At 43.3% G+C, this 72,089-nt stretch overlaps 1 protein-coding gene across 2 annotated transcripts; it reads left to right on the forward strand.

Moving 5' to 3' along the window:
- Positions 1 to 2,687: 2,687 nt before the first annotated feature.
- LOC132881493 (tripartite motif-containing protein 16-like protein) lies at positions 2,688 to 19,842 on the forward strand. 2 transcript variants are annotated; one of them, XM_060913998.1, is made up of 6 exons: positions 2,688 to 3,379; positions 14,993 to 15,088; positions 15,217 to 15,450; positions 15,575 to 15,746; positions 15,943 to 16,002; positions 16,128 to 19,842. In XM_060913998.1, exons 1-6 carry the CDS (start codon positions 2,789 to 2,791, stop codon positions 16,661 to 16,663), a joined length of 1,689 nt encoding a protein of 562 aa, XP_060769981.1. In that variant the 5' UTR covers positions 2,688 to 2,788; the 3' UTR covers positions 16,664 to 19,842. The 2 variants fall into 2 exon arrangements, with proteins under 2 accessions (XP_060769981.1, XP_060769982.1); XM_060913999.1 differs by lacking the exon at positions 2,688 to 3,379 and adding an exon at positions 4,755 to 6,204.
- Positions 19,843 to 72,089: the final 52,247 nt, after the last annotated feature.

Here is a 72,089-nt window from a genome sequence, read left to right on the forward strand (position 1 = left end):
TGCTTTCTGTGGTGTACAGTACGTTTGTAAATGTTATGCGCTCTTTTATCATCGTGGGAATTGATTATAGCTCTAAATAAATATTGAAGTTTTTTTAAAGAATCTGTATAACTTTATTTGTACGCCTGTATACTATGTTTATTGAATCAAATCCGTATAAAATACGGACATTCCGTATAGGTTGACATGTATGTGTTGACTCTTTTCTTTTCTTGAATCAGTTTTTGATGCACTTTTGATGGTTCTTCCAGATGAGCTCATTTTAAATTTCTCACTGTAGCACATTTGTTTCACACTGCTGAATAATTCTGCAGTTGTTGGAAAATTTTCTCTGTGGTTCTGTGGAGCAGGAGACAAAGGCCCAATCCCAATTCTAATTTCTACCCCTCCCCCTCCCCCTTCCCCTTGGCCCTTCCCCTTGAAACTGAGCTACAAGGGATAGGGCTTGAAATTCAACCCTTACGTATTGGGATAGCCCTTCAACGATCGCATACGTCATCGCGTACCTCCGTCAGCGTTTACGTTAGCAAAACGCGACCAAATGCGTCATTGGCTGCGACCAGCCGCTACAGTCAGAGCCAGAGGCAGAACCAGAAATCTCTGCTGGCAGGGTGTGATTTGTTAACTAACACCACTGAATGGGATATCTTTGGCGCTTCGTGCACCACATCTGACAGAATGAGGTGTCAGAACACTCATGTAAACAATAAAAGCGAGAATAACAGAACAAAACGTACGCAGTCAAGCAACCGAAAATAATACTCACTCCCAAAGCTTTTTAGCAGCAGCTTGGATTTCAGAAATCGCTGCTCATTCTCAGCTCGAAAGCGAATCAAGCGGCGTGTTTCCTCTGGATAACAACTTAAAACACGTAAATAATGGAGAAAATACATTTATGACAATCTTTCGCCGTGGGAACCGCCATCTTTCTGAAATCCGCATGAAATCTCGCTGAAATCCGCATGGCATTGTGGGAAATCACTCAAACCCCTTCGTTCGGAGTCAGCTCCAGGAAAATCTCCGTTTGGAGGGGTACAGAAGCCCTACCCCTTCCCCTACCCCTCCGCGTTAACTGGGATTGGGATACCCCTACCCCTTCAAGTGAACGCGCAAAATGGAGGGGAAGGGCCAAGGGGTTGGTCCAAGGGGTGAAATGGGATTCGGCCTTAAGCTGCTTCCTCATGCATCACACAACCGTAAGTCCCCCCGATGTATATTTTTAGATTATTTAACCTGTGGGAAATAACTAGAGTGTCTTAAATATGTGTTTGTGAAAATCACTGGAAACCTACAACTAATTTTTTTCCTCCAAAAAACATCCCTTTTAATGTTGTCCTATATTGTTTGTGTGAAAAATGATGATAGATATGTCTCTGTTAACTCTGTTAACAACAGACATTGTCACAAAGCAGCTTTACAGAAAATTAAATACTTTAAACATGAGCTAATTTTATCCCTTACTTATCCCCATTGAGCAAGCCTGTGGTGATGGTGGCAAGGAAAAAAACTCCCTCAAACAACATGAGGAAGAAACCTCCAGAGGAACCAGACTCAGAAGGGAACCCATCCTCATTTGGGTGATAACAGACAGCATGATTATAAATAACTTACTTCTATAACTGTGTCCTATATAGTCACAAAGTATAACTGTGAAACAAGGAAAATCATTAAATCATGGAAACTTGAGTGTAAAACTGTTCATAACAACTGCAGTCCTAAAGTTAGCAAGTCAAGTGTCATCCTCAGGCATAAATGTATTACTGCAGGGCTTTTCAAACTGTGGGGCGCACCTCCCCTAGGGGGCGCCAGAGTTCTTCGGGGGGCGCAACGTGAGGAAAAATAAACCAGAATAAGTTACTATTGCGGACATTTAGCGAACTTCAGCTAGCCTTTGCCAGAGACAAAATGGATCGATTTTTAGTACCTAAAGCTACAGTGAGTGAGGAGACAGAGTCTGGGCCAAGCAAAAAAAGAAGGAAGTATGACCACGATTATTTAAAGTTTGGATTTTCATGGACTGGATCTGAAGATGCTCCACTGCCACAGTGTGTTGTCTGCCAAGAGGTGCTAGCTAACGATGCTATGAGACCATGGCAACTCCGGTGTCATATTGAGACCAAACACCCAAGTTTGGTGACCAAGCTCCGGGAGTTTTTTGACAGATGTTTAAAATGTGTTAAAAAGAGGTTTTAAAAAAAGCACAGATGTTTAAAATGTATAAAAAAGAGATGTTTTAAAAAAGCTCAAACATTTTAAATGTGTAAAAAAAAGATGTTTTCAAAAAGCACAGATGTTTAAAATGTGTAAAAGAAAAAAATAAAAATGTGTACAACAACCATTTTTTTAAATACGAATGGAACATTAAGTATAGCAACAACAAAAATTGTGTGGGGGGGGGTTTGACTCTCCCACACTTTGAAAACCCCTGCTTTAGATTACTAAGTGTGTTGGATTTCCATATTTTTCTAAATGATTTTTTCCACTTCTACTTTTAGACATTTTAATCAAGTTCATTGAATAACTGATTTCAATTTTCATAAATTCTCATGATATTAATCCTAATTAGTGTGTCTACATGGACTATAGTTATGCACTGACGGGATATGAAATGGTTAATTGAGGAGTATTCATGACCTCTCTGTTTATGCTCCTCCTCCACCTCTCTCTCTCTCATTCACACACACACACATTCACAGTGAGGAAGTGACTTCTCATTTCAGAGAAAACAAAACGGATCTCTCTCTCTCTCTCTCTCTCTCTCTCTCTCTCAGTGTGAGAGTTCAGGAAAATGGCTGAGGCCAGTATTTCAGTAGCTCAGGACCAGTTCATCTGTCCAGTGTGTCTGGATCTCCTGAAGGATCCGGTGACTATCCCCTGTGGTCACAGTTTCTGTGAGGCGTGTATTAATGGCTGCTGGGATCAGGAGGCTCAGAAGGGCGTCTACAGCTGTCCTCAGTGCAGAGGCACTTTTACTACAAGACCTGTTCTACACAGAAACAACATGCTAGCTGAAGTGGTGGAGAAACTGAAGAAGACTGAAATCCAAGCTACTTCTCCTGTTCACTGTTTTGCTGGATCTGGAGATGTGGAGTGTGATTTCTGCACCAGGAGAAAACACAAAGCCATCAAGTCCTGTCTGATTTGTCTGACATCATTTTGTGAAATTCATCTGAAACCTCATCTAGAAGTTCCTGCTTTGAAAAAACACACCTTAATTGAAGCCTCAGTAAAACTACAAGAGAAGATCTGTTCTGAACATAACAAGCTGATTGAGATCTACTGTCGTACTGATCAAGTATATATTTGCTCTTTGTGTTTGTTGGAGAAACATAAAGACCACGATGCTGTTTCAGCTGCAGCAGAAAGAGCTGAGAAACAGGTGAGAACTAGAAATCTTTCCAGAATTAAACCATCTTAATTATAGTTTCCCATCTAGAAACAGGTGCTTTAGTCAGTTACTAGTAGTTACTGCCCGTGAATCTGATTTCCTCTGAATGGTGCTGTTCCCAGGGGCTAAATCGCTCCCTGCATCTCCTCAGTGACATAGACTCAGCCCTAGCGGAAGTCTCCGGCAAGGAGCGTCGATTGCGAGGTCCTGTACAATCAAAACTCTCAGGCGAGTGAGGAAGGGGATTCCCCGCCAAGGCTGCCCGCAGCATGTTAGCGCAAACATGTAGCCTATGGGAAATTAAGTGTGTTGGATTAGCAATAATCCAATATTTTGGAAAATCAAAAATGTTGTCTTGGGCCCCTCTGGGGTGTCACCAATCCAGATGCAAAGTATGGAGTATGTGCGTCAAGCCATGTTGATTTGCATAGGTGAACAGACAGAGAGACAGACAGCCTTCCTTTAGTAGTATAGAAGATATGATTTAGACTTTAATTTCCATGTGTGTATCAATCAGAATGATTCTGTAAAAGTTTATTCAAATTGTATGTGTTGTGGTTAAATTTATCTTCAGTGATAGTCGTAATCTGGTTAGACCGGTTAGTGAACATTTCAGCCAACACTGGACTGTGACAAGGCGAGGCAGGGGGAGGCGGGGGGGAGAGAGACTTTTTAAGAACTTTTTATGATGCTTTATTTTTACAAAAGTTGCATTACACAATTAGGCTAAATGTATCAGTATACAATGTGAGGAAGTTATTGTGGTGATGCTGTTAATGTATGTCTCATGTCAAACAAAGTTCTTCTTCCACTACAGAGCACAGAGCCTCCTCACAACACCTCACTGTCTTAAACATGTCTATATCACACACACTAAACTAAAATCAATGAAAACTCTGGACATAGTCTGGAGAGAATTCTCTCAAGTCACAGTCTGTGCTTTGTGCCATTTTGTTTTGTTCTGCTTCGAAAGATTGCCATTTTGGCCTGGTCAAGGACAAAATTAACCAGCTGACACCTGAACTTGATTTTCCTGACATGTATAACACCAACAATAAAAAGGTGAAAGGTAAAATTAACATTAAATGATCTTTACATTTTTCTGTAACAGATAAAACAATGATTGCAACCTGAAGCAATGTAAGAAGGCATGAAAAACATGTTTCAACACTTCTCCATGGGGTGTCCACCCTCCCACTCATTTTTTTTCTTATTTAAAACTTTTCTTATTTAAAATGATACTGTTCAGCAGCTTAGCTTACCTGACGCAGTTTGAAAGTTAATTTCATTATCACCCCTGCACTCCAGAAGGGGACCCCCACACCCATCCAGGTCTGGAGCGATGTTCAGCTGGGGAAAAGGTTCCTCCTCGGCAGGACTGGCTTCACTGTTTTTATAGTTCATCAACTGAACTTGCTCCTCTTATGTTTGGGTGGACCTCCAGTGATGTAGGAGCTGATTGGTAATATGCAGGGACCATAGTCCCATACACACTCCCAGGTCCTCTGCCTGTGACAAGTCTGTCCCTGCAATCTCGGCTAGCTGCCTGAGTGTTACAATCCCTGAGGAGACCTGGACAGTGTGGGAGTAGTCCCACCAGAGATGTCCAGATGTCCACCATAAACTAGGGGCTCTTCCAGCAGCCAGTGTAATGTCCTGCATTCCTTACACTGTTTTTTTGAAACAGTTCCAAATTTTAAAAAGTTCATGATAAAAAATGGGTAATCCATTCATGTCCAGCATTCTTGTGTCAACTAAAAACAAAGTTCTGTCCATTCCCATTCCTCCCACCATGTGCAACGCTCTGTAAGCTGGTCCTCTCCACACTAGATTTCTGGGTCCAGTGAGGAGTCTCTGTATGAAGTGGAGTCAAAGGCTGCAGTTCTGATGCCAAGCTGGACCAGCCCTTGCCCTCCTTTCTTTTTAGGCAAATGTAGAACGCTCTGAGGAATCCAGTGTAAAACATCCCAGAAGTAGTCCACTAACAGGGCCTGGATGTCTGCTAGCAGGTTTGGCAGTGGATTTACGCATGCCAGCTTGTGCCATAGGGATAATGCTGCTAGGTAGTTTATGATCAGTATATACAACCTTCCACAAGTATAAAATATCCCCCTGTAGGATATTTTTGGGACCAGCCATTTCCACATGCCCAGTCTGCATTTGACCTTTTCAACAATGCCTTCCCAGTTTTTATTTAAAAACTCAGGGCTACCCAGGTGGACACCCAAGTATTTAAAATCACCCTTTTTCCATCCTAGACCTCCTGGTAGTGTTGGCAGCCCCACTCCCCAACTAAAATGGCTTCGCTTTTGGCCCAGTTAACTTTAGCAGATGCTAAAATCTCAAAGTCTTTTTAAAAGGTCAATTTTTTTTTTTAAAAGGTCAATTAAAACAAACATTCACATCTGTCTGTGTGCCTACTGTAACTACCAAGTCATCAGCATATGCTGAGAGATAGAAAGAAGCATTGGAATTAGGTATGTTAAAACCAGAGTCTGGAGGTGATGACGTACTGAAACTATCGCGAGACTCCGGGTGAGATCCAACATGGCGGCGCACTGAATACTGTTTGTAAACACAGGATTACAGAAATACTTTCAATCCAATTCCTTCCGCATAAACTGGATATAACATCTCAACAAGAACCGAACTGTCTACCTACCTTCTCCGACGGCCACTTCTTCATTCCGGGCAACATGACATCTGAACCGACCAAGAAACGTCCAACACGTGACTGGTCTACCGAGACAGACTCAGACACGGAGCAACACGCTACCACCGACAGCAATACTACAGCTATCTACACATCCATCGAGGTCAGTCTGCTGGAATCCATCAACAACAAACTTAAAATTCTTGAACTCCTCCACGCAGATATTAAAGACCTAAAAGCAAGTCTAGAATTCTCTCAGTCACAGATCGACACACTTGTACTAGAAAACAGTGAACTCAAAAGAAACGTCACCAATCTATCCACCCAAATAACCCATCTAACCAACGAAAATAAAATCATGAAAGAACAAGTATTAGACCTACAGTGCCGTAGCATGCGTGACAACCTTATTTTTTCAGGAATACCACTACCAACAGCCACTCCCGACAACCCAGAGAAAGCAATCCAAGACTTTATGCAATCATCCCTAAAAATTCCACCGGAGACAGTTAACAGGATCACTTTCCACCGTGTCCACCGTCTGAACTCCAAAGACAGTAAGAAACCACCTCCAATAATAGCCAAATTTGAACATTATAAACACAAAGAACTGGTTAAAAGCAAAGGAAAGGAATTGAAAGGCACATCATTCGGACTAAACGATCAATTCCCCAAAGAAATCCAGGAACGAAGAAGAGCCCTCTTGCCCATAATGAAACAACTCAGGCAAGAGGGCAAACGCGCCACACTGTCTGTCGATAAACTGTATGTTAATGGAACAATCTACCGCGACCGTAATATCACTACCTGGCTATAGCAGTTCACTCGCCATTATCCATTTAGATTCAATTCACTCACCCCTCCTGCTTACATACTGCTGCTTACCGATGCTAACGTTAATAATATTGCCTGTAATTGCCTTCTGTCTCTTTCTCTCTCTTCCTCAAGCTCACTCCATCTTTTTTCTCTCCATCTCTTTTTTGTCCACTTTGCTTAATGTTATTTGTTTATATGTGTTAGCTACATGTATGTCTTGTCTATTTATGTCTATTATACATTTAGGCTCAGCCAATACTGTGATTCTTATGTCTATAATGCTAAACAGAAAATGACTTACATTTCATTCATATTTTCTACCTTTCTCCCTCCTCCTCCCCCGTACAACCCAAATACTTTCGGTAATACACACCTACCCCTCTCCCTCCACCTCTCCTCCTTAGCTCATATCAAGGCCTGCACATACACCCTCACACACTCACAGCTTCACCTCTCATCTCACATTTTTATCTTCAAGACCATAACATGGCACCACTTACAATCTTGACTTGGAATATTCGTGGGATTGGGTCTCAGGCAAAGAGGGTCAAAGTCCTAAACCATTTGGAAAAACTACAAGCTGACATATGCCTCCTACAAGAAACTCACCTCTCAGATTTAGATTACACCCGCATCAAATCGACACAATTCAGTCACCTATATTCAGCACATTATAACTCAAAACAGAGGGGAGTTTGTATTTTGATTAATAAAAAAATCTCATTTACTCATAATACCACTATCACAGACACAGAAGGACGTTTTATCATTATAAACATCTCAATTAACAGTGCCCCTATTACAATAGCCAATGTTTACGGACCCAACACAGACGATTCTGCTTTCTTTCAGAAGTTTTTTTCTTCACTCTCCAATCTCTCCGACTGTCCTATCATACTTGCAGGTGACTTCAATACAGTTTTAGACCCCACAATAGACAAATCTGTTCACTCCCAAAACAAACGTATCTGGCAATCCACAAAAACAATAAAACAGTTCATGAGCGATTTTGGTCTTGTCGATAGTTGGCGGCTTCAGCACCCAGACTCCACTGACTACTCTTTTTTCTCACCAGTCCACCATTCTTACTCCCGCATTGATTTCTTCCTAACTAGCAACTCCATTATGTCAAATATCGTTGAATCCACAATACACCCCATAGTCATCAGTGATCATGCCCCTGTAACAATAAAATGGAATAGAACCTCTCCACAGTCATCTAGCAACAGATGGCGCCTGAACACATCCCTTTTACAAGACCCTAAATTTAACAGTTTTATTAGGAGAGAGTGGGCATGCTTTCTAGAAATGAACGATTCCCCTGGATCATCTCCTTCCCTTTTGTGGGAGACAGGAAAGGCAGTGCTTAGAGGCAGAATAATTTCATTTTCAGTACACAAAAAAAGGACAGAAAAAGAACAAGAAGCTGAACTAAACCATAAAATTAAGCAACTGGAAGAAATTAACGCGACACACCCATCTAAAGAAACACAAAATGAATTAAGAAAGTGCAAATCCAAACTAGATGAAATACTTAGTAAACACATCCAATTTATGATCCATCGATTAAGGCAAGAATCTTTTCATCACAGCAATAAATCAGGTAAATATTTAGCAAATCAAATCAGACGCAACAAAGAAAAAGCAACAATTTCAGCCATAAAGAACTCAGCAGGGAAGCTAACCAGCTCACCTGAAGAAATTAACCAAGTTTTCTACAATTTCTACAGCAAACTATATTCTTCTGAAATAACTCCCAACCAGGAATCCATTGACTCATTCCTCAATAATATCAATTTACCACAACTAACCGAAACCCAAATAAATAAACTGGAATCACCTATTATTCAAGAGGAACTGTTTTCAGCTCTGAAACACATGCCTAACAATAAAGCACCAGGACCGGATGGATTCCCTGCTGAGTTCTACAAACAATTCTGGTCCATTTTGGCTCCACTATCCATCAGGATGATCAATGAATCAAAAGAAAATTCAAAACTACCAGCTAGCACTACCTCAGCAACAATTTCACTCCTCCTCAAGCACAATAAGGACCCAACAATTCCATCTAGCTATCGACCAATTTCTCTTCTCAACATTGACAATAAAATAATCCCCAAAGCTTTAGCACGCAGGTTAGAAGAGGTCACCCCATCCATTATCCATCCGGACCAAACTGGTTTTATCAAGGGTAGAATCTCAACCTCCAATGCTCGCAGATTATTTAATATTATACACTACTCCTCAACCATACAAGAAAATACCATCATAGCAACTCTAGACGCAGAAAAAGCATTTGACAGGGTCAACTGGAATTTCCTGTTCTCCACATTAGGGAGGTTTGGTTTTGGGGAATCCTTCATTAATTGGATCAAAATTCTATACACATCACCTTCAGCCACAGTAATCACCAATGGTCTAACATCACATAGTTTCACTTTGCACCGGGGGACTAGACAAGGATGCCCACTCTCTCCTTCACTATTTACCATCTTCATTGAACCTTTAGCCGCTGCCATCCGACAGAACTCCCTCATCAAGGGAGTTCAAACTCCAAATTTACATCACAAAATTAGTCTCTATGCTGATGATATCTTACTTTTCTTACAAAATCCCCCAACATCTGTACACGAAACTATTGAACTGATCAACACATTCTCCAACATTTCTGAATATTCTATCAACTGGAACAAATCTGCAATCCTCCCATTACATTCCAACAGCTGGGATGTGTCGGCCCACTTATCACCTATTCCCCTATGCACCAATCATATCACATACCTGGGGATAAGGGTTTCCCCCAAGCTGTCAGACTTGTTTGGTCTAAATTTCACCCCCCTACTCAATTCAATAACTGATGACCTCCAGCGTTGGATGAACCTTCCACTATCCATCATGGGCAGGATATCAGTTATCAAAATGACAGTTTTACCCAAAGTTAACTATTTACTTTCAATGATTCCTATTCAGCCTACCCAATCCTGGTTTAAATCACTAGACTCTACAATCATCAAATTCTATTGGAAAAACAAGACACCAAGAATCAAACTGACCACACTTCAAAAACCTAAAATACTAGGTGGTCTAGAGGCGCCACACTTCTATCATTATGCACTGGCCAACCAGCTTCAATACATTTACAAATGGATACATCCCACTTCACTTGAATTCACCTGGTTAGACCTAGAACAAACCATTTGCAAGGATATTCAGATCTCAGACTTACCTTTCTGCAGCCAGTCAGTCAAAAAGCATCCATCTTTCAAAGCTCCAACTATAGCATCAAGCCTGACAGCTTGGTGGAAGTTTTACGACCTTACTAATTCGCCTCTGACACTATCAAATCACACCCCTATCTGGAATAATCCTGATTTCACCATCAATAAAAAACCACTCAACTTTCTCACATGGATAGGCAAGGGTATCACTCATCTTCATCATATCATCCAAGACAATAGACTGGTCTCTTTTCCTTATTTGGTCCAGAAGCATGGCATTGAGGGTAAACACTTCTTACAGTATCTTCAAATTAAATCAACTATTCAAGCAAAATGGAATATTCAGATACCTAATTTAGACATCCCCCCACAAATCTTGGAACTGATTAACATACCCTCCCCTCAAAAAATCCTTTCCAAAATATACAAACTTATATCACAATCCGAAAAAACTTTAAGCCTTCCATACCACAATTGGGAATCGGACCTGTCCATTACTCCTGATGCCGGCTTCTGGACCCAAATCTGCAAAAATATCTATCTAATGACTAAAAATGCCAATCTTCAACTAATACAGTACAAGGTACTCCACAGATTTCACTACACTGCACAGAAACTGGCAAGAATGGGTTTTGGCTCCGATACGTGTTCCCACTGCATGCTAAACACCCCAGACACATACATCCACGCTGTCTGGCATTGCACCCCAATCCATAGGTTCTGGATAAAAGTCACAGACTCACTCACCTCTATCCTTGGCCATCACATCCCAGCAACTCCTTCCCTCTGCATACTAGGAGATACATCTTCAACCAACCTTAACACCACAGACAATAAATTTCTTCTGGTAGCACTAACTGTCGCCAAGAAAACAATCCTCATGAACTGGAACTCAAAGAACTCAATCCACATTACCCATTGGAAAAACCTGCTAGCAGATTATATATCATTGGACAATCATACCTCTCCCAACTTACTCCATACTCAGAATACACACTCCCCTTGGTCATCTTACCTCACCTTTTTACAGACTTGACCTGGCCCTCTGTGCCTGAGATCCAGTCCCAACGCCACACTCAAATATCCTTCCATAATCGTTAATACTTAGCCATACATATTAGGGAAGGGAGGATGGAAGCTGGAATCTCTTATCTCTGTTTGTTTATGTACATCATTTATTAATTTTTCCCACCACTCCCTCCCTCCCTCTGCTACCATCTTCCCTCCCCCACTTCATCTACTCTTGTTATACCTGGGCTTCTGGGATGGCGTGGTCGGCCCCATCCTGTCTGGTTGTCAGGTGGGACTGGCGTTGGTTGGTGCCATTGGGAGGGTTGATGGGTCAGGGTTCCCCTCCGGGTCAGGGTCCCGAGGTTTTCTCGGCGCCCCGCCCACCCCACGCATGCACTCTGATACCTGCCTACTCTTGGTATTGCACAGCGCGCCTTATCCTCTTTTAAATGCTCTACACATTAGGAAGCACACACCATTTGTACACCTGCAATAAGAACAACATGATAGACTAGGGTAAGGGAGGAGTGCATGTGGGAAACCTCTGCAGGTGCTTCGCTGCACTCCTTGCCTCTTTTAATGCAAATACATCTCTTCTTTTAATGCAGTACATTTTAGAGAAGGCACACATTCTTGTCATATACAGTCATATATAGGATAGGTAGGGCGTGTTGTGCGGAGGCTATGGGGGGCTGGTGTCGGTGCATGGGGCGTCAGGGCCCGGAGCCCTGCCTCATGCAGTACCTCCCCCTCCCCTCTGTCGTCCCATCATGAATCAGCTTGGGCAGGGGGGGCTGGCACCATAGCCATAACAGGTGCTCAGGTAGTCATCATAATTAACTATTAAATAACTATTATTTTTAGAATTTATATCTATAAAAAATTTACTAACACAAATGATTAGCAAATAAAATAATACTCCCCCTCCCCCTCTCTCCTTCATTATGATCCAGTTTCCTTCTCCCTGGCCCGACACAGACCAGCACTGCTTATACACACACACACACACGTGCTTACTTTCACATATCCCGCTCCCCCCCAACATATACACACTGTCCCTCCACCCATAATTCAAGGCCCAACACCCCTCCAAATCTCCCCCACCTACCCTCCTCTATCTCATATCTCATTCATTACCCCTAATCAACCCCACCCATCCTCCTCTATACAGCAATATAGCTCTTGTTTATCTTTGTCGAATTTGTCTCCATGTTTTCTGTTACATCTCTTTGTTAACATATTAGTAGTATTGTCCAGCCTTTGAAATTGTTGTTAGTTACGTCAGTGCTTCTGTTGTGTGTCATGTGTATGTATTGATTTGTTTCATTCTGTCCTTTTTACTTTGTATTTGTTTGTATTTGTTAGCAAATAAATAAAAAAATAATAATAATAATAATAAAAAAAAAAACAGAGTCTCAATTTCTCAGTTTACATAAACAAGGCTCAATTGCCAGAGTGTATAACATACCTGACAGAGAACAGCCTTGTCTAATACCTCTGTAAACTTTAAAAGGGGCACATGAACCACCATTAACCTTCAGTACACTCTCAGTTTCACTGCACAAAATCCTGATCTTGGCTATAAAACCTGGGATGAACCAAAAGGTTTCCAGCACCTTCCACAAGTATCCATGTTCAACCCAGTCAAAAGTCTGGTGTAGAAAATTGAGACCAGTCTTTTAGCCCAATAGCCTGGATACATCCAAAATGTCATGAATATGTTATCAAAAATAGACCTATCAGGCACAAAGTATATCTGGTCATGGTGAATGATCTGCTCCATTACCTTCATCAGTCTTGAGGCTAATGCTTTTGAAAGCAGCTTACAGTCAGGGCACAGTAGTGAAACCAGGCACCAATTCTTCAGACAAATGAGGTCTCCCTTTTTTGGAAGTAGGGTCAGGATGTCCCTCCTGCAGCTCAATGGGAGCATGCCTCTGTTCATGCTGTCCTGTAACACTTCTAGTACATCCTGCCCTATTACTGCCCAGAAGGTCTTGTAGAATTCTACAGGGAGACCATCAATACCTGGTGCCCGGCTGTTATTCATACCTTGGAGAGCTTCCTGGACCTTCCCTAGTGTCAGTACTTTGCCCTTTTCCTCTGGTGCCTGCACTGAGAGCTTTGGTAAGTCGTTAAGGAAGCTCTCCTCCAAAACCTGTGCCCCTGCCTGCTTGCTGCTGTAATGCTTCAAGTCGAAGCTGACTGTCTGCTTGTGAATTTCAGTGGATTAGGATACAAGATCCCCTAATTCTGTTCACACAGCATGCATGAATCTTTTCTGTCCATTCTTTTGTTCAAGACCAAAGAAGTTTGAAGGCGCATCCACCTCAGTCGTGCTTTTAAAGTGTGAGTGTTCCAGTGCCCCCTGTGCTGTAATGCCCAACAGGCCATTCATTATGGCTATTTTACTTTTGAGGGCTTCAATGTGCCTTCAATCTCCTGTGGCCTCCAAACACTGGAGTTCCCCTATCTCAAACTCCAGGGCTTTAAGTGATCTGATAATGTCTCTTGTGACACTGAGAGTGTAGAGTGGACAAAAATCTTGGTTTGTGCTTCAGCCATGTCCCACCACTGTTGCAGAGAACTAAAAAGTGCCTTTTCTAATTTAAAATGATTCCAAAAATAAATAAAAGTCAAGTTTCAAGTCAGGTCAAGTTTATTTTTATAGTGCTTTTAACAATAGACATTGTCGCAAAGCAGCTTTACAGAAATTTAATGACTTTAAACATAAGCTAATTTTATCCCTTAACTATCCCCAATGAGCAAGCCTGTGGCGACGGTGGCAAGGAAAAACTCCTTCAGACAACATGAGGAAGAAACCTTGAGAGGAACCAGACTCAAAAGGGAACCCATCCTCATTTGGGTGATAACAGATAGCCTGATGATAAATAACTTGCAGTGTGTCCTATATAGTCACAAAGTATAACTGTGTAACCAGGAGATTCATTATAGTTTTAACATGAAGTCTGTTTTGTTGAAGTTATAAACTGTTCATTGATGGTCTGTGGTTGGTTGAAGAGAGCAACTGGACTTGCTTGAAGATTCTTGAAAACGTTTCGCCTCTCATCCTAAAGGCTTCCTCAGTTCTGTCTGACTAATAGGGAGTATTCAGTATTTATCCTCTCAAGGATCATCACAGAATCTGAATCAGAATGCTGATGGCTGCATTGCAGGTGGCTGATAAAAGATGTCATAGACACCCACCTCTGTTCAATGATGGTCGTTCCAGGTTGACAAAAATGAACTCTCCTCTCTGGCTAAGATGTCTGCCAGTTTTCTGGAAGTCCTCCCATACTCCCGCACCAGTCGAAAGGATCTCATCCCAAAGTGCGTAGAAACATATCTGTGAAGAATCTCAGTCATCCAGGTACATAGTAATCTGGAAACGAGTGCAAAACTGTTCATGACAACTGCAGTCCTAAAGTTAGCAAGTCAACTGTAGTCTTCAGACATAAAACCATTACTGTAAGTGTCCAGAGCCATCTTCCAAGTGCGACTTTTGACTGTCCATATCGGGCCATCCTCCTTCAGGAGCAATGTGATGAGACTCCAGCCAGACATAGGGCATCAGGATGGATCAGGCAGGTCGGAGGAGCAGAAGAGGCCAGCACCTCCATCTCAAGATTGACATGCAACTCAAAGGGACAGATGGGGAGCGGGGGTGGGGTGGAGTGATTTGGTGATTAGTCTGACTTTTTACACCAGCCAAAAACTCAATGTTTACTCTTTATTTTGCCACTCATCATAAACAGCATGGAAGTGATTTCTTGCTCAAAACACTACAAAATATAAGAACCAGATAGAAATTCTCCAACACTGAGATATTACTTGAGTGGATACTGTAGGAATGAATACAGATGAACGGATTTCAAAAGGAGCTGAAAATAATTGTATTGTCCTCAGACTGAGTTAAAGGAGGAGCAGATGATATCCCAGCAGAGAATCCAGGAGAAGCAGAAGAAGGTGCAGGAGCTGAAACAGGCTGTGAACATTATAAAGGTGAGCAGTGAGCAGAGACAGAGTTGCTCATAGAAAAACACACAACATGGACAATGAGTCATTTACAATCCCAGTAAGAGAGAAAATGATAAATGAGCTTTAAATCGTGTGTGTGTGTCCCCTAACAGCTCAGTGCACAGACAGCAGTGGAGGACAGTGAGAGGATCTTTACTGAGCTAATCAGCTCCATGGAGAAAAAGTGCTCGGAGGTGACAGAGCTGATCAGAGATCAGGAGAAGGCTGAACTGAGTCAAACTGAACGGCTCCTGGAGCAACTGGAGCAGGAGATTGCTGATCTTCAAAGGAGAGTTACTGAGCTGGAACAGCTTTCATACACACACGATCACATCCATTTCCTCCAGGTAGCACTCACTCTCTGATCTACAGAGCCAGCAGTTCCTCACACTCTGAAACATATTAAGGTAACAACAAAATGTCAATTTCTGACATCACAAGTGTGTTTTAAATTTAATTTGCTTTCTTCAGGTTTTAGCTTCTGGACGTCAGTCTCCTCCATTCAGTAGACCAAATTTTCAAGCATCCAGCATCACTGCCCATCAACCTCTCTCATTTGACAGAGTGAGGCATTTTTTCTCAGATCTGAAAAAGACACTTGAGGAATTCTGTGAGCAGGAATTCAACAAAATCCCTCCACATGGTAAGAGAAGCTGTTCATGCTGGAGAAACACAGTGATGTGTGATTTCTTAGCAATGTTCCTGCTTTCTTTTCTGCAGACACTTTATTCACCTGACACTTTGAACTAAAATACTGATTTAAAATTAATAAACTGACTATCACTTTAAACTCTTTCCATCTTTTGCACAAACTCGTGTTTCCCTTTTTCTCTCCTCAGCTGCAGCAATTCAGATAATTTCACCACCAGAGCCACAGAGCAGAGAAGAGTTTCTGAAATGTACATCTCACACACACACACACACACACACACACACACACACACACACACTTGACATAAATATATCGTGTGAATTAAACCCAACATGTTCACATTGTTCAGTTTGTTTTTCTCTCTTATTTTAGATTTCTGTTATCTGACTCTGGATCCCAACACGGCACATCGTAACCTCATGCTGTCTGAGAAGAACAGAATGGTGAGATACAGTGGACGTGAGCAGCAGTACTCTGATCATCTAGAGAGATTTGACTCCAGGACTCAGGTGTTGTGTAAGGAGAATATGTGCGGACGCTGTTACTGGGAGGTAGAATGGAGCGGTGTTGGTAGTGTGGATATATCAGTCTCATATAAAGACATCAGCAGGAAAGGACGGGATAAAGAGTCTGGGTTTGGTTACAACAATCAGTCCTGGTGTCTTTGGTGTTCTTCTTCTTCTCTCTATTTCTTTCACAACAATATTAAAATTGATGTCAGAGTTCCATCATCCTCCAGAATAGGTGTGTATGTGGATTATAGTGCAGGAACTTTGTCTTTCTACAGTGTCTCTGACAAAATGAAGCTCCTCCACAGAGTCCACACCACATTCATTCAGCCTCTATATGCTGGATTCTGGCTCTCCTGGTTTTCTGGTTCTGCTGTGAGATTGTGTGATCCAGAATAGAAAAGTGTGTTGTGTTTTATTTTTGTGTTTTATTCCTGAACATTACCACATTGCTGCTCGATCATCTGTTTTACTGGAACACAATCCAGATGCACAAAATCCAGTCATTGTAATATTTAAATTAAAACAGATGAATAAAATAATCCATCCATTAGCTGTAACCATTTATCCTGTGCAGCAACACGGTAAGCTGGAGCCTATTCCTGCTGACTATGGGCGAGAGGCGGGGTACACCCTGGACAAGCCACCAAATCATTGTAGGGCTGACACAGAGACAACAAAACAAAAAAAACAATTCACACCTATGGTCAATTTAGAGCCACCAATTAACCTAACCTGCATGTCTTTGGACTGTGGGGGAAACTGGAGCACCTGGAGGAAACCCATGCAGACATGGGGAGAACATGAAAACTCCACACAGAAAGGCCCTCGTCGGCTACTGGGCTTGAACCCAGAACCTTCTTGCTGTGAGGCAACAGTGCTAACCACTACATCACTGTGCCACCCTGAATAAAATAATTAAAAAGGAGATGTTAAAAATCAACTGTCAGACAAGAAACTTGTAAAGTTTGAAAAGAAAAGAATTTCTCATGACCTAAGCATAATAAAGTTCTGTTTGTTTCATATTAAGCAACACCTCATTAAATAACTAATAAACAGTAATTAAGCCAGTGTAAAACATTTTAAACCTGTTCAGGTCACACTAAAAATCTCATCTCATCTCATTATCTTTAGCCGCTTTATCCTGTCTTATAGGGTCGCAGGCAAGCTGGAGCCTATCCCAGCTGACTACGGGTGAAAGGCGGGGTACACCCTGCATACATGTCAACCTATACGGAATGTCCGTATTTTATACGGATTTGATTCAATAAACATAGTATACGGGCATATAAATAAAGTTATACGGATTCTTTAAAAAAACTTCAATATTTATTTAGAGCTATAATCAATTCCCACGATGATAAACGTATTGTACACCACAGCCAGCCAGTAAAGAGTCTTATGAAATCGCATGTTATCTTGTAGTAGCGAGACTTCGTTCCACTTTTGATCATGCGCACACCGCATTGCGAGAATCCCGCCAACCGTGAAGTCATAGACATATAAACATAGACGCCGCCTTCTGCGTAGAATCATACGTCATCCTCGCCGCCATATTGGATGGGGCAAAGTGGAGATTCTTCAGCCGTCTCTGGTATACAGTAGCCGAGAATAAAGATGCCTCATTCATGTGCTGCGTTTAACTGTACCAACAGGTTTACCGTCCAAACAAGATCACATGCGATTACCTTTCACAGGTGAGACTGGAAAAATACTTTGTATTCATTCTGAAGGTTTATCTCATCTCATCTCATCTCATTATCTCTAGCCGCTTTATCCTTCTACAGGGTCGCAGGCAAGCTGGAGCCTATCCCAGCTGACTACGGGCGAAAGGCGGGGTACACCCTGGACAAGTCGCCAGGTCATCACAGGGCTGACACATAGACACAGACAACCATTCACACCTACGGTCAATTTAGAGTCACCAGTTAACCTAACCTGCATGTCTTTGGACTGTGGGGGAAACCGGAGCACCCGGAGGAAACCCACGCGGACACGGGGAGAACATGCAAACTCCGCACAGAAAGGCCCTCGCCGGCCCCGGGGCTCGAACCCAGGACCTTCTTGCTGTGAGGCGACAGCGCTAACCACTACACCACCGTGCCGCCCATAAGGTTTATTGTTATTAATATTGAATAAAAAGTAACTGGGATATATCATTGCTAATTATCATTCAAATTTTAGGTAAATTATTTTAATTTGCATCTTATACGGATTTTATAAGGGAAATACGGATTTTGGAGGTTGGTTATACAGGTTTGATTGACCAAAGGTTGACATGTATGACCCTGGACAAGTCGCCAGGTCATCACAGGGCTGACACATAGACACAGACAACCATTCACACTCACATTCACACCTATGGTCAATTTAGAGTCACCAGTTAACCTAACCTGCATGTCTTTGGACTGTGGGGGAAACCGGAGCACCCGGAGGAAACCCACGCGGACATGGGGAGAACATGCAAACTCCGCACAGAAAGGCCCTCGCCGGCCATGGGGCTCGAACCCGGACCTTCTTGCTGTGAGGCGAGAGCGCTAACCACTACACCACCGTGCCGCCCCCTATATAAAAATAAAATCACTTTTAGAATGAATTTTATTTTTCTGCTTGTGTTCTCAGATGTAAAATACACATTCACTTTTTTAAAATCTGAAGTTGTTTCTCAATCCTGAAATTTGATTGTAAAACATTGAACACTATTTAAACTCCATTACAACATGCAGTACAGTACATGATTAGTTAAGGCTGACGAGTTCATGCCTAATGATAAGCCCGCAGGTAGAACCGTATAAATCCAGGTTTATCTGTGAGTTTGGATTTTTTTATTCAAATATTATAAAGTTTTGCAAAATAAACGATAAGACCACAGGAGAATAAAGTTTCCCCCAGTGATGAAATTTATGTGGTTAACTCATTTTCAGACAGAAGCTTTTAAGACTGAAGTCAGGATGTCAGTAAGCCACTGTACTGACACACAAAGGGTTTTTTTTGTTTTGTTTTTTTTGTTCCTCCACTTTCGATGTATATTTTTCAGTTATTTAATCCGTGGGAAATAACTAGAGCGTCTTAAATATGTGTTTGTGAAAATCACTGTAAACCTATCTGACTTTTTTTTCCTCCAAAAACATCTCTTTTAATGTTGTCCTATATTGTATGTGGGAATAATGATGATATGTCTCTGTTAACTGGATCTGTCTGTGGTCTGAAACCTGATTTAGATTCTGAACATGATTGTTGGAATTTTTTATTGTTTTAAAAGTCCTTTTCATCTATCCATCCATCCATTATCTGTAGCCACTTATCCTGTTCTACAGGTTCGCAGGCAAGCTGGAGCCTATGTCCTTTTCATCTCAACTCATCTCATTTTCTCCAGCCGCTTTATCCTGCTCTATTACAGTTCTCTATTCTGATTGGTCAGAAAGTGTTGATTACTTTTCTGTAACAGCAGCTCTGACTGTAGCGTAGGTTTTGTATTAATGTGCTCCTTCTAATACGTTTTGTTACTATAGTAACAGCTCATTCATGTAAAATGATTTTAGACCGGTGTGTTAACAAATAAAAATGAAAGAAACGTGTCCAGGAACATTGTCATATTTAACCTGCACATTTCCCCTTCAGACCACCAGAGGGTGCCTTTACCCACATTTTGAATCACTTCTTTGCTTACTCCACAAATGTCATGTTTGTTCCACTGAGCTCGATATAAAATCTGCCCTGTGTCCGAAATCACTCCCTACTCACTATATAGTGGACTATATAGTGAGTTTGCCATTTTGAAGTGCTGTCTGAATGTAGAATGAGAATTATTACACCCTATAGAGTGCACTCAAAGTATCCCACAATGCACCGTGAAAAATAGTGTACAACCAATGGTCACTAACCAAACAATATATACCATCATGCATTACGGTAGCGATGAAAGAAATCAAATCAAAGGCTAGAGATAACGAGATGAGAAAAGGCAGAGGCAAAGAAAAAAGTATTCAGCCTTGATTTAAAAGCACTGAAAGATGCAGCAGACACAAAGTACTTTGTATTTATTAATGTGGAAAATACGCTCAGTATAATATGTATTTATCACAAAAATACATGCAAATGTATTATTTTGAAAACCCAACAGCTGACTGATCTGGCACGTTTTAATTGTGTGACAGTAATGACGTAAATAACGGTGTGACGGAGTAGTAAATGAGTGAGTGGTTTCGGACACAGAGTGACATTCCCAGTGAACCAGTGCAGTGAGTGAGCTTAAGTAGTATGCTGAGGTGATCGACTCAGGGTGTGTGTAATCAGTAATCTGGGACTATGAGTGCTGAAGTACAGGATGGGTGTTGTGGTCTGTGGCAGCCATATTTGAAGGCTGCTGTGAATTCTGGGAATCTGAGTCCTGAGTGCTGATGGGCGCAAATGTGACACTGTGAGAATTACTTCATTTCAGTCCAAATACAGCAGATCTTCCTCTCTGCCTTATCAGACCCGAAAAGATATCTTTTTGTTTTTCTCACACACACAAGCCTAAATAACAAGAAACAGGTGCATTAGACTTCTGCTCACCAACATAAATGTGTGACTAGAGAATATAATGAAGGATTAACCAATGATAATACAAAAATAATGAATGGAATATTATTAACTCATTAATCTATTGTCACCACCCAATTGGCCTGTCAGTTTCCAGCCTCTTACAAAGCTGTCTGCACCTATCTTGAGCACACTTCATGCACCTCTGGCTTTCTTGGCCTGTCACAGGTTCCCCAGACAAGCAACCATTCACGCCTGTGGACAATTTAGAGGAGCCAGGTCAACTAACTGCATGTTTTTGGGGGAAACCGGAGCACCTGGAAGAAACCCAGGCAGATACAGGGAGAACAGGGATAAAGGCCCCTGTCTGCCACTGGGCTTGAACCCAGAACCTTCTTGCTGTAAGGTAACAGTGCTAACCACTGCACCACCATGCTGCCTAACTTATTAATAAAAATACAAATTTAAACAATTTCCCATACGGCACCCTTATATAATGTGTTATGACACTTTCCATATTCACTTCCTTTAGATCATTATGTAAAGTGTGTTGTGTAGATTCATTATTATTAACACTGGTTTTAAACTTGTATTGGTCAGTTTTGAAAACAGTATGTAAATGTGTGAAAAACAGTTTTGTTGAAGGTTGAGTTTGAATGGAAAAAAAAATTAAGCATTTTGAAAGCTAAGGTGGGGGCGGCGCGGTGGTGTAGTGGTTAGCACTGTCGCCTCATAGCAAGAAGGTCCAGGTTCAAGCCCCGTGGCCGGCGAGGGCCTTTCTGTGTGGAGTTTGCATGTTCTCCCCATGTCCGTGTGGGTTTCCTCCAGGTGCTCCAGTTTCCCCCCATAGTCCAAAGACATGCAGGTTAGGTTAACTGGTGACTCTAAATTGACTGTAGGTGTGAGTGTGAATGGTTGTCTGCGTCTATGTGTCAGCCCTGTGATGACCTGGCAACTTGTCCAGGGTGTACCCCGCCTTTTGCCCGTAGTCAGCTGGGATAGGCTCCAGCTTGCCTGCGACCCTGTAGAAGGATAAAGCGGCTAGAGATAATGAGATGAGATGAGATGAACACATTATTGAGTAATGCATTTAAATACAAATATAAAATACTGGAACTGAGGCATAATGCAGGAAGTGAAGATGGTGGTCACTCACAGAAGAACAGCAGAAAAAGGTATGCAGTTCACACAAGTCTATTGAAAGTCCAGAAGAGAATGAAGAAGTGGCATACAAGCTTCAGGAAAATAACTTTTCTCTTACACTAACATGCCAAGTCAAGTCATGTTTGCTTATACGGTATAGTGCTTTTAATAATAGACATTGTCCCAAAGCAGCTTTAGAGAATGTGAATGACCCAAGACATAAGCCAATTTTATCCCAATCTATCCCCAATGAGCAAGCCCATGGTGACTGTGGCAAGGAAAAACTCCCCCAGATGACATGAGGAAGAAACCTCGAGAGGAACCAGACCCAAAAGGGAACCCATCCTCACCTGGACAACAACAGACAACATGACTATAACATTAACAGTTTTAACATGAAGACAGTTTCGTTGATGTTATAACTCTTCGTTAATGGAAACTTGAATGCAAAACTGTTCATGACAACTGCAGTCCTAAAGTTAGCAAGTCAACTGTAGTCCTCAGCCATAAAAGCATTACTGTAAATGTCCAGAGCATCTTCCAAGTGTGACTTCCAACTGTCCATATGGGGCCGTCCTCCACAGGAGCGATGTGATGAGACTCCAACCAGACATAGGGCATCAGGATGGATCAGGCAGGTCCAAGGAGCAGAAGAGGTCAGCATCTTGATCCCAGGATTGACATGTAACTCAGAGGGACAGATTTTTTTTTGGGGGGGGAGAAGAAAACACAGGTTGTTAGGTATGCCCAATGTCACCTGAATAAGTAGGTACAGTATACATTTTGCGCTGAGTACAAGCAGGGACTCCGGCAAAACTAACTACGACAGCATAACTAAAAGGGGAGAGCCAGAAGGTAACACAGGCATGAGGGAGCCCCGGGACATAAAGCAGCCAGCCACCACACCATCAACAAACTCAAGTGAGTGGGGGACTGACAGCATCCATACATCCCAGTTTACCAAAACACTATGCCTGAGGACCCTCCAGATCTACACCTTTACCTCATAAACACTATTAACAAAAGGCTTGACTAAACAGACATGTTTTCAGCCTAGACTTAAATGCCGAGACTGTGTCTGATTCCCAAACACTACTTGGAAGGCTGTTCCATAACTGTGGGGCTTTGTAAGAAAAGGCTCTGCCCCCTGATGTAGCCTTCACTATACGAGGTACCAGCAGATAGCCTGCACCTTTTGATCCAAGTAGGCGTGGCGGGTCATAAAAGACCAGAATTTTGCTCAGGTACTGTGGTGCGAGACCATTCAGTGCTTTAAAGGTCAACAGTAGTATTTTATAATCAATACGAAATTTGATTGGGAGCCAATGCAGTGTGGATAAGACAGGGGTGATGTGGTCATATTTTCTAGTTCTAGTAAGGACTCGCTGCTGCATTTTGAACTAACTGGAGTTTGTTTATGCACTTATTGGAACATCCAGACAGTAAGGCATTACAATAATCCAATTTTGACTATAGAGATACAGTACGGGCTCAGAGAGTTGGGGAGACTAATCCAGTGGAGCACTGCTTTTGCACCTCCAAAAGGGCCCAGTGGTAGGTCTACTTATCTGAAGCCTGCTAGTTTGCTGCAGTCCGTGTCTGATAATCTTCTGCATCCCTCAACTATGATTCAATTTTATTGTGTTACAGATATTTCAACATCGAAAGAAGAGGTTCCAGTTCAGCCACATTTGAGAAAATTCCCTAGAACTCAGCATGGCACAAGCAAGAGGGCTTTCAACAGCAGCTGGTACAGGCATAATTCTTGGCTCGAATATTCTGTATCTAAAGACTCTTCCTACTGCTTTGCTTGCAGACATTTTTCTTTACCTAATGCCCCTGACTCTGCCTTTACATCAGATGTAGGGTTTTCAAACTGGAAAAAGGCATTGTCTAATGAGTCAGGATTTAAACTCCACTCTAAGTCAGAACTCCATGTTAATGCAATGTATGCATGGAGTGAGTATAAAAGGGCTAAAGAAACAAACCAGACACTGTTAAATTTGTTAAATGAGAACCGCCAAAAAAAAGTGGAAGAAAACAGACACTATATCAAAACGATCGCAAATGTCCTCCTTTTGACCGCGACCCAAAACATACCACAAAGGGGACATCGGGAGTCTCAAGAATCAAACAATAAGGGTAACTTTTTAGCTATAATGGACGAAATTGCAAAACACGACATTCATTCAGCAACGGTTAGAGGCATGTGGAAATGCAAAGAACACAAGTCACCAAATACAGAATGAAATACTTCAGGGCTTAGCTGAGATGGTTCAGAAAGAAATCATAAAAGAAGTGAAAGAAAATGAAGTATTCAGTGTGATGGCAGATGAAACAAAAGATATGCAAAAAAAGGAACAAATGTCTTTGGTAGGGTGGCACGGTGGTGTAGTGGTTAGCGCTGTCGCCTCACAGCAAGAAGGTCCTGGGTTCGAGCCCCGGGGCCGGCGGGGGCCTTTCTGTGTGGAGTTTGCATGTTCTCCCCGTGTCCGCATGGGTTTCCTCCGGGTGCTCCGGTTTCCCCCACAGTCCAAAGACATGCAGGTTAGGTTAACTGGTGACTCTAAATTGACCATAGGTGTGAATGTGAGTGTGAATGGTTGTCTGTGTCTATGTGTCAGCCCTGTGATGACCTGGCGACTTGTCCAGGGTGTACCCCGCCTTTCGCCTGTAGTCAGCTGGGATAGGCTCCAGCTTGCCTGCGACCCTGTAGAAGGATAAAGTGGCTAGAGATAATGAGATGAGATGTCTTTGGTAGTGCACTACTACTACAATGGTGCCATACATGAAAGCTTCCTATGCTTTCAAGCAGCTGAGACCCTTAATGCAGCAGGTCTCAGTGAAATGATTGTCAGCTGTCTAGACAAACATGGTCTGGACTACAAAAATAATCTTGTGAGACAAGGGTACGACGGAGCATCCGTCATGAGTGGCAGGCATTCTGGGGTCGCAGCGAGAATCCAAAGCAATGCCAGATTTGCGTTTTACGTCCATTGCAATGCACATTGCTTAAATTTAGTTCTTGTCGACGCTACAAAAGCAGTGCCTGAGGTTGTTGACTTTTTTTGCACTTCTGCAGCAGCTGTATAACTTCATATCTGGGTTTTATGTGCATCTGAAGTGGCTTGAGGTTCAGAAGGACCTGTATCCATCGCAGCAGCCCAGGGAACTACAGGCACTTTCAGACACCAGGTGGGCATGCAGATACGCAGCATGCCGTAATCTCAGAGACAGACTTCCTGCAGTTCTGAAACTGTTGCAAGATCTTTCACTTGACAAACAAGGTGAAAGATCAGTGCTTGCAAGGGGTCTTCTTTCACAGATTGACTTGCAGTTCTTGGGGCTTTTGGTTACCTTCTGTACAGTACTTGGGGATGCCAAGTGTCTTTCTGACATGCTCCAGTCCAGCACTCTCGATTTAGCAATGGCTGTGGATCTAGTAGTTTCCCTTAAAGACACTTTGCAGGATTACAGAAATGATGATTATTTCAGCAAATTATGGAAAGAGGTTGAGAAGCTTGCACAACAGTGCAAAATCAGTGTACAAGCACACAATAAAAGACAGCGTAAAATAAGCTCAAGATTTCTTGACTCACTGATGATGAGCACAGTAGGACAGAGAAATTGTGATGAAGAGGACTTCCCCAGAGCACTCTTTTATCAGGTGATTGACTGTCTCATAACTGAGCTGAATAGGCGTTTTTCAAGTAAAAGTTGTGAGATCATGCATGGTGCGCAGTCTCTGAATCCAAATAGTCCAACTTTTCTGAATGATGAGCCTCTGTTTGCCTTTGCCAAGACCTTTGAGTCTGATTTATGTGACCTTAGACATGAAGTTCACCAAACAAAGCGGCTACTGGAAAGGAGAATGAAAGGGGGTTTAGACAAACCATCTTCTTTGCTTGATTTTCTTGTCTTCCTTGAGCCCTACAAAGAAGTTTTTCACGAGCTATTCAGGCTTTGCAAAATTGCCATTGTTACACCTGTCAGCACTGCTTCCTGTGAAAGAAGCTTCTCTGCCTTAAAGCTAATAAAAACACATCTCAGGACAACAATGGTCGATGACCGGTTAAATCATCTGGGTATTCTAAGTGTTGAGTCCAGGAGGGCACGTGCCCTTAACATGGATGACTTTGTCAGTTATTTTGCCACTTCTCATCACAATAGAAGAACTAGACAGGGACACTTTAACGAGTGCAAACCCCGCCTTTTCCCTATTAAAATACATTGGGCGAAAATTTCGAAGTTCTGCCATGACCTTGACCTTTGACCTTTGACCTCCAAAATTTAATGGTTTCCTTCCTGGGTGATTGGCAACACATGTACAAAATTTGGTCCAAATCGATCCATTGGTTCTTGAGATATCTTGCAGACACACAGACAGACAGATACACACACACACAGACTGACGCAGGTGAAAATAATAACCCCTCCGACTACTGTCGGCGGGGTTAATTATGCTTTTTTTGAAGCTAAGATGGGTATTGTTAGTCTTTGGTGATGACCAAGCTCTGCACTGTGTCCTGCTTACCTGTGTAGTATGTTCTACTTAGTTAAATCTTGGTGGTCTTCATATGTCATGTCAAATTGGTAATTTGCTATTTATTTATTTATTTATTTATTTTGTGGAAAGTTGATAGTTTGATGGACTACTGGCTGTGTGAACAACTGAGTATATGTACCTGTGTGTGTGAGTAACTGTGTGACTGTGTAACTGACTCAGTGTGTCAGTAACTGAGTAACTGTGTGACTTGAGTTACTATGTGCATTTTAGTTCCAGTCAATGGTGTCAGGGTGTTGGTAAATGCACCGTATTCATTTTGTACATTAATAAACTACAAATTACACTCAAAACGACATCTTCTGTGTGCTTAATACGTAGCTACTTAAACATGATTGTAAATTGAAAGTATTGTTTATAAGTTTATTTATTTAAGAAGGCTCAATGTGTATTAATTAACATGTAAATGCACTAGAAATAATCACTGACTAGTTTTCTTTCATCTGTAGTCCCTGGAATTTTAATGTTGAAAGAAAGAAAGGTGTGTATGTATATATAACAAAAAGACAAAAATAATTAGAAGTCATGACATGGCCAAGAACACAAGACAAGAACAGGTGCAACACCATGTAAGAATAAATAATAATAACAATAATGCATAATTTAAACACATAAGATAAAAAACAGATATACAGCACACAATCGCTAACATTAATCGTGAGTGTTCGTGCATATTTGTGTGTGTAGTAGTAGGAACCATTGACCCCCTGAAATAGTCCTGGCCACCCCCTTGCCCCCCCAAAGAAAAAAGTCTAGTTCCGCCACTGTAATCCACCTGTCCAAATCTGCTTTAAATTTTATTCATTGTGTCTGAGTAGTTGTGCGTTACAATGCAATTCAAGGATGGGAAGATTTGTATCCCGAGATACTTAAAGTCCTGGACAACTGGAATACCAGCTGAAAATTGCAACCTCCTAGCCAAATCATTAAGAGGAAGTAATGAGGACTTGGTCCAGTTGATCTTAAAACCAGAGAGACAACTAAATTCTTCACAAATAGATAGCAAGTTAGGTATAGATTGTAGTGGATTCTCCATAAAGACCAAAACGTCATCGGCATATCAAGACAAGTGGTGATGAGTGTCGCGAACTGAAATAGGATGCACATTGGAAGACTGACGAATCAGCTGAGCAAGTGGCTCAAAAGAAAGTGCAAAAAGTGCTGGACTCAGGGGACAGCCCTGTCGGGATGATCTAGTGACTGGAAAGAGTGCAGAGGCTAGTTGGCCAGTGAGTACCAGGGCTGAGGGATTTAAGTACAGAACCTTAATCATATGAATAAAGTTTCCACCGAAACCCATTTTTTCTATTACCACCCACAGAAAGGACCACTCCAGCCTGTCAAAGGCTTTCATAGCGTCAAGGGATAGAACTGCAGCTGGGGTTGTTTTGTCTACTGCAGCATTATATCATCACTGTCAGGTCAAAACCTGCTATGTGACATTTTTCCTTTTTTACAGGCAGACCCGTTGCAACAAGGTAGGCAGACTTGGCAATTGCCTAGGGCCCCAGCCCTCGAAGGGCCCCCACTGCCGAACGACTGGTTATGTATTCAATAGCAATGACAACTTTTTGAGCGCGGCAGTGCAGCGCCTAATGACACTTGTTGAAATACCCTAGTTCCAAGGGGGGCCCCCTAATGCACAACAGCGCCTCCCTACATGCTTTGGCCGAAAAGTGCAATGACAGTCTGTTGTCAACCCCTCAATGCCCATCTCCGTCCAGTCAAGTGGTTGCAGAGCTCCACGGCAAAAAAACAAAATCAAATATGAAGCGAAATTACCCCTCAGGGAGCCAGAAGAGAAAGAAGAAAAGGGAAGAGGAAGACAAAAAAAAAACAAGAAACTGGTAAGTGAGAATGTACACACTCATTAATACCAAGTGGGTCGACAAGCAAATTTGGTAGCTAGCTTACGTTAATGGTAGTTATCTTGTAGACAGTGTTTATAACAGTGATGTAAACGTTGTCATGCACAACAGGCTTACAAACTTGCAAGGACTGGCTAAAAATTCTAATATGTGCCACACAAATAGGTGAAAGACTGTCAACTTCTCCCAGATTAACTTATTATGTTTATCAAAATGTCATAGTCAGAGTTAGTTTCAGCGAGCTGCATGGCTTTCATCAGAAGTAGCTAGTGTGTCGTGAGCATGAATGGAGTAGGACAGGGGATGGCTCACAAGAAAGCTCTTTTTTACATAAATAGCCTATTTATGTAAAAAAGTGGCACTGATGTCAATTGAATGTGATGTCCGCAGGTCTTTGGACATGGAGGGTATTGTGGCTGCCTTTGCTGAAGCCAAAGCCCGCAAGCAGCAGTTTTAGACATTTTGCCCATGATTCTAGTTGTGTATTCTTAAATTTTTATGTGTTTTTCTATACCTTTTGCACTTTTCTGTGTGTGCTGGTTCTTATTAAGATTCTTATTCATGTTTGTAATCATTTAATCACCATTTGAAGTTATTTCTACTTGTGTATATACTGTAAATATTTAGTGTTGTGTTATTTGCACATTTAATATTACTTTGTCTTATTTTCATATTTTATATATATATATATATATATATATATATATATATATGTGTGTGTGTGTGTGTGTGTGTGTGTGTGTGTATATTTTGTCTATTCTTGTGTTTAATTGGGTTTGATAATTATTTATAATAATGTAAAGAGTTCATTTATTAAGTAAAAATCGTAAGAATGATTACAATATGTGTATTGTTTATTTATTAAGTCTTCAGTGGGTAGGCGGCCATAAGGCCTTTCGTCGAGGGGGGGATAATTATGGGCCCCAGATCCCCCTTTGCCTCGGGCCCCCAAATAGCTTGAAACGGGCCTGTTTACAGGAGACGTAAAAAACTGAATAAAACTCTGAAATAAGCTGAGAAGCCAGTAAAAGTTTACTTGTTCTATTATTAGCTTGGTCAGTTAAATATCCATCAAAATAGCTAATTGCAGCATTATATTAGCATAAATTGCAAAAGAGAACCCAATTTGACCCAAATTGTCACATAGCAGGTTTTGAACTGACAGCAACGATATGGAGGAGTCATCTGACATCGTCCGCAGCTAGCCTAGACTTTATAAATCCAGTTTGATCGCAGCTGACTAATGTCGGCATGTGATTCTGAATGCGTTGAGCCAGCATATTCGCATATATTTTAAGATCTGCAACAAGATCAACAGAGTGGTCTAGAACTACTGCAGTCTACAGGGTCCTTGTCTTTCTTTAAGAGTAAAGATATGAGGGCTATATTGACCTCTCTTGAAAAACTGCCTTGTCTATAGATGTCATTATCATGTCTAGAAGTAGCTTGTCCCAGAATTCCACGTATACTTCGGGTGGTATTCCATCAAACCCTGGTGATTTGTTACTTTGCATGTCGAGAGCCGATGACTTAAGTTCTTCCAGCGATATGGGTGCGTTAAGTTGCATAGAACCAGTTGCTGCCATCTGTGGTAGATCTAGCTGATCAAGGAAATTGTGACACCGCTCTCTATCTAACTGTATCTCTGATTGGTATAAATTAAAGTAAAACGCTGTGTAACGCTGCCTAGACCTATGTATTAGGAATTCTGACTGTTGCTTTAAAATATTATTAATTTATTTTTTAATGATGTCACGTTGTAATTAAATCTGTTGGGAGTAGTTACTTTGTAAGGTCAAATCTATTCTGGCCAAGTCAGCTTCCAGAGTTTGTAATTTAGCTCTTCTAGCCTTATGCAAATTTGAGGCGAAGCGCGTGGCGTTGCTGTGTATAAACCCTTTGACGGCATCCCACAAAATTCTGGGGTCATCAACCGAGCCCAAATTAAACTCCAAAAAAAATCCTCTAATTGGTGCAGAAACTGGGATTTATAATCATTGTTTTTTTAACAAGGTGGTATTGAAGCACCATCTAGTAGCACGCTTGGATAAGCAGCCCAAGGTTGCACAACAAAATACCCTATTATGGTCTGATAAAACAATAGGCAGCAAAACAGTATCATGAATTTTCTGAAAAAGTTGAGAATGATTTATGTCTGGCCGAAAAAAAGAGTAGTCCTTCACTGTAGGGTTAAAAGAACGCCACGCATCTATTAAACCGAGAGTCTCCACCTGGGATCGTAGAGCTGCAGTTGCTAACTCCTGATCCCTGGAGGTACTCATGCTAGATCGAGCATCTGTATGCCACACTGCATTCATGTCGTCCCCCACGATGAAAGAATATTCAGATAATTATTGCATTCTCTTTGTAAGCGTGTCATAGAAAATCTTATCAAATTTGTTTGAAGCATAAGCAGAGATAATAGCTACCTTCCTCCCATACAGTTCCACCTTGGCCATTACTATCCTTCCTGCAGTGTCCGCCCATATATCCAGCACCTTAATTTTGAGATTACATTTACATACGATAGCCACTCCTTTATTTTTTGATTCAGCTGAAGAGGAAACAACTGTGTGGTAAAACCTGTTAGCCATGCGACCAGAGACTCTGCTTAACAGGTGTGTCTCCTGTAGAAGAGCCAGGTCAATTTTCCAGCGACGCATAAAAGTAAGGACACTGGTCCTCTTATGTGGTGTATTTAACCCGTCACAATTCCAAACCAAAATAGACAAATCACTCATTATTGCATGGTGGTCTGAAAGTAATCCACCATGTACCTAATGATAAAATATAGTGCCAGCAGCTGTGGCAAACCGACTCGCCGATATGAACACAAAATGAACATACCTCTCCCCCAATGAGAAGTTTAAGCTTCCATTCCTGTTTCCCAGAATATATTAGAAGCAAAAACAACAATTTCCCCCACAATATCCTCTGGTGATGCCCAATAAACAAAAACAAAACACATAAAACCCAATAAACAGTCAAGCAAAAAATAACTAAACCAAAAGATAATGAAACATATGTTGATCCGTGATCTAGAATGGATATGGGGCCACAAAGGATCAAACTTAACCTCAAACCCAGCACTTAATAAACTGAACAGTTGAATCGGGCTGCTAGAATGTAGTTACGCTACAATGACCTGCATAACACTTGTAATGTTTCTGCCTACCACTAGCGGCCTGCGATGGCTACTCAGGCGTCGCGTTTTGGCCTTTGCTTTCTACGTTATTGATTCCTGTGCGGATTTCCCCAGTACACAAATACTGATGACGTAGTCAGTATTCTCAGTAACTTCATGGTTCTTGAATTTTTGCGATGTGACAACGGGAAGTGGAAAAAAATTATTTATGAAGTAGACCCTCATCTTCCGACTTCTGCTACCATCAATGGTGAGTAGGTTGTATTTTCTAAACATATATAGAAGTGATCACTTAAGTATTTTTCTTGATTACTGCCAAGTTTCATCGTAATCAAAAGACTAGCACATAGTTTTCTAAGAATAGCAAAACCAATGTGTCCAAGTGCTGCCGGCAGATGGGCGGCCATGATTGATTTCTACCGCTGACTTGGGAGGACGAGGGCTTTATAAATCCATTGTTTCATTTATAATTCATGATAAAACAACTCCTAATTCATCTTAGACAGTATCTTGAACGAATAAATAAAGTTTACTTGCAGTTATACTGTATGTATTCCACATAAAATGTCGATTTTAGGGTAGGCCCAAGTGAATTTTGTGCAAGAGCACAAAACCGAAGAAAAAGGGTGGGGGTACCTATATAATAAGTAACTGGGCAGAAAATGAAACCTATGACGATGCAATCGAATTCGACCTTACTAAGTTTGCCCTCACTGCTGACCACATATGTGAGGACTTGACTATCTCCTAAACTTAACGATTTCCATAATTTTTTGGCAAAGAATTGTGAACATTAGCTTTGAATATCACTGGTTAGATTGTTCTAATTGGTACATTAATTTTTAGAGATGAAAGTGGAGCAAAGAAAAAAAACCCTGAACTTCCGAAAGTCAAACTAAGATGGGGGGGGGGGGGGATGTCCCCCGAAAATATTTTAATAAAAAAACATGCAAAACCCTGCATTCTAGTGCATTTTAGTACTTATTTTAACTAAAACAAGTTATAACTTTTAAGCCTTTTTCTTTCATGTGCATGAATGATTAACATGTCAAAAATATCAAATTTAATTCCCCTAGTGGGCGGCACGGTGGTGTAGTGGTTAGCGCTGTCGCCTCACAGCAAGAAGGTCCGGGTTCGAGCCCCGTGGCCGGCGAGGGCCTTTCTGTGTGGAGTTTGCATGTTCTCCCCGTGTCCGCGTGGGTTTCCTCCGGGTGCTCCGGTTTCCCCCACAGTCCAAAGACATGCAGGTTAGGTTAACTGGTGACTCTAAATTGACCGTAGGTGTGAATGTGAGTGTGAATGGTTGTCTGTGTCTATGTGTCAGCCCTGTGATGACCTGGCGACTTGTCCAGGGTGTACCCCGCCTTTCGCCCGTAGTCAGCTGGGATAGGCTCCAGCTTGCCTGCGACCCTGTAGAAGGATAAAGCGGCTAGAGATAATGAGATGAGATGAGATGAATTCCCCTAGTTAATGAGTAATTTTCAGGAGTGCATTTAGAAAACGCGGTGATTTTCCTGCTACACAGTTCATTACTTTGAAAAAAATCAGACAGTTGAAGGTAAAAATCAGCAAAATCCCAAAACAGTCCTGTTAAAAAGTAAAGGTCTGTTAGAGTTTCTAAAGCTTTCAGGTTTCAATGTTGGGGACATTGAGCCTCGTTTATCAATATTTTAGTAGAGTTGTGCGTTTGCAGAAGCTAAAGTAATTTGCAACTAAAGAGACTGCAGCTCCACTGGCAGCTTGAACACGCTTTCTAATGCGATTGTGTTGCGCTTGCGCAGAACGGTGTCAGTCCTGCGCGCCTTAGCACATGCACATGAAGGCGCCGGCACGTGCGCCGTTAACAAAGAACACCTGTCTTTAATCAATGAACTGTGTTTGGGCTATTTAAGGACCGCGCCCATGCAAGGACGATGCGAAGTATTACACCGCGTTTAGGAACGCGAAAAATAAATTTCTCCATTCGGAAAACCGGAGATTTTCAAGAGTTTTGTCAAATATCTGTATTTCCAGGTAAATCCGGAAGACTTTCATCCCTGAGTTTTGAAGGGTAAATGGTGGCAGTATACGGTTATGTGTGACACTTACGTCGTAATTGTTTTTAAAATATGTGTGGCAGCGGGGGCGTGGTCAAGCGCCGGTCTGTGACAGGAGGGCGGAGTCAGGGAAGGTGAGTGGCAGAATCACTACACCTGAGAGCAATTAACCTGTGTTTGTGTGTCTTCCCAGTGCCCGCGCCCTATATAGGGAGGGAGAGCAGAGAGCAGAGGAGCTCTTCCCTGAACAGACACCCGTCGTGTGTGTGTGTCTGTCTGAGTGAATGTTATGCTGAAAAGTGTGACAATAAATCCTAAATTGGAACTTGATCTCTGTCCTGCCGTCCTCTGTGCTCCACCCACCTGCTCCGAACTGCCACAATATGTTAATTACCATGGTAATTAAAATAAAAATAGTATATGACATTGTAGTTTGGATATATTTTATTTTCTTGTTCCCCTTATCATAAGCTTTCAGCTGATACCTTACTTTTTGAAGTAGGACAAAAATTAAGTAAGTTATGGTCATTTACAGGTGGAAGTTGTTGACATGGGCGTAACCACCATAGGCACTGGGGGGGGACATGTACTTTCCCAATATTGGGGGGGACCAATCTGTCCCCCCCCCAATATTTGGCGTATTACATCAGTATGAGACAAATAATATGCCATCCTGAACCATGGCTATATAATGAATCCTTCACTTATGTCCGATTTACTTTCAATTTAGGAAGCACAGAGAAACCAGAAAAAAAAAAAAAAAAACCTTTGCGACCATCCCCTATGATTGTGCACTTGGGTCAGCCCATGAAGCCGGGCTTCGTTGGTTTGAAAATCCACTCAGTCGGACTGTCAGGTAGGCTGCTGGTGGACACATTCAAATGGCAGTAGCCGCAAAGAAAAGGAAGGACCAACGGGCTGACATTCGCCTTTTTTTCCAGACGAGTCACAGGCATGGGCGTAAAAATGCGTATGGACGCGTCCATACCAATACTCAGCTGAGTTTAAAATGTCCATACCATTTTTGAATGGAGAAGCCGCGATGCGGGAAACGCTGAATAAAAACAGCAAAAACGGTGTCGCTTCCAGCTGATTTTCAGTTGTGAACAGACCTCTCAAAGACGGCTGACTATTGGTGGGGACAGCAGGTAAAAAAGCTTTATGAAGCTTTGATTGGCCCACCGTTGCCTTGACGTTGCTATGGTTTTTGATTGGCCCACCTCCCGTTGCCTTGATGTTGCTATGGTTTTTTGTTGTCATTGGCTGTAGCAGTAGCAAGCGGTAAAATCAGTCCAGCTCGCTGCTACAGCAAAACAGCACACAGGCCAGGGGCGATTCTAGCATCTGATCTTTGGGGGTGCTTAGCCCCCAGAGCTGACAGAGGCACCTGGCTTGAACGACAGTGTTTCCACGTTTATTCCGCATTTAGACTAGACTTAACTAGACAAGAAGACTAGACAAGACTAGACTTATGCAATGTTTTAACAGAAGCTGACCCAACAAACTATGATATCTACACATTTACAACCACTGACACAAATATTTACGTTATATTTTTAACTAAACAAGACCTACTACTGCATTTGTAATGTTGGAGCTATTCATTTTGAACAGTGGTAATTGTTAATTAATGTGTTATTGTGTATTGTGTAATAGTGTGTATTATGATTTTACATTAGTTTACATTAGCTTATTTTTTTGTTGATAAGCATGATAAGAATGATAAGCAAACGTAAACGCTATGTTACATTAAATAAAATTGACTAACACACGGTGGTCTAGCACCGTAGCACTTGTACAGCTCTGCACAAAAGTATCTCGATATGGATGATAAATGTCGTTTTTATCATTCTGTTCATAGACCAGGGAACATCAATATTACATTATGCATATTATTGTGTTGTGTTTAACAGTTGTAACTCCAGTCCGTACCTTCACATCTCGCTATGCCAGTAATACTCAGGTGCTATTCGAGTTCCTCATCAGCGTGGAATCCAGTTAAAAAAAACACCATGTCGTAGCAAGCACTCACGCGGACAGGCAACCCAATCAGAGGGGACGCAAGGAGGAGAGGGATTTTACTGCTCATAGAACTATCACGTAACAGGTGAATTCAAGAACACACACACGCCCGCGCACACATTCACTGCGCAGTGCGCAAGGGCACTTATTTCTGAAAATTACATCCAAAACCAGTGTTTTTGAGGGTGCTGAGCTAGGGGGTGCTGAGCTCGTTTTTGGGGGTGCTTGAGCACCCCCAAAAATGGGCTAAACACGCCCCTGACACAGGCAGTGATGTCGGGCAATAAAAGAAAACATAAGGAGGACATAAGACATTATTTTACCCAGGTAAGCTATTCAAAACAAAATAGCCTTGTTAGAGACTCTTCAGACAGTGACGTTTTCTTCTGCCAAGCGCTCGACTCCAATTGTTTAGCTTCTGCCTCAGAAGGCAAAAACACCTTAAAACACCTTAACATCTAGCAGTTGTATACACCCTCACACACACACTAATAAATGCTTGTAGGTAATGCTAAATGTTTACTTATATTTACTTTTTTCTTGCTCATTGTTTGCATGTATATGCATGCGTATGTATGTAACCTCTGCAATAAAATGTGAAACAATTGTCACTTAACCCTTTCAACTTAATGAATAAACATTTTTGCAAAATGCACTACAACTACCAAAACTCTTCACACTTCTACCACCCATACCTACAGTACATTACTTCCAGATTCTGAAATTGCAGTAACTCAAAAGGAAGCACATGATGTTTCAAATGTGTGAAAATAGTAAGTTGTGTGAAAATGAAGCAGCAGCACATAACTTTGATTGATCGTGTTGTTGTAATTTGGGTAGGTCATCCACTACAGCAAAATTCACAGCAACTTCAATGTCCACTTTCTCTGTGTGATAATGTATTGCCCATATACATGCAGATGTTAGCCTAAGTCTAAGACTAAGTGTACCTGGTGCTAAAAATCAAAATAACACAAAGGAATGGACAACCAATCATTTGTACAGTGTAGGCCACATTTCGTACGACAACCATGGCACACTGGGGCGCTTGGCCAAATTATGTCCCCACCAATATCAACACCGTTTTTACGCCCTTGGTCACAGGCATGATGAGTCTGTCACAGAGAGTCACAGGCATGATGGAAGAAGGGAACAGACAGAGACCTGCTCTGAAGATGAACTCGTAAAGAGCATTGTATTACGAGTCCTTAAAACAACTTTAAATTATTTTTAACCTCATCATAGGCTGCATGTCATCAGTAGGCTAGTAATAAGAGCATACTATCCTTTAATTAAATGTAAATAAATTAAATTATCATTTTGGTCAGTCATTATTGTGCATTGATGTTATGTGGACGTAATGCAGGAAGAGCAGCGAGACAGAGAGAGTGACAGTAACATGCATGATAGAGGGACAGGACAGACAGACACCTGCTCTGAAGATGATCAGGTAAGACGTGAGACTAAACAACATGATTACATTACTGTTTTTAAACCTAGTCATACATGCCAGCAGTAAACTAGTAATAAAAGCTTCATATTCAAATTAAAATGATAATTTTGGTCAGTCATTATTTGTAACAAATTCCATCAGTATACTTGAAGAATAATGACTGACCAAAATTATCATTTTAATTTGAATATGAAGCTTTTATTACTAGTTTACTGCTGGCATGTATGACTACGTTTAAAAACAATATGAACAAATTATGAACAAATTATTTGTTCATAATGCAGGCAGCACAGAGAGCAAGAGAGGAAGATGGTGTCAGGCATGATTTAGGGAGAGGACAGACAGAGACCTGCTCTGAAGATACACGTAAGATATTGGAATAGGAACTACAATTTTGTGGAACATAAATACTGTACTAAGTGTAAGCATCCACGAAGCTTAGTTTAGCACTATAGGTCAACATTTTATATTACTTATATCTTCAGGAAAGACAGAACCAGGCAGGGAGAGCAGTGTTCAGCATGCAGAGGAGCTTGGTAGCTGCCCACACCAGCCAAATTCCTGTTTCATTTCAGCTCAGTCCTTGACAAAAAAGACACTGAAATTTCAGGACAGTTGGTTCAGAAAGTACACATGGCTTCACTACAGCCCCTCATTGAAGGGAGTATTGTGTTTTTACTGTGCTAAATATTTTGGAGATCAGAAATCTACTTTAGCCAGTAAGGCTGATGGAGCTTTTATTAACACAGGATTTAGCAACTGGAAAAAAGCACTCCAAAAGTTCTCTCAGCATGAAGCCAGTGATTGTCATTCAGCAGCGATGACAACACATTTGCACAGCAAACAGCCGATCAGTACACAACTCTCCTCTCAGTTACAAAAACAGCAGCATGTGGCCAGAAATAGTCTCTTGAAGATTGTGGGTGGGATTATGTGCTTGGCAAGACAAGGCAATGCTTTAAGGGGGCATGATAACAAAGAGGGCAACTTCCACCAGCTGATTAAGTACAAAGCAGAAGGTGACAACGAACTTACCAGCTGGCTTCAGCGACCCAATAATTTCACCAGCCCCAAAATTCAAAATGAGATCCTGAAAATCGTTAGCAACACAATAGTACATGACATTACAAAAGAGATCCTGCTATTGCCAGTAGTCCAGTATTCTCGTATCATTGATGGGACACAAGATGCAGCAGGAGTTGAGCAAGAGTCATTCTGTCTGCGCTTCGTGGACAAAGACTTGCAACCCAGAGAGGAATTCATTGGTCTATACCAGGTTACATCCACTACTGGAGAGAACATAGCAAGTGTAGCTAAAGATGTCTTGATTCGACTGAATCTACCACTATCACAACTACGAGGTCAAACGTACGACGGGGCGGCCAATATGTCAGGTCGGATGCAAGGTGTGCAAGCTCATCTCAAGAAAGAGCAACCTCTGGCTGTGTATGTTCATTGTGGGCCGCATTGCATTAATCTGATTAGCCAAGCTGCCTGTGCATCCTCCCCCATCATAAGAGATGCAGTGCATTTAGTGCATGAGTTGGGTGTGCTATTCCATCAGTCTGGGAAGTTCAGGACCATCTTCACAGCTATAGCGAAGTCAGATCACACATCTCCTCACACATCTCTGAAGCCTCTCTGTCCCACCAGGTGGACAGTACGAACGCCAGCCATTCGCTCTGTTCTCAATCAATACCAATCTGTGCTTGCTGCAACAGAGGAAATGGCTCAATCCACCATGATGGAGGTTTCTGCAAAAGCAAGTGGCCTTCATGACAAGTTTTTGAGGGGCAATACTGTTCTTGGCATTGTTCTTGCCGAAGACATAATGTCCAGGTTGGAGGAGCTGAACATTTCTCTGCAGCAGAGAAGCCAGACTACATCAGGGATGCTGCACTGTAAAAAATAGAATTACGCTTTGTTCAAGTAATTCCATATTCACAATTGAATGGACAAGAAAATATGAATAATTATTAACGAACAGAAAAATTCACATCAAACTGATAGGGTGCACCTCAATGATGTGTAAATATACAATCGTGAATAATCTGAATTGAAAATACATAATTGTCACAGGTGTTTATTCAGCGCATGCTCTTAATGACCAAGACACGGGGTTTCCTCTCCCAAATGCAAGGGCTGGGCAATGTGGTTCTCTCTCCAATTGAAGCTCATGTTGTCGTGGCTCAGGTGGATAAGGCGCCATACCATAAATCCAGGGACCTGGGTTTGATTCTGACGCGAGGTCATTTCCCGATCCCTCCCTGTCTCTCTCTCCTGCTCATTTCCTGTCTCTACACTGTCCTATCCAATAAATGTAAAAAAAGAGAAATCTATGTTGGCAGAATGAGGAATTGAAAATTGACTTAATTAAGAATTCTTAATAAAGATAACAGTGTTATCATTGTTTGGATGATCATGGGCACATCGTTGGCAAAACATAAAATTCTTAATGCAGACGGTTGCCTTGAAATTTCAAATATTCTCAACTATTCTTTTTTTACAGTGTGGCTGCTGTAGAGCATGTGAAGACAGGGATCCAGCAGAAAAGATCCGAAGAGCATTTTGACCAGCTGTACATGAGAGCATCTCAGATAGTAACATCTGTAAGCCTGCAGCCAATCAAGATGCTTCAAGTACGAATGCCTCCAAAACGCTTCACTGGTTCAGCCATGCAGCATCACCATCCTACAGCTCAGGAGTACTACCGAGTGCAGTACTTTGGCACTTTAGACACTGTTGTTATGCAGTGCTCTGAGCGTTTTAGCCAAGAGGGGCTTCAGAGGCTGCAGAAGTTGGAAAATGTTCTCATCTCTGGGAAGATGGATGCACTCGTTGATGAATACCCAGAGTTGGATGCCGTGTCTTTGGACATACAGTTGAAAATGTTCAAGGCCAACTACCCATATACAACTCCCTCAGAGGTAGCAGAGATTTTGCGGGGCATGATGCCAGAGGTGCGACGTCTTTTCAAGGAAGTGGAGGCCCTCTTGAGACTCGTCATGGTTGTTCCTGCCTCCTCAGCAGAGGCTGAGCGGAGTTTTAGTGCCCTGAGGCGTCTAAAAACATGGCTGAGAACATCAATGACGCAGACCCGGTTAAACAATCTTGCCATTTGCCATGTCCATCAAGAGAAATTGGATGCACTGGATAGGAGACTGATCTGTCAGAGACTTGTTGAGTTACACGATGAACGCCTCCATATTTTTGGGCCATTTATTTAGATAAAGTCAATATATTTAATTTTCTACAAAGTTCTATGTTGTTTTGACCTATTAACCAGGGTAATGCTCCTTTCTATTGCTTTGGTAGCCATTTTTTTTGTAGCAATTTGGCATTTCTGCATTTGTTTGAAATATGTGTGTGTGTGTGTGTGTGTGTGTGTGAGACTAGCTCTGGTGTGACAGATTTTCATGCAATGTTTTACATGTTTTTTTGTATGTTGTATCGTGTTACATGTTTTGCAGTTGCACATTCTGTTGTTTTGTGTTTTGCCTGATACACAATAAAAAAACCCAAGATATAAATGTTAACATGTTCATTGGGAATTGTATTCATCAAAACAGTGTTCTAGATAAGCACATCTTTATCAATAGGCCCATATGAAAATTGCGCGAAATGCACTTAAAAATATTTTGGGAAGGGCTCAAATTTGGACCCCCCCAATATTTATACCATGGTTACGCCCTTGGTCCCGACGCACAGTGACACGCAGAATTTTTTGACATTCACGATCATGTCGAAATTAAGCTGAGAAAAGTCATGCATGACTGCAAGTACTTCTCTTTGGCTTTGGATGAGAGTACAGATGTGATGGATGTCAGCCAGCTACTGATTTTTACGAGAACTATTGACAGTTCATTTGAAGTGCACGAGGAGCTATTAAAATTGGTTTCTCTGCGTGATACGACTAAGGGCACCGATATATTCAATGCCGTTGACAGTGTTGCAAGTGGATATGGTGGCTTTGACAAGCTGTCAACTGTTGTTACGGATGGCGCACCCGCGATGCAGGGAAGACACGAAGGTTTTGCAGGGCTCCTCCGACAGAGCGGGGTAAACTGCCCTATACTGCACTGTATCATACATCAGGTGAGTAGCCTCATATTAACTGTGAGCTGTAGGCCTGAGTTTGACATGACAGGACAAAAATATTTTTTTTAACATGCCATGCATTTTATCTCTCCAGGAAGCCTTCTGCGCGAAGACACTGAACTTTAGCCACGTTATGGATTTAGTGACCAAAGTAACAAATCTCATCAGAGGGGGGAACAGGTCCCTTTGTCACAGGAGGTTCATTGCCTTTTTGGATGAAGTGGACGCCGCGTATGGGGATTTACAAATGCACACTGAGATCAGATGGATGAGTCGAGGAAAGTGTCTGGAGCGTTTTTTTTGCGCTGCGCTCTGAACTACCAGTGTTCTTGGACTCCAAGAACACTGGTAGTTCAGAGCGCAGCGCAAAAAACTCGGGACAAAGAAACCGTTTCAAAGTGTTTAACCATCTTATCGTCATCAAAAGCTTTAGCCATTTCCCCATCTGACAATGGCTTCTTTGCAAGCTCAAGTGAAACAGCATAAGAGGCTTTGAGTGCTGATTCCTGTGTAGTTGTGGCTCTGGTGAAAAGTTGCTGTTGTTAGTTTACTTTCGATTTGAGGTCAGCTACGACAGCGGCCCTTGCAGCTCCAGTGTACTTCTCATATTTAACGTCACATAGTAGAATTTCTTACTTAGTTGTTCCACTGATTTCCAGAAAAACACCTGACTTGTATTTCCCCTGATTATTTCCTGTTTATAAGTTCTATGTTTTCCCTCATTAGTTGCTTAGCATTTGCTTCCATAAATTATCAAGTTTGTCAGAATTAAAAAGTAATGCAGCCGAAACATCGCTCAGTAGCTTGTCCTATTTCATTCAACTGAGCGTGATTTCTAGAGAACTTTTTTAACAGGAGACAAATTATCTTAAAAGAAAATAAACTAATTGTCCTGTACATATACTGTATATGAGACAAGAAAAGATATTTCTGCAGAAATCTGGATATAGATTTAAATCTCTAATGGGCAATTGTTTGGAGACCAGCTGTAGTAGCAGCTTTTGGCACAAGATGTCGCTACTTTGCCACTTCGCAATCTAGTTCTATATTCAAATAATAAATCTTAATTCAGTAAACTCAACACTGTTTAACATTTTAAGATATTTAAAATCTATTAAATAAAATTACTAATTACAAGTACAATATAGTCCTGTGATTGTTCTTACTTTTCATAATAAGTCATGATCACTCATGACCATTCTCTAAGTATTCCTCAGCTCACACATGGTAAATTTATCTTTATTACTTCCTGTAAATCTCAGGAAATACACTTGCTGGTGAATATACTGATGGACATTACAGCTTAGTCCCAAACACTAGAATTCATGTGTGTTGAAAAGTGAAGTTAGTGAGCTGATAAAGTACAGAAACAGCCATCAAGATGAAGATTAATGTAAGGAGAAACTGTAAAATATACAGTACAATATACTATGACATGAGATAAAACCATCACATAAGAAAATATATGAATAAATATAACATTACATTCATGGCATTTAGCAGATGCGCTTTTTCAGAGCAACGCCCAACATACCCAGAGCAGTTGGGGGTTAGGTGCCTTCCTCAAGGTGACCTTTTGGTCCCAAAGCTGCTTCTTGAACCATTAGGCCATGGCTTCCTTTCTTAATATACTAATTTGATATATTAAAGGTAAATTGAGTCATGGAAAGAGTGATGAAAGAGATTTACAAAAATGAGAATGACATAGTGGTGATTGTGGTTTCCTGAAAACCAGACTATATAAAAGAGAGACACACAGGTAGTGTGACAGAATGTGTGTTTCAGTTTGAGGGACTGGGGTGTGTACAGAAGAATCAGTAATGATGAAGTGCTTGTATCTAATGTCTGTTGTGTTTCATGTCGCTGCAGGTGAGTGAAGATACTTTCTATTTTCTTTGACAGAAAGGAGAGAGAATATTAGCCAGTTCTTAGTTCAGCTGCTTTGTGTTTAGTTAATGTGGTTTCTGTCCAGACTGGGTTTACAGTCGGACGTAGTTCAGCCCTGTTCCTGAACAACCAAACCCAACACTGTAAACTGTTTATCATTGAGAGTTTTAATTAAAATCTTTACTTCCGACAGTGTTATAATATTAATTGGGCCAACAGAGATGAACACATCCAATGGAAATGTTTGACGATGGCTTTATGTAATGTTACTAAAATGCAGAATTTCTAGAAAAGCACATACTTCTGGTTAAAATGTTTAAAGACAGCAGTAATCTTTCTACGCAATTTAAACATAGACGTCGTGCCTTGTGTTATAATGTCCGTATTTGGACCTGTTCAGCTTTGATCATATGGATTTTTTTCTTCCTGTTTAACTTCGGTCTAAATGTACTGATGAAGAGAAGTGGGTGAATGAATAAGGAGGATTCTACCGTCAGATAATTTTACATCTTGATCATACTTACTGTGTAGGTTTTTACACATTTACTGAATTATATCTCTCACCATTTCTGTCTTTTTAAATGTTGGGAGAATGAGTTGATTTTGAGGCATGTATGAAGTGTTTCAAAAGTGATAGTACATTTCAGAGAACTCTCACAATCTCTGTCATACAGACTGTATGTTCAAGAATGCATAGGGGTGTGAGAGAAATGCTCTTTTCCTGTAGCCTCTACATCACTTCTTTGTTCTGGTCTTGGCTGTAAATAGATGCGTGTGAATTTCACACCTTTTTCTGCTGTCCCTCTGTCAGTGACCACCATCGTCACTTCCTGCATTACACCTTATTTAAACTGATCAGGTTAAAGAAATTATATAGTATTATTCTCGCTGAGTGGTCTTTATTTTCAGATGTAGTTGTAACTTGGTGGCTAACGACAGCTGTCTAACTACAAGTAGCTCTCAAGAACTAAAGAATTAATATTAAACACATGATCACAAGTTAGTGTAACACGCACAGTCGTTAGAAACTGGGTTGAGAAACAAGAGATTAGTGGTTCTGTGTCCAGCTGTGTGTGTGCACGTATCCCTCCAGCCTACTTGCGTACCATCCAGGTTCCATTTCTGTGTATTTTACATCCAGTATTTTCAGGATATTCTCCAGATCCACTACTAAAGTAACTAAACCGAAAGCCAAAATTGTGTTTTGTGTACATTTACCTGATGCAGTTATCCAAAGCAGAAGGATACACCTGAACAGATGAAGGGGAAGTGTCAGCTTGGCGATGCTGGGTTTTAAACTCACAACCTTCTGAGCAGGAGCTCAATGTGCCTTAACCACTGATCTTCCACTGTGCATTTCCTGTTCATGTCTGAATGATGTATTCATCTGAATCAACTCAGTGCAGGACTTTTTCTTGTATTATATATTGAAAAAATACCTTTAGCACTTGGTGATATGTGATATCTCACATGTGTATGTATGTGGAGCAAATGTACATACTTATATAAATTTCCAATGTCTTTAGCTTTTTTGGTTGCAAGTGATAAAAGGTTCTTGTTGAGAGAGAGAGAGAGAGAGAGAGAGAGAGAGACTTTGCTTGTGTTCTGGTAGAATGAGTTGATTTTGAGGTGTGTATGAAGTGTTTCTATAGTTATAGTATATTTTCCAGAACTCTTACAATCTCAATCTTATTGAATGTATCTTGAAGAACACATCTTAGCATTAGAGAAAAGTTATTTTCCTGTAGCTTGGATGTCACGTCTTCATTCTCTTTTGGACTGTAAATAGAGTTGTGTGAATTTCACACCTTTTTTTCTACTGTATCTCTGCCAGTGACCACCATCTTCACTTCCTGCATTACACCTCAGCTACAAGTTTTTATATTTATTTCAGTGCATTACTCAATAGTGTGTTCACATTTTCAAAACTCTTCACACAGAGAACACAACAGCAGTCTACATGGACGGAACTGTGTGTCGTTTTTCATTGCTTTTGACACAAAACAGATCAAAGAGCCTTAGCTTTCAAAATTTTAAGGGTTTTTTTTTCGCTCAAACTCAACCTTCAACAAACTGTATCTACAGCTAATTTTTCACGTTTATATACTGTATTCAAAGCTGTTAATAATAATAATAATAATAATAATAATAGGGGCGGCACGGTGGTGTAGTGGTTAGCGCTGTCGCCTCACAGCAAGAAGGTCCTGGGTTCGAGCCCCGGGGCCGGCGAGGGCCTTTCTGTGTGGAGTTTGCATGTTCTCCCCGTGTCCGCGTGGGTTTCCTCCGGGTGCTCCGGTTTCCCCCACAGTCCAAAGACATGCAGGTTAGGTTAACTGGTGACTCTAAAATTGACCGTAGGTGTGATTGTGAGTGTGAATGGTTGTCTGTGTCTATGTGTCAGCCCTGTGATGACCTGGCGACTTGTCCAGGGTGTACCCCGCCTTTCGCCCGTAGTCAGCTGGGATAGGCTCCAGCTTGCCTGCGACCCTGTAGAAGGATAAAGCGGCTAGAGATAATGAGATGAGATGAGATAATAATAATAATAATAATAAAATCACAAATGTCAGCTGGGCGAAGTGTACGACCAGGGATGGTTGGAGACGGATGTACCGGTAAGTGCAGAAGATATTTATTACGGAAAAAGACAATCGGGCAAACAATCCAAATCGATAAGCATAAACCAAGAAATGGTGAAACAAGCAATAAGTCGAGCGAGGCACAAACAGACTACCGTAGACTAGGCATGATCAGAACGACGAAACGGGGATCAGGAAACCAGGAGAACAATCAAGGAACAAGGCTCGGTAATGTGTCAACAACGCAACTCAATACTTTGCAAAGTGAGTGTGCTTTCACAGTCATCCTATAGGTGCGCTGCAGTGTTGTTTTCGTTAACGATGATGAAATTATTTCGTTAACGCACCTTTTTTTCATGACTAAAACGAGACAGTGATGAGCTAAACATAACTCTTTGATCACGAAAATACGACGAGATGTATCTGTTGTTTTCGTTGACGAGATGAAAATGTTAGTGGGTTGGCTATAGGACTATCAAAATGCATGGCGTTTCCTCCAACGACGTGTGCAACGGCACGTGCACGAGCAAGAGTGTGCACACGAAACATTCATGTCTGCATCACGCATATGACGGAGTGCGCAAGGGAGAGCGAGAGTGTCTGTGTGTGTGCCTGTTCATGTCGCGCATGCTAGACAAAGAGCATCCTGGTTGGTTTACAGACATCCAAACTCATTTCAGGGAGGTGTTGTGACGCATGACTTTTTTCCCATCAGCGGGGGGGTGTCACGACACCTCCCTGAAATGAGTTTAGATGTCTGTAAACCAATCAGGATGCTCTTTGTCTAGCATGTGCTACATGAACAGGCACACACGCAGTCTCTCTCGCTCTCCCACACGCACTCCGTCATATGTGCAATGCAGACATTAATGTTTCGCATGCATGCTTTTGCTCTAGATTCCGGGAGATATTATCCAATTTCCGGGCATCAGGGAGCCACTATCAATATGCGGGAGACTTCCGGGAGACTTGGGATGTCTGCACTAGACAGTGTTTACGTAGAGAGCATGTGCACTAGACAGCGTTTATGTAGAGCGCATACACACTTCAATCAATCAATCAATCAATCAATCAATCAATCAATCAATCAATCAATCAATCAATCTTTTATTTCAATTACATATAAACATATAATAGACTACACGAGTCTGCAAATAGCGCACTGCTAATCAAAGCAGACTCATGTTTACAAAGAAAAAATATTTTATATTAATTAATCTAATACTTAAATATGTATGAAAAAGATAAAACATACTTGACAAATTAACAACTATTTGGTAAGAAAAAGAGGAGACAATACTTGTTATTCGATATAAAGGTACAGAAATATATCATTCAATAACATTGAAAAAAAATAGAGAGAGAGAGAGGTATACTTGTCATACTGATAATAATAATTCATGCATGGTATTAAATAATATTTCAAGTTAAAACTAAGATAAATAAATAAATATATATACACTAGTATATAGCTCTTAATTAAATATAGAAATAAAGTTATGTAGAAAGAAAGAGTTTGGAGATGTCAACATCATATCAATATCGACTTAAATCAGAAAAAAGGTGGTGTCTGACTTGTTTCTTGAACGACAATTTAGATGAAGATCTTATAGAAGTTGGAATCTGGTTCCATACCCTAACACCAACACGGGAAAATGAGTTCTTTTGTAGATTTGTACGAGAATACTGAGTATATAAGTTCTTGGAGTAAGATGACCTAGTGTTATAAGAATGGATACTAGAAATAGAAGAAAATAATTTACAAATGTTTGAGGGTGCACTTTGATTAACAACGTCATACATTAATTTAGAAATACATTCATAGAAAAGATTTACTAGTAAAATATTGGTTTTGGAAAACAATGGAAGGGCACTTTATTATCAACAAACTGGATTAATCTTAAAGCTCGTTTTTGTAGGATTAATACTTTTATTTATGAGTTTTACAAGCCTGTCCCCAAGAACTAAGACCATATGTTAAATAAGGTTGAATCAGAGAACGATATAATGTCATAAGGGTATGTAGTGGAATAAAATGTCTAAGCTTGGCCAAAAGGCCGACAACCTTGCTTATTTTGTTGCAAATAAAATCAATATGAGGCTTCCAAGAAAGATTGTCATCGATTATTAAACCCAAATATTTGATATACTTTCTACGTTCAAGTGAAACAAGTTTGTTTTGAGACACTGTTTTGAGAGTATGTTATGCACAACCTGTCAACCTCGATTACAATTTCCTATCTCTGTATTGGCCTAATTTAATGTTTTAAAGTAATTATTTTTTCGACTAAAATGAATGACTAAAACTGGACTAAAACCCTTTTAGTTTTCCTCGACTAAAACTAGACCAAAACTATCAAGGATGGAATTGATTAAAATGTGACTAAAACTAATAAGCATTTCGTCCAAAAGACTAAGACTAAAACTAAATAAAAAATGGCTACCAAAATAACACTGGTGCGCTGATTGCGCCTTAATCCCATGCAGGTGCGAGTCGTTAACGGCACGTGCAGAGCCCGTTTGGAGCACGCATTGTCCGGAGCACGCCCATGAGTCTGTCTGTTGCATGTGCCAAGGCAAGCAGGTGTGACAACAAATGGATAGATACAACCCCGATTCCAAAAAAGTTGCGACAAAAGTACAAATTGTAAATAAAAAACGGAATGCAATAATTTACAAATTTCAAAAACTGATATTGTATTCACAATAGAACATAGACAACATATCAAATGTCGAAAGTGAGATATTTTGAAATTTCATGCCAAATATTGGCTCATTTGAAATTTCATGACAGCAACACATCTCAAAAAAGTTGGGACAGGGGCAATAAGAGGCTGGAAAAGTTAAAGGTACAAAAAAGGAACAGCTGGAGGACCAAATTGCAACTCATTAGGTCAGTTGGCAATAGGTCATTAACATGACTGGGTATAAAAAGAGCATCTTGGCATGGCAGCGGCTCTCAGAAGTAAAGATGGGAAGAGGATCACCAATCCCCCTAATTTTGCACCGACAAATAGTGGAGCAATATCAGAAAGGAGTTCGACAGCATAAAATTGCAAAGAGTTTGAACATATCATCATCTACAGTGCATAATATCATCAAAAGATTCAGAGAATCTGGAAGAGTCTCTGTGCATAAGGGTCAAGGCCGGAAAACCATACTGGGTGCCCATGATCTTCGGGCCCTTAGACGGCACTGCATGACATTCAGGCATACTTCTGTATTGAAAATCACAAAATGGGCTCAGGAATATTTCCAGAGAACATTATCTGTGAACACAATTCACCGTGCCATCCGCCGTTGCCAGCTAAAACTCTATAGTTCAAAGAAGAAGCCATATCTAAACATGATCCAGATGCGCAGACGTCTTCTCTGGGCCAAGGCTCATTTAAAATGGACTGTGGCAAAGTGGAAAACTGTTCTGTGGTCAGACTAATTAAAATTTGAAGTTCTTTATGGAAATCAGGGATGCTGTGTCATTCGGACTAAAGAGGAGAAGGATGACCCAAGTTGTTATCAGCGCTCAGTTCAGAAGCCTGCATCTCTGATGGCATGGGTTGCATTAGTGTGTGTGGCATGGGCAGCTTACACATCTGGAAAGACACCATCAATGCTGAAAAGTAGGTTCTAGAGCAACATATGCTCCCATCCAGATGGCGTCTCTTTCAGGGAAGACCTTGCATTTTCCAACATGACAATGCCAAACCACATACTGCATCAATTACAGCATCATGGCTGTGTAGAAGAAGGGTCCAGGCACTGAATTGGCCAGCCTGCAGTCCAGATCTTTCACCCATAGAAAACATTTGGCGCATCATAAAACGGAAGATACGACAAAAAAAGACCTAAGACAGTTGAGCAACTAGAATCCTACATTAGACAAGAATGGGTTAACATTCCTATCCCTAAACTTGAGCAACTTGTCTCCTCAGTCCCAAGATGTTTACACACTGTTGTAAAGAGAAAAGGGGATGTCTCACAATGGTAAACATGGCCTTGTCCCAACTTTTTTGAGATGTGTTGTTGTCATGAAATTTAAAATCACCTAATTTTTCTCTTTAACTGATACATTTTCTCAGTTTAAACATTTGATATGTCATCTATGTTCTATTCTGAATAAAATATGGAATTTTGAAACTTCCACATCATTGCATTCCATTTTTATTTACAATTTGTACTTTGTCCCAACTTTTTTGGAATTGGGGTTGTAGATCAGAATTTATTCAACAATGATATGAAACATTAAAACCAAACTTGCTGTAACTTACAGTCAGAGAAAATCTACATAACGCACTTTACATCATGATATTAAGGAAGTCAACAAGGAAAGTGTTATAACACATTATATATTGATGCTCTTTTGGAAATTATTTAATTTCATACCTTTATTAATGAGTTAATAATTCTCCATTCGTTATTTCTGTATTATCATTGGTTAATTCTTCATTATATTCTGCAGTCACACATTTCTGTTGGGAAGCAGAAGTCTAATGCACCTGCTTCTTGTTATTTAGGCTTGTGTATATGAGAAAAACAGAAAGATGTCTTCTAAGGTCTGATAAGGCAGAGAGGAAGGTCTGCGGTACTTGGACTGAGATGTCTTCTTATGCGTGATGAATGGAATAGGTTTGTGACCCGAATTTGTAATGAAGTAATTCTCACAGTGTAACGTTTGCACCCATCAGCACTCAGGACTCGGATTCCCAGAATTCACAGCGGCCTTCAAATATGGCCACCACGGACTACAACACCCATCCTACACTTTACTGCTCACAGTCCCAGATTACACACACCTGGACTTGATCACCACAGCACACTACTGAAGCTCACTCACTGCACTGGTTCATTGCAAAGTAAACACTCAGTTATTGTTGGTCTGACTTTACCAAGTCTTTGTATTTTGTGCTGATTTCCTGGGTTTGATTTTGACTCCTCTTTGGAGTCCTGCTGTTGTGCCGAGCCTCTGATATTCTGTTCGTGCCTCACCTGAACCTTGCCTGTCCCTGTTTCTGATTTTGCCTCCTGTTTTGGATTTGTTGGTCTGAATAAACTCTTTTTACTGTGTCTACATCCGTCTGTCGCCTGCCGTCCTGACACACAGTCCGAGTATTACAGCAGCTTTCAGTATGTGTATTTCCTTTGCTGTTAATTATGGAATCATTAATTATAAAATTTAAACAAATTATCTTTGTTTGACAAATAACATGAATTTCTTTGTTTACCTGAAACCACTCTGGGTGGCACGGTGGTGTAGTGGTTAGCATTGTCAAATCACAACAAGAAGGTTCTGGGTTTGAGCCCAGTGGCCGACGAGGGCCTTTCTGTGTGGCGTTTGCATGTTCTCCCCATGTCTGTGTGGGTTTTCTCTGTGTGCTCCAGTTTCCCCCACAGTCTAAAGACATGCAGGTTAGGTTAACATGGGGTGGCCATGGCCTGAAGGTTAGGCTGAAGTGCCCTTGGGCGAGGCACCTATCCCCCAACTACTCCCCACTGCTCTGGGTATGTGTGTGTGCTCATTGCTCACTCGTGTGCACGTATGTGTTCACTGCTTCAGATGGATTAAATCCAGAGGAGAAATTTTACTGTTTGCTTCAGTCTGTGCTTGAGTGTACATGTGATAAAGGCCTATTATTATTATTCACTCATCAATCACCCATCACTCCTGTGTGTGTGTTTAGACCATTCAACAAAGTCACAAAGTGATGTAGGTCACAGTATTTGCAGGATACCACAACAACAGCCTGCGCAAGGTTTTGGGGAGGTTCTTGGGAGCAAATGGAATCCCATTACTGCAGCAGCCATTTCAATCATCACCTCCCAGTCACAAAAACACGAATTTGTGCTCAACAAATAGTGTTATAAATAAAATGCTCCACAAACATTATGTAAAACTACATCAGCTACTTCACAACCACATACATTTATGATTAAATATATATCTACACATCCATACTCACTTGGCACTTTATTAGGAACACCTGCACACCTATTCATTCATGTAATTATCTAATCAGCCAATCGTATGGCTGCAGCGCTATGCATAAAGTCATGCAGTGCATAAAGTCATGCAGATACAAACCAGCAGCTTCAGGTAACGTTCACATCAACCATCAGGATGGAAAAATGTGATCTCAGTGATTTGGACTGTGGTATGATTGTTGATGCCAGATGGACTAGTTTGCATCGTTCTATTAATGCTGATTTCCTGGGATTTTCAGGCACAACAGTCTCTTGAGTTCTGCATGACTTCACCATTTAGCTATAGTTCTATAATCAAATAAATCATAATTAATTAAACAAGCAAAGCACTGTTGAACATTTTAATCTCTTTAAACTCAAATAAATCATTAATTACAAGCACAGAAAACTCCTATGATTAATCTTACTTTTCATAAATTTATTATGGTTATAGAGATTTATAAACTGTGTCATCAGAAAAGTCAGTTTTGTCACATAGGAAAAACTGCAGAAGTTTGGCTCCTGAACTCGACTGCTGTGTTGAATCGGTCTCTCAGTCATCCCTCAGAAAAAAACTATACAAATTTGAAACACTTTTTGCAGTTATTTAATGCATTCATTTGTTTATTTATGTAATTGTGGCAGTTCGTAGGAGGAGCACAGAAAGACGGCAGGCCAGAATAAAGTTCCATAATGCTCTTTTATTTGTTCTTTTCAGAGACAAATCTCTCCAGTCACACAACACACACCAGTTGACTGGTTCCAGAGAGAGCTGCCTTCCTCTGCTCTCTCTCTCTTTATATAGGGCACGGTCACTGGGAAGACACACAAACACAGGTTAATTGACATCAGGTGTAGTGATTTTGCCACTTACCTTCCCTGACTCCACCCTCCTGTCACAGACTGATGCTTGGCCACGCCCCCGCTGCCACATACCCCCACCGCCCGACTCAGGCCTGGCGGCCGTCCGGCCTGCAGCCGACTCCCCCCCCCCCCCCCCCTTGACGGGAGAGAAAGTCCGCCACAACCATCTGCGCCCCCAGCCTGTGGATCACCTTGAAATTAAAGGGTTGGAGTGCCAGATACCAATGGGTGATCCGCGCGTTGGCATCCTTCATGCGGTGGAGCCACTGGAGGGGCGCGTGGTCCGAACAGAGGGTGAAAGGGCGTCCCAGCAGGTAGTAGCAGAGGGCGAGGACCGCCCACTTGATCGCGAGGCACTCCTTCTCTATCGTGCTGTAGTGCCCCTCGCGTACCGACAGCTTTCTGCTGATGTACAGCACGGGACGATCCTCCCCCTCCACCTCCTGGGACAACACGGCCCCCAGCCCTCTGTCCGACGCATCCGTCTGTAACATAAAAGGGAGAGAAAAGTCAGGGGAGTGTAATAGTGGCCCCCCGCACAGTGCAGCCTTTACCTCAGAGAAAGCCCGCTGGCATTGCTACGTCCACTGGACCGGATCTGGTGCCCCCTTTTTAGTGAGATCAGTCAGCGGGCTGGTGACGTCCAAATAGTTAGGTATAAACCTACGATAGTAGCCAGCCAGCCCCAGGAACTGTCTCACCCCCTTTTTGGTCTTGGGCCTCGGGCAGGCCCCAATTGCTGCTGTCTTGTTAATTTGGGGACGCACCTGCCCGTTGCCAAAGTGGAAGCCCAGATACCGTACTTCCACCCACCCAATCGCACACTTCTTTGGGTTGGCTGTGAGACCCGCTCGCCTCAGCAACTTAAGGACGGCCCTCAGGTGTTGTAAGTGCCGCTGACAGTCATTACTATAAATAATGATATCGTCGAGGTATGCGGCCGCATAGGTGGTGTGGGGGCGGAGTACCCTGTCCATCAGCCGCTGAAATGTAGCGGGCGGCCCAAACAGCCCAAAAGGAAGTGTGACAAACTGGTGTAAGCCGAACGGTGTGGAAAAGGCCGTTTTTTCTCGGGATAATGGTGTGGGTGCAATCAGTTAATTATTGATATTAAGTGATCAATCTCGTTAAATCAGTCTCATTAAATTTTGAAGGTCAATAATTAAAATGAATCAATCCCATTGAATCATTTAATTTGACTCATTTGAATTGAATCATACCATAGAATCACTCTCATTTGAAGTGAATCGTTCAGTGAATCGTTCAATGAATCATTTAGGGAATCGTTCAATGAATCATTTAGGGAATCATTTAGTGAATCATACCATTAATCCTGGTGCTTAATAATAAATTACCAAACAGCTAAATTATGGTACATTTCCAAATTATTAAGATCACTTACCATATTATATAACATTTGCACCCTTTTTGAACTCTTTGAGAAAATTGGGGACTTCAGATGTTGTTCACACAAATAAACACAGTTTGTTTAATAAATGAATTTATTATACAAAGATAAAAAGATAAATCAATATATACAAGCAGTGAGGTGTGTGTGTGTGTGTGTGAGAGAGAGAGAGAGAGAGAGAGAGGGAGTGTGAAGGACTTGACCATGTGTTTAGCCTCGTGTAGCTAACTACACGTGGTGGAGGCCTAGCTTGTTGGTAGCTAAACAAAAGAATGTTATCTAAACAGAACAAAGGATTAGCTCTGTGTTTAGCCTCGTGTAGCTAACTACACGTGGTGGAGGCCTAGATTAGCCTTGTGTTGCTAGTATGTGTTTGTGAAAGGCCCTATAGCCTAGCTAAAGTGTGTTTGTTAGGCCTGATGGCTTGCTGAGCACATGGTAGGCCTTGATTAGCTTTGTGTTGCTAAGCAGACAAAAGCGAAGCTGTAGCTAACCCACTAGCTCATAACCATACTGAATCCACTGAAATCTTAATGACATCAAGATGTATAATAATGAGAACTATATGTTAGTGGTAAAGAATAAAAGAGAGAAGCATGCGCAGCCTATCTATTAAACAATTGAGAGAACATAGAACCAAAATAAATCAACACGCTGCGTGTTCAACAGTGTAACAATAAACCTGGGTTTAAATTCACACTATTTCAAATAAAAGCAAATTCCTAAGACTATCCTAATTATGCCCAAATGCCAAAATCTTACTTAATCCTGCCTTTAGCAAGATATGAAGAACTATTCGCCGGTGTAGTCTCGGGCCTCGCCGTGGGAGCACGTGAGCCGCTCGTGATGGAGGCGGAGAAACTTTCGGGTCGAACGGAGCACTTGGGTGGTTCCCGTGGAAAGCAGAGGGTTCTTGGTCCGAACCTCAGCGTTCGTGAGGAAAAGTCTCTGATCAGAATAAGATGCACAGCGCTTTTGAGTTAAAAAGGATTCAATCGCTTCTTAACTTCTGACTGCCTGGGCTGCAGTCGTGACGTCACTTCTAATGCAAGTAAACCGGTTGTAACTCAGGCTGAGTTTAGAGATCGCGCGACTCTAGAGTTTACCTTTGCCAAGGGTAAGAAGGTAAAATCGCGCTGAGTGATGGATCTTGCAAGAAAGAAGACGTCTTTTTGGGGTGGAGAGCGCCTCTTTATACGTCCAGATCCATCGGGAGCCAACCGTGAGAGACAAAGATGGAAGCGTTGTCCCATTGTTTTATGTTTCCTTGTATGATGACGTAGATGATCCCGCCCACGCGTGACGTAGGTCACACGGAAGTGGACTGGGAATTGTAGTTCTGACACAAGATGGCGGCATGATACCTACAGTCCCCCTTTTGGTCTCAGGGGTATGACGGAGTCGTAGCACTGAGAGCACCGTATCGTATCATCGCCGTGTCCATAGTCCTGGAGGTAGACTTGTCCTGTGCAGTCCATGGTGTCCTGTGAAGACTGTAAACTTGTGAGTTCCAGTAAGACAGTTGGAGACAGAGGCATTTTGGGCATAATATAATCACTATGGGCATTTTGGGCATATAATCACTATCTAACTAACTAGATCAAAACCACATCAAAAAAATTAAACATGGAACATGAAACATGTAGTGTTCAATTTCTTATGCATAAAAAAAAAGAAAAAGAAGAAATGAAGGAAGGAAAGAAGTATTAGTGTTTGGGTTGGCAAACCTAATCTTCTGGGAAGGTGATAGCAGTGGGTGGTCTGGCTAGAAAGCGTGCGCTACTGCGGCTAGCTGTCGGGGACACAGACCATCTTATCTAGCTAGGTGTGTAGTGTTATGTATGGGTTGCCTGGGCAGACCCAGTGGATGTCTTTCGTGAAGGTGCACATCTCTAAGTTTTGTGGATTCACAAAAGTGAGGATAGCACTGCCAAGACTATATGCCAGGTGTATTTGCGATGAATACACACTAGTAATAATAGCAGATTTTAGTATTTTATCTACCATGTTATACCGAAGGGTTATTACTTCATTGGGTTGGTGAAGTCTGACCGGGAATGTTAGTGTACGCTTATGGTTGAGTGATGCGTACAAGCTAGGTGGACAGGATGGGCCTAGCTGTCGTCCACCCCCTTTTGGAGTGAGAACTGTTCAAAAGGTTTGATTCGATTATCATGGAAATCGATATGAAAGCATTTGATTAGGCCTAGATATCCTAATGTGATACGCGACGGGGAACGGTTTTCCCACGATCGAAAGGTCTCGACCAGGGTGGTAGGAACTTCTCTGAGATTCGAGCGTAGTAGGCTTTGTGTCCTTCTACTCTCGAATCGAGATTCTTTTGGGCACCTGTAAAGGTTGACTGTAGGTGGCATCGTAGGTCGGCGACATGTTGATGTGCGGTGTATGCAATCGCGACGCTCATGGCCTCTGGTTTGTATAGGAGATGCGGGGGAAGAACCGACTCTCGCCCAGTCATCATCCCAAAGGGTGTGACTTCAGTGGCGCAATGAGGGGTGGACCGAATGGCCCTTAGCACCAAGGGAAGTTTCACATCACAAATTTTACCATGGTTTGTGATATACTTTTGCAGCATGCTCACAATGGTTTGAATGGCTCGTTCAGCCTGACCAGAGAATTGAGGGTGGTACGCGATATGGAATTTCGCCTTGACGCCTAACATGTTCCACAGCGCAGCCATTACACCAGCGGTGAAATGGGTGTCTGTGTCTGAGTCGATGGATAGAGGGAGATTTTTGCCACTAGGGGGAGTCGCGATGTCAGGTGTTTCGACACCGGACTCGGTGTGCAAAGACATGAACTGAAGTTCTTCAGAAATTTGATCTCACGTGGCGCTCGGTTGATCGGTGTTCGCACTGATCTCGTCGCAACGGGTTTGTGCATATTTTGTGGGATTCAACGACTGTGGGGTTTTGTTTTGTGTGAAGTTGACTAAGTTTATGTCGCAGGGCTTGGTTGGGATTGGGTCGCCTTGTGAGAGCCGTGTGTCTGAGAGATGATGGTGAAGACTCTAGCGCACATGAAGTGCGTTTTGTGTGTTTGCCTTCGCCACCAGGGGGGGCCCTACATCCTGACCCTCGCCTGCTGTTTCAGAGGGATCTCCTCCCCCTTTCACGAGATATACCCGTGGTTCCTGGCCTAGTCATGCCAGTGAATGGCCTTTTGCCATTTTTCTTGGGCTCTTTTGTTTTATCTGTTGAGGGGTCTGACGTCTCCTGTAACAGTTCTTTAATCTCAGCCAACTGGGCTTTTAAAGAGTCCAGCTCTGAGTGGAACTCACCAGGTTGGTCTGAGTCACTGTGTTGGTCGTCTCTACCCTTGCTTTTAGAGCTACGGTCGGAACGCTTCTGCCGTTTCTGGTCAGAGCGGGGATGACGGTTTTGCTGCCAACCGTTTTGTTCCCTACGACCCTTTTCATTTGATGGGCGATTGCCATCGTCACTGTGGACTCGCCCTCGGTCCCTCCTGGCCTTACCTTGTCGATTTTTCCACTCACCATTGTGATGGTTCGGCAAGGATCGGGCTGGACCGGAATTCTTCCAGGTGGGTCCCCCTTTCGGTGCTTCACCTCCTAAGGTTAGCGGGGGCTTGTCCTCACCCTGGAGACTAAGGACTCTGGGTTCATCATCATTTCCGTTTGCGGTTTTGACAATGGTCTCCCAGGTCATTTGGGCTAGTCGCCTAATTTCCCTCATCGAATAGCGACCTTGTCGACACGTCAGTGTGACATGGGTCCGCACGCTTGGGTGGAGGTTATGCAAGAAGAGAGATATGAAACCTCTATCTTCTTCCAACCCTGGTGCACTACTACCTTGGAAATAGGCAGTACGTAGCCGTCTGTAATATTCACGAGGCGCCTCAGACCGTTTTTGTTTGACTTGTAATGCACACAATATCGCGGAGGTTTCGTCCGTGTATGGCGCATATTCTTCCCTCATGTAATTGCGAAGTTTCGAATAACTATCGCGAATGTTTGGGGGTAGTGTCTCTAAAAAGGCACGAACGCTACTACTGGAGGTCTTCCAGATTAGTTTAAGTTTTTCACGTGTTGTGGCGTTCGGCAGGTCCATCAGGCATCGATCAATTTCTCGTAAATAGTTATTTACATTTGTTCTTTGATTGTCGGGATCGAATTGTTCGACATCTTTGGCAAGTAGGTCAATTTGCCGTAAACGAAGGGTTTGGTGCACGTCCTTGTGCGACCTTCTTGGCTCTTCTGAGTACTCACTGTCTGAGCTACTCTGGAATCGCTCCCGCTTCGCACGAGATGCGTGGTCTGATTCGTCTGGAGATGGATCAGGGAGACTGAAGCGCACTGACCTAGGTGTGCTACGGGCCTGGGCTTCGGATGAGCGCAGGATGGCTCCATCTTGGCTAAACGACGGAGTCGAGTAGCGAGTTGATGGAGTTTGGCGGGGTGTCTGGTCCTCGACCAGATCATTTACGGTGTCCGGTTCGGACGCCTCTTCCCGCTCTGAGCTTTGGCGCATTGTTGGGGGTCTTTCACGCCCCTCGCGCTGCTCATGGGGGGTCTGCTCCTGGGCAGCCCTCTTAGCAACCATTTCGGCTTTCTCTAGCCGTTTGGTGCAATTATCAAGGGAGGTCTTCAAGAGCTCACACTCCCTATGTAAATCATTATGATCGGCTGTCAGCTTGGCGTTGCTGGTGGTCAGCCTTTCAACCTCTCCGCGAAGGCATCTGATTTCTGAATCAGCATTTTGGAAGTATGATAGGAATAGCTTACCTAGTGCCACTTGGACACTAATAGTTGTTCTTTTTGGATCTCTCATATGTTTGTTTGAATTGTCTAGGTTGTTTTGGCATTCACTCTCACTCATGTACTTAATGTTTGCCTTTTCGGAGGCAGAGCAGTGAATGAGGTCTGCAATGACCTCAAGGAGAGACACGTCTTGAGCGTTGTCTTCCATTTTTGAGACATGAGGGGATGCCATTTTACTTAGGCTGGATGTTAGATAATTAATCAAGTTAATTATTAATTTAATCATTATTAATTAATTATGTAATTAATTATGAAGGTTTATTTGGAAATGCTCTCTTATCCTAAGTTGAATAGGTTATGAGTATTGGTGATATGGTTATCACACTACTGTTATCCGTTTTAACACACCTGGGGATATACCTTAGCAGTTGCTGAATTAAACTGATAGTTTATTTGTTGTTGAACAATAATCCAGAAGTCAACAAACCAATCTCCTCACACGAGGCACCATTTTAACTGTGGGTGCAATCAGTTAATTATTGATATTAAGTGATCAATCTCGTTAAATCAGTCTCATTAAATTTTGAAGGTCAATAATTAAAATGAATCAATCCCATTGAATCATTTAATTTGACTCGTTTGAATTGAATCATACCATAGAATCACTCTCATTTGAAGTGAATCGTTCAGTGAATCGTTCAATGAATCATTTAGGGAATCGTTCAATGAATCATTTAGGGAATCATTTAGTGAATCATACCATTAATCCTGGTGCTTAATAATAAATTACCAAACAGCTAAATTATGGTACATTTCCAAATTATTAAGATCACTTACCATATTATATAACATTTGCACCCTTTTTGAACTCTTTGAGAAAATTGGGGACTTCAGATGTTGTTCACACAAATAAACACAGTTTGTTTAATAAATGAATTTATTATACAAAGATAAAAAGATAAATCAATATATACAAGCAGTGAGGTGTGTGTGTGTGTGTGTGTGTGGGAGAGAGAGAGAGAGAGAGGGAGTGTGAAGGACTTGACCATGTGTTTAGCCTCGTGTAGCTAACTACACGTGGTGGAGGCCTAGCTTGTTGGTAGCTAAACAAAAGAATGTTATCTAAACAGAACAAAGGATTAGCTCTGTGTTTAGCCTCGTGTAGCTAACTACACGTGGTGGAGGCCTAGATTAGCCTTGTGTTGCTAGTATGTGTTTGTGAAAGGCCCTATAGCCTAGCTAAAGTGTGTTTGTTAGGCCTGATGGCTTGCTGAGCACATGGTAGGCCTTGATTAGCTTTGTGTTGCTAAGCAGACAAAAGCGAAGCTGTAGCTAACCCACTAGCTCATAACCATACTGAATCCACTGAAATCTTAATGACATCAAGATGTATAATAATGAGAACTATATGTTAGTGGTAAAGAATAAAAGAGAGAAGCATGCGCAGCCTATCTATTAAACAATTGAGAGAACATAGAACCAAAATAAATCAACACGCTGCGTGTTCAACAGTGTAACAATAAACCTGGGTTTAAATTCACACTATTTCAAATAAAAGCAAATTCCTAAGACTATCCTAATTATGCCCAAATGCCAAAATCTTACTTAATCCTGCCTTTAGCAAGATATGAAGAACTATTCGCCGGTGTAGTCTCGGGCCTCGCCGTGGGAGCACGTGAGCCGCTCGTGATGGAGGCGGAGAAACTTTCGGGTCGAACGGAGCACTTGGGTGGTTCCCGTGGAAAGCAGAGGGTTCTTGGTCCGAACCTCAGCGTTCGTGAGGAAAAGTCTCTGATCAGAATAAGATGCACAGCGCTTTTGAGTTAAAAAGGATTCAATCGCTTCTTAACTTCTGACTGCCTGGGCTGCAGTCGTGACGTCACTTCTAATGCAAGTAAACCGGTTGTAACTCAGGCTGAGTTTAGAGATCGCGCGACTCTAGAGTTTACCTTTGCCAAGGGTAAGAAGGTAAAATCGCGCTGAGTGATGGATCTTGCAAGAAAGAAGACGTCTTTTTGGGGTGGAGAGCACCTCTTTATACGTCCAGATCCATCGGGAGCCAACCGTGAGAGACAAAGATGGAAGCGTTGTCCCATTGTTTTATGTTTCCTTGTATGATGACGTAGATGATCCCGCCCACGCGTGACGTAGGTCACACGGAAGTGGACTGGGAATTGTAGTTCTGACACAAGATGGCGGCATGATACCTACAGTGGAGTCAAGGGGATCTGCCAATAACCTTTTGTCAAATCCAGTGTCGAGTAAAAGCGAGCCGTGCCTAGCCGATCGAGCAACTCATCAATACGAGGCATTGGGTACGCGTCAAATTTAGACACCGCGTTGACTTTTCGGTAGTCCACACAGAACCTGACCGACCCGTCGGCCTTGGGAACCAAGACCACTGGGCTGCTCCAGTCACTGTGGGACTCCTCGACGATGCCCATCTCGAGCATGGCCTCGAGTTCTTCCCGAACCACTTTTTTCTTGTGTTCGGGCAGCCTGTAAGGGCGGCTACGCACTACCACCCCCGGGGGCGTCTCAATGTGATGCTCTATGAGGTCGGTGTGGCCGGGCAGGGGCGAGAACACGTCCGAAAACTCGGTCTGCAACTGGGTGACCTCCACGAGTTGGGTCAGGGAGAGGTGGTCTCCAGAGGGGACCGGAGAGGTATGCGATGCCAATGTGCCCTTTTGAACCTCCAGCCCCAGCTCCGCCTTCCCCGGAACCACCGACACCAATGCTACGGGGACCTCCTCGTTCCAGAGTTTGAGTAGATTGAGGTGGTAAATCTGTAGCACCCCACCCCTGTCCGTTCGCCTCACCTCATAGTCGATGTCCCCGACTCGCCGTGTGACCTCAAAGGGTCCTTGCCACCTGGCGATCAATTTGGAGCTCGATGTGGGCAACAGTACGAGTACTTTATCTCCCGGTGCGAACTCCCTAAGGCGCGTACCCCTGTCGTACAGGCGGGTTTGCCGTTCTTGGGCCTGCCGCAAATTCTCCTGGGTTAGGTGTGTGAGCGTGTGGAGTTTTGCGCGCAGGTCAATAACGTATTGAATTTCATTTTTACTGGGTGAAGGTCCCTCCTCCCAATTTTCTCGCAGCACATCTAAAATGCCGCGCGGCTTACGCCCGTATAACAATTCAAACGGGGAGAACCCCGTGGAGGCTTGGGGGACCTCTCGCACTGCAAATAACAAGGGTTCGAGCCATTTATCCCAGTTACGTGCGTCCTCACTTACGAATTTTTTAATTATATTCTTGAGGGTGCGATTGAACCGTTCAACTAAACCGTCCATTTGTGGGTGATAAACGCTGGTGCGGATCGGCTTAATACCTAATAGCCTATACAGTTCGCTCAGTGTTCATGACATAAACGAGGTGCCTTGGTCAGTCAGAATCTCTTTCGGGATTCCAACTCGGGAGATGATGCGGAAGAGTGCCTCCGCAATGCTGCGTGCTGAGATATTGCGAAGAGGCACCGCTTCCGGGTATCGCGTTGCATAGTCCACCAGAACTAATATAAAGCGGTACCCTCGTGTTGACTGATCTAATAGCCCGACGAGATCCATCCCAATCCTTTCGAACGGGGTCTCGATTAATGGTAGGGGGCGCAAAGGCACTTTTGGAATGGCCGCTGGATTTACTAACTGGCATTCACGGCACGCTGTACACCACCTACGGACATCGCCGCGAATCCCCGGCCAATAGAATCGGGCCATTATTCGGGCTAGTGTCTTATCCTGCCCTAAGTGTCCAGCCATGGGATTAAAGTGAGCCACCTGGAATACCAATTCCCGGCGGCTTTTTGGAATCAAAAGCTGGGTGATTTGCTCTTTCATCTGAGTGTCCTGCGTCACTCGGTATAATCTATCTTTCATAATAGAAAAATAGGGGAAGGACGGGGTGGCGTTCGGCGGGAGCGTTTGACCATCGATTACTCTCACTTGGTCAAACGCATGCCGCAGAGTCTCGTCTCACGACTGCTCTAACGGGAAATCCGCAAGGGATTCCCCAAGAGAGGGAGGAGGAGCCTGTGGCTCCTCACTCTGACGCGAAGATGACGTGGATGGCTCTGCGACAGCTGCCCCCGCCAAAGCGACACCGGGACCTCCCCCTGCTGACCTATGGCAGGACACACTCTTCACTAGATGACTCATCAACTCCCCGAATCCCGGCCAATCAGTCCCCAAAATTATCGAGTGGGTGAGGCGAGGATTAACCGCCGCCTTTACTATAAATTTTTCCCCTCGGAACAAAATGTGGACCGACACCAACGGGTAGCTGTGAACATCCCCGTGCACACACAACACCTTCACCCCCTGTGCTCCCCCCAATGCCTCGTCTTGCACCAGGCTTTGGTGGATTGAGGTCTGATTACAACCGGAATCCACCAATGCCTGATATGTATCCCCTTGGATACTCACTGGTATGCGATACGCTCTGGCCCGATCGAGGGCAGCTCCTGGCGCGTCAGGGATCCGAACCACCGCGCCCACTTCCATTGCCGAACACTGCTGTTGGAGGTGGCCTGGCTCCCCGCAGCGCCAGAAAACCGGCCCGGGCTTCCTCTCTGCACCGGCGCCCCGGGGCTCACTCACCTGAGGGGGGGGAAGAGACAGACACAGAAGGGAAAAACGGGAGGACACTGCGGGTGCGACGGGCCGGCTGGGGTGGGGCCAGCCCCCGCCTCCGCGGTGGGGGAACGGGGTGAGGACGAGACACAGGAGGAGAGAGGGGGAGAGAGAGAGAGGAGAGAAGAGGATGTTCGCTGTCCTGCCGTCAGAACAGCCGCCAAATGGTCCTCCGCCAACTCGATGGCCTGATCCAGCGATGCCGGGCGGTGGCACTGGACCCACTCCACGGTTCCCTCTGGCAGGCGGCCGATGAACTGCTCCAGCACCACCTGATCGAGGATTCCCTCGGCGTCGCAGTTGTTGGCCCTCAACCATTGCCAACAGGCGTCCCGGAGCTGCTGGCCAAACGCGAACGGCCGGCCGACTTCCTCCAGCCGCAGAGCGCGGAAGCGCTGTCATTGTTGTTCGGGGGTGCGCCCCACCCGCTGGAGGACGGCCCGGCGAAGGTCCGCGTAGGCCAGCCGGCGGTCAGCGGGGAGCTGAAGCGCAGCCAGCTGCGCCTCTCCTGTTAGCCGGGGGAGAAGGCGCGCCGCGCGCTGCTCCATCGGCCACCCCGAGGTCTCCGCGACTTGCTCGAAGAGCGTGATGAATGCCTCGGGGTCGTCCTGCGGGCCCATCTTGGTTAGGATGAGGGGGGACGGGCCCACAGTGGGAGCGCTGGTGGACCCCGCCGACGCGAGGAGGTGCCGGAACGCCTGACGATCTTCCTGCTGCGTCAGCACCAGGGCCTCGAACTGGCGCTCTTGCTCCTTCCAGAGGGTGATTAGCGCCTGGTGCTGGCTCTGCTGGGCCGTGGCGAGGGCGTGGACCAGGTCCACAAAGGTGGAGGGCTCCATGGGGCTGTTCTTTTCCTGGGCTCCGTCCTGGGTTTCGGCACCACTGTGGCAGTTCGTAGGAGGGGGAGGAGCACAGAAAGACGGCAGGCCAGAATAAAGTTCCATAATGCTCTTTTATTTGTTCTTTTCAGAGACAAATCTCTCCAGTCACACAACACACACCAGTTGACTGGTTCCAGAGAGAGCTGCCTTCCTCTGCTCTCTCTCTCTTTATATAGGGCGCGGTCACTGGGAAGACACACAAACACAGGTTAATTGACATCAGGTGTAGTGATTTTGCCACTTACCTTCCGTGACTCCGCCCTCCTCTCACAGACTGATGCTTGGCCACGCCCCCGCTGCCACAGTAATATTTCATCGAAAGGAAAAGGCGACATATGCAAGCACTGAGAAAATGATGCAGATAACAACGAGGATGTTATTTACCAGCTTAAAGGGATAGTTCGGGATTTTTGACATGAATCTGTATGGCATCCCCATCAATAGTGTCGTGCAAACACACTGACTTACCCCTGACAGCATCCTGTGAGTCCAGTTCTTGTCCAGTTTTGGTCCAGACGAAAGTAGTCCGGTAAGTTTGTTGGGGTCACGAAAGTAAAACGTTTTTCATCTCAAAACAGTATGTGTTCAAAAGAGTGATATATTTGCATCACAAAACCATTGCCAAATAAAAAGTCAGACCTCGAAATCGCTTGGCACTATTTTCTCTCCCTCGGTATCACTGCGCGCTGTCATGTTGACATCTGCACAGGAATCAACACCTTTCCCATTGTTTGGCAGTGATTAGGAGTTCAGATCAGCGGCGCTAACAAGCTAATTTGAGAGCAAGAACAGCGACAAATTTATCACCTTCTATAACCTATACAATAATATATTTGTGAAAATGGTGCGCACTTGCGACTATCCAGGCTGTAGCAACAAAGATGTGGCTGAATCTCCGCACACATTTCACCGTCGTAGTCAGACATGTTGTCGCTAACTTTGCTAGCAGTAAACAATGTAGTGATGTGTCGGTCGCGAACGATCCGGTTCAAAGAGCCGGCTCTTTGAAGTGAACGACGGGAGCCGGCTCTTCGGTGGGAGTTGAGTTGGGGAGCCGAATTAGTTTTTTGTCCTTAGGTGCCTCAGAGAGAGAGAGAGAGAGAGAGAGAGAGACAGACAGAGTTCAGCTCAACTGAAGGATGATTGTCTATTTGACAACCATGATCATCTGTTTTATTGTGCTTTCTTAAAAGTGCGTTGCACAGCAATAAGTAGCCTAACTTAATATTTTTGGGAACTGGGTAAAATAACTGACAGTGTTTAACCTGTTTGTAAAACTTGAATGGCCTTGTGATATGTAGAGGCTACATTCCTCTCTGTTTACTTTTTTTAGTATAGGCCTACTGTAGGCTGTCATCATGAAAAGGAGCAAGAAGGACATTATGTCCTTTTTTTTTTTGCCCCTGTTGGCAAAAAGCAACATAGAGAGAGTAAGGAAGATGAAGATTATGAAAGAGGAGAGAGAGCCACCCCTCCTTGAACTGCCACCTTATTGTGGTGGAGGGGTTTGTGTGCTTGAATGATCCTAGGAGCTATGTTGTCGGGGGCATTATGCCCCTGTCAGGGTTTCCCAAGGCAGACAGGTCCTAGGTGACAGGCCAGACTAAGAGCAGTTCACCAAAACCCCTATGGAGAAAAATCAGAGGACCGTGACGTCGCCCGGGATGACGCAGCCGGGGCCCCACCCTGGAGCCAGGCCCGGGGTTGGGGCTCGTATGCGAGCGCTTGGTGGCCGGGCCTTTGCCCATGGGGCCCGGCCGGGCTCAGCCCGAAGAGCTGACGTGGGCCCGACCTCCTGTGGGTTCACCACCCACAGAGGTAGCAGTAGGGGACTGGTGCAATGTGGATTGGGTGGCAGTCGAAGGCAGGGGCCTCGACGACCTGATCCCCGGACACAGCGGCTGGCTGTTGGGACATGGAATGTCACTTCGCTGGGGGGGAAAGAGCCTGAGCTTGTGCGGGAGGTTGAGAGGTACCGGCTAGAGATAGTCGGGCTCACCTCCACGCACAGCTTGGGCTCTGGAACCCAGCTCCTCGAGAGGGGCTGGACTCTCCACTTCTCTGGAGTCGCCCGTGGTGAGCGGCGGCGGGCTGGTGTGGGCTTGCTTATAGCTCCCCAGCTCAGCCGCCATGTGTTGGAGTTTACCCCAGTGAACGAGAGGGTCGCCTCGCTGCGCCTTCGGATTGGGGAGAGGGCTCTTGCTGTTGTTTGTGCCTATGGCCCAAATAGCAGTATAGAGTATCCGGCCTTCTTGGAGTCCCTGGGAGAGGTACTGAGGAGTGCTCAGACTGGGGACTCCATTGTGTTACTGGGGGACTTCAATGCTCACGTGGGAGATGACAGTGACACCTGGAGGGGCGTGGTTGGGAGGAACGGCCTCCCCGATCTGAACCCGAGTGGTGTTTTGTTATTGGACTTCTGTGCTAGTCATGGTTTGTCCATAACGAACACCATGTTCGAGCATAGGGGTGTCCATAAGTGCACGTGGCACCAGGACACCTTAGGTCGGAGGTCAATGATAGACCTTGTAGTCGTTTCATCTGATCTCCGGCCCTATGTCTTGGACACTCGGGTGAAGAGAGGGGCTGAGCTGTCAACTGATCACCACCTGGTGGTGAGTTGGATCCGCTGGCGGAGGAGGAAGCTGGACAGACCTGGCAGGCCCAAACGTATGGTGAGGGTCTGCTGGGAACGTCTGGCCGAGCACTCTGTCGGGGAGGTCTTTAACTCCCACCTCCGGGAGAGCTTTTCCCAGCTTCCGAGGGAGGCGGGGGACATTGAGTCTGAGTGGACCATGTTCTCTACCTCCATTGTGGACGCAGCTGTTCAGAGCTGTGGCCGCAAGGTCTCCGGTGCCTGTCGTGGCGGCAATCCCCGAACCCGGTGGTGGACACCAGAAGTAAGGGATGCCGTCAAGCTGAAGAAGGAGTCCTATCGGGCCATGTTAACCTCCAGGACTCCCGAGGCAGCTGACGGGTATCGGCAGGCCAGGCGTGCTGCAGCTCGGGCAGTTGCGGAGGCAAAAACTCGGAACTGGGAGGAGTTCGGGGAGGCCATGGAGAAGGACTATCGGTCGGCCTCGAAGAAATTCTGGCAAACCGTCCGGCGCCTCAGGAGGGGGAAGCAGTACTCTGCCAACACTGTTTACAGTGCGGGTGGGGAGCTGTTGACCTCGACTGGGGACATTGTCGGGCGGTGGAAGGAATGCTTTGAGGATCTCCTCAATCCCACCGTCATGTCTTCCACTGAGGAGACTGAGGCTGATGACTCAGAGGTGGACTCGTCCATTACCCAAGCCGAAGTCACTGAGGTGGTTTGCAAGCTCCTCAGTGGCAAGGCACCGGGGGTGGATGAGATCCGCCCTGAGTATCTCAAGTCTCTGGATGTTGTGGGGCTGTCTTGGTTGACACGCCTCTGCAACATCGCGTGGCGGTCAGGGACAGTGCCTCTGGAGTGGCAGACTGGGGTGGTGGTCCCTCTTTTTAAGAAAGGGGACCGGAGAGTGTGCCCCAATTATAGGGGAATCACACTTCTCAGCCTCCCAGGGAAGGTTTACTCCAGGGTACTGGAGAGGAGAATTCGACCAATAGTCGAACCTCGGATCCAGGAGGAACAATGCGGTTTTCGTCCTGGTCGTGGAACACTGGACCAGCTCTATACCCTTCATAGGGTGCTCGAGGGTTCATGGGAGTTTGCCCAACCAGTCCACATGTGCTTTGTGGATCTGGAGAAGGCATTCGACCGTGTCCCCCGTAGTATTCTGTGGGGGGTGCTTCGGGAGTATGGGGTTCGGGGCTCTTTGCTAAGGGCTGTCCGGTCCCTGTACGAACGGAGCAGGAGTCTGGTTCGCATTGCCGGCAGTAAGTCAGACCTGTTCCCAGTGCATGTTGGACTCCGGCAGGGCTGCCCTTTGTCACCGGTTCTGTTCATAATTTTTATGGACAGAATTTCTAGGCGCAGCCAGGGGCCAGAAGGAATCCTGTTTGGGAACCACAGGATTTCATCTCTGCTTTTTGCGGATGATGTTGTCCTGTTGGCTTCTTCAAACCAGGACCTTCAGCATGCACTGGGGCGGTTTGCAGTCGAGTGTGAAGCGGCTGGGATGAGAATCAGCACCTCCAAGTCCGAGGCCATGGTTCTCGACCGGAAAAGGGTGGCTTGCCCTCTCCAGGTTGGTGGAGAAGTTCTGCCTCAAGTGGAGGAGTTTAAGTATCTCGGGATCTTGTTCACGAGTGAGGGAAGGATGGAGCGTGAGATCGACAGGCGGATCGGTGCAGCCTCCGCAGTGATGCGGTCGCTTTACCGGTCCGTTGTGGTGAAGAAGGAGCTGAGCCAAAAGGCGAAGCTCTCAATTTACCGGTCGATCTACGTTCCGACTCTCACCTATGGTCATGAGCTTTGGGTAATGACCGAAAGGACAAGATCGCGGATACAAGCGGCCGAAATGAGTTTCCTTCGCAGGGTGGCTGGGCGCTCCCTTAGAGATAGGGTGAGAAGCACAGTCACTCGGGAGGAGCTCGGAGTAGAGCCGCTGCTGCTCCACATCGAGAGGAATCAGCTGAGGTGGCTCGGGCATCTTTTTCGGATGCCTCCTGGACGCCTCCCTGGGGAGGTGTTCCAGGCATGTCCCCCCGGGAGGAGGCCCCGGGGAAGACCCAGGACACGCTGGAGGGACTATGTCTCTCGGCTGGCCTGGGAACGCCTCGGTGTTCTTCCCGAGGAGCTGGCCGAGGTGTCTGGGGAAAGGGAAGTTTGGGCTTCCCTGCTTAGACTGCTGCCTCCGCGACCCGGTCCCGGATAAAGCGGAAGAAGACGAGACGAGACGAGACGAGAGAGAGAGCCAGAGGTGGAGAGAGAGCCAGAGGTGGTGGTTGGAGAGGTGGAAAGTGAGGCATCTGAAAGGCAATCTGAGACTGAGGATGAAGACATTCAGGATCAGATTGAGGGACAGAATGAGGGACAACCCAACGAGTCATTGGGACAACCAGATTCACCATGCATATCAAGTACAGCACCATCAGGTTTGTGATGTTGAACAAATGTGTGTGTGTGAGCGGTGTCGGCCTACAATTCATATAGCCTAGCCTGAAAGTGTGAAGTCTGAATAATAATTAATAAATATAAAATAAAAATAATAGATATAATAATAAATTAATAAATGAATAATGATAAATAAATGAATAATGATAAATAAATGTTGTTCTCAGTTGCACTCTCATATTTACTGTATTCATCTTTCTCCAGATATCAGCAGGTGCTTGGACGACACTCCAGTACAGCCACATCTGAAGAAAAGGTTCATTGTATGCAAAAATAGAAATCTTATTTTACAAAAAAGAGAAACATGGTTTTAAGATTTATTGAGCACAATTTATTTTATGTTTAGGCTATTGAGACAGAATGTTTATCTCATTGTATTTACGCTCAATGTATGTTGTTTTGGTTTTAAATAAACTAAACAAAACATTTTGAACACTTAAATATTGCCATGTTTTGTCCTTACATGTGCCCCCCTGAAAAAACACTGGCCCCACCTCGGCCCCCCTAGTAATTTTGGTCTAGAACCGCCACTGCACCCTAGGCAAGATTTTAGGTGGCGCCCCCTCCCCAACACCAGTTAAAACCACTGATAGTGTATCTATACCAACAAGAAATGGAATATGTAGTGGAAGTTCATTATGTCTAACTATTAAAGCTATTTTAAGTTCGTTTCTTAAGACAAGGATTTTTTTAAGATGTTACCTTGCTGACAGTTTCGGCGGGAATCTTCCGCCTTCTTCAAAACAGTCACCAGATGTCGAGTGGTGACGTGCCTTATCAGCTGAATTTACGCTCCGTAGCGTAACATCAGCTGATAAGGCACGTCACCACTCGACATCTGGTGACTGTTTTGAAGAAGGCGGAAGGTTCCCGCCGAAACTGTCAACAAGGTAACATCTTAAAAAATCATTGTCTTAAGAAATGAACTTAAAATAGCAAGAAATGGAATAGCTTTGTCTTAAAGCATTCTTTTATTTAAACAAAAAAAATTGCACGTTCAAAATACTTAATTAAAGGCATTAAATAAAGAAATTGCACATTCAAAATATTTAATACTGAATTAAAGAAACAAATACAAAATATGAACTGAATATATGAAACATAATATAAATGGCTTACATAAAGTGTTACATTTACAGTACTCCCAAAATAAAAAATGTAAACAAGTGTTGTAATTCGTAAATGCAATATAAATAAGGCATTGCACAAAATAAGATATTAAAGAAACCAGTGTGCATGAAAAATACAAGGATTTAAATAAAAATATATAAAATTGTGATATTAAAAAGACCTCTAGTGGTGTTTTTTGGTACTGCCTTCAACTTCAACTATTGAAAGCATGGCTTTTAGGGGTTCCACAGACGCATTAAATCTCATCTCATCTCATTATCTCTAGCCGCTTTATCCTTCTACAGGGTCGCAGGCAAGCTGGAGCCTATCCCAGCTGACTACGGGCGAAAGGCGGGGTACACCCTGGACAAGTCGCCAGGTCATCACAGGGCTGACACATAGACACAGACAACCATTCACACTCACATTCACACCTACGGTCAATTTAGAGTCACCAGTTAACCTAACCTGCATGTCTTTGGACTGTGGGGGAAACCGGAGCACCCGGAGGAAACCCACGCGGACACGGGGAGAACATGCAAACTCCACACAGAAAGGCCCTCGCCGGACCCGGGGTTCGAACCCAGGACCTTCTTGCTGTGAGGCGACAGCGCTAACCACTACACCACCGTGCCGCCAGACACATTAAATAAACCAGATAATGGAAATTTTCTGAAAGAAGTGGAGCTTATGGCCAAATTTGATCCAGTGATGAAGCAGCATGTCAGTATGGTGGAAAGTGGAGTTGGCAGTCACGTACATTATCTCGGCAAAACAATCCAAAATGAACTGATAGACTCCATCAGTTCTAAAATAATAGAACACATTGTGAGAGAGGGGCGGCACGGTGGTGTAGTGGTTAGCGCTGTCGCCTCACAGCAAGAAGGTCCTGGGTTCGAGCCCCGGGGCCGGCGAGGGCCTTTCTGTGTGGAGTTTGCATGTTCTCCCCGTGTCCGCGTGGGTTTCCTCCGGGTGCTCCGGTTTCCCCCACAGTCCAAAGACATGCAGGTTAGGTTAACTGGTGACTCTAAATTGACCGTAGGTGTGAGTGTGAATGATTGTCTGTGTCTATGTGTCAGCCCTGTGATGACCTGGCGACTTGTCCAGGGTGTACCCCGCCTTTCGCCCATAGTCAGCTGGGATAGGCTCCAGCTTGCCTGCGACCCTGTAGAAGGATAAAGCGGCTAGAGATAATGAGATGAGATGAGACATTGTGAGAGAGATCAAAATATCCAAATAATTCTCGATCATTTTGGATTGCACCCCTGATCGGAGTCATAAGGAACAGCTCTCTGTCATAGTCAGGAATCGACATCATCTTTACTGAGTGAGACATTACCTCTGTCTTTGTCGCGTTTTTCCTCCTCTTCTTTCCTTTTCTTTCTCCCCTGGGCTCCTGACAATTTTGGACGTTTTGACATCTTTTCAGCTTGCATTAAAGCACGACCATCCTCCCCAAGTAGTAGTCTAGCATATGTAAAGCCTGGTTGGACGAGAGAGGGCGCCTTGGGAAAGTAACAGGTCTATTAATGATGATAATAATAATAATAATAATAATAATAATAATAATAATTATTATTATTTACTGAATTCCTCACCACCCGCTCGGTGAGTTGCTTTTGTGTCTTCTTTCTTTACAGGAGAGAAAGTGTGCCATTTATGCTATTTGTAAAGAGAACACATCTGAGTGCTTGTTTCGTTTCCCTGCAGTCTTGACGCACTGAGATTGTTTCTTGTTTTCAATGCGTTTATTATATTTTCCTCCAGGAAGCTCTTCGCAATATGGTTGCTTGAATGAGCTGCTAAACTGTCATTTTAATGAGAACACAGATCAACAAAGCAACTTTGTTTTATTAAAAAAAAAAAAACCTG

This window comes from Neoarius graeffei, chromosome 2 (assembly GCF_027579695.1).
Source record: "Neoarius graeffei isolate fNeoGra1 chromosome 2, fNeoGra1.pri, whole genome shotgun sequence".
NCBI lineage: Eukaryota > Metazoa > Chordata > Actinopteri > Siluriformes > Ariidae > Neoarius > Neoarius graeffei.

Bases quoted from the DNA above. Each gene is read 5' to 3' on its own strand.
- LOC132881493 (XM_060913998.1), top strand. From the start codon at position 2,789: ATGGCTGAGGCCAGTATTTCAGTAGCTCAGGACCAGTTCATCTGTCCA. The intron at 3,380-14,992 runs GTGAGAACTAGA...TATTGTCCTCAG, and splicing joins CAGAAAGAGCTGAGAAACAG to ACTGAGTTAAAGGAGGAGCA. The intron at 15,089-15,216 runs GTGAGCAGTGAG...GTCCCCTAACAG, and splicing joins AGGCTGTGAACATTATAAAG to CTCAGTGCACAGACAGCAGT.